The sequence below is a fragment of the Notechis scutatus genome, chromosome 1, assembly GCF_049901735.1.
Source record: "Notechis scutatus isolate UNSWTSFEM ecotype Mainland chromosome 1, rNotScu1.2, whole genome shotgun sequence".
NCBI lineage: Eukaryota > Metazoa > Chordata > Lepidosauria > Squamata > Elapidae > Notechis > Notechis scutatus.
In genome coordinates this window covers 190,053,848-190,125,936 of record NC_142009.1, presented here as the reverse complement: position 1 = coordinate 190,125,936, position 72,089 = coordinate 190,053,848, and the positions used below count along the sequence as shown (strand labels likewise).

The following is a 72,089-nucleotide window of genomic DNA, read 5'->3' as shown; positions in this document are numbered from 1 at the left end:
GCACCAGATCCAAGTATCCGGCCCAGGGCCTTGAGCTTGACACCCCGCTATAAGAATCGTGGGAAGAAAGTCCTCCAATAAGACTCCATCTTACAACTCACTAGAAGTCTACTTTAGAGTTTACTCTGACAGCTTTCAAGCTGCTTTTTTTAAAAACTTCAGACTATCTGTGAAGTTCTTGTTTCTTTTGACCAACAGCTCTGAGAGTACCAAAGAAGCAATGTAGATCGGGAGGTGCCAGAAGTGGCTTTCCCTCAGTGACAAGACACTGAGCAAGTTCTCTCTCCCAGATTTTACTAGAGAGCATGATTCAACTTGGAAAAGGTGTTACCAGGAATATCCATGTCCTTGAGTCCCAAGCAGAGGTGGCATTCAGCAGGTTCTGACCAGTTCTGGAAAATCGGTAGCGGAAATTTTGAGTAGTTAAAAGAACCGCCAAATACCACCTCTGACTGGAGATTTTACACTATCCTTCCCCTGCCATGCCCACCAAGCCACGCCCACAGAAAATTTGAATCCCACCACGGGTCCCAAGGTTGTTGGGTAAAGGTAAGAACCAATACATTGAATTGCACCCAGAAGCTAGTTGGCAGCTAATGCAGTTCCTGTGAGCTGGAACAAGTAGGAACACAGTGTAACTCTCCGTAACTACTAGGGAATACTAATTTCCTTATACAAGACATTTAGTATAAAATCAGAAACCTCTTGCTACTGTATGTACCATTGCAGGCACTCAAATCACGGCATAATTTAGGTAGCTTAAATTATGTTAAATGATATTTTTATATGCTGAACAACTGTAGATGTGTCAGTATTGCTCAGAATTAGATTATATTCTATAAACTTTAAGCCGTACTAGTTTTTTATGGGAACATAAAAGTTCATCCTTTCAATACAAAAAAAAAGACTAAAAACAAATGTGAAGTTAGGATATAGGTTGCCAGATTTTTGCTCTCGACTTTTGATTAGTTGGGGAAAGCACCGATTGGAACAAGAGTAATTCACAAACTCACAGTACTGAAGAGTAGCAACTGTTATAGTAATGGTGGAATCCTGCTAGTAATCATTTTGTCAAAATTTGGATGACAGAAACTATAGCTGTTGGAAATATCCTTAATGTTATTCATTTCCCTCCTACATTTTTGCTGGCTATTTTGCAACAGCCAGCAAAACCATGGTAGCACCGTGAGAAAGTCTAAATATCACCTCTGTTTAAATCTTGCCTTAACAAGAAAAAATAGGAGTAGTAGTCCATAGAATAAATAATTTAAGGACACAACTTCTGACATTAGGACATCTTCCTTTTTTTCTTCTTAGGATGTTTTTTTGCTTTGTTGATTATTTCACTGTCGGTATAATACAGGATTTACAGAAGCAACTAGTCCAGGGGTGGGATTCAAATTTTTTAACAACCGGTTCTGTGGGCATGGCTTAGGTGGTGGGCATGGCTTGGTGGTCATGTTATTGACTGGGCGTGGCCAACTCAATATCACTCGCATTGAGACACGCATCTCCTCACCTGGCCTCTCATGACTGTGGGGATGCTGCAACAATTGTAAGTGTGAAAAATGGTCATAAGTCACTTTTTTCAGTGCCATTGTAACTTTGAATGGTCACTCCACACAAGCAAAGGACCAGCAAAGGAGGGGGAAAAAACTCCAGAGAAGTTCCTGAGACAGGAAGTCTAGTCCTGCCAAGAATATAATAAATGGAGAGTCAGTTTCTGTAAGCAACACCAGAATGTTTCCTTCCTGCCTTCCTTACAGGATTAGGCCAGTAATTTCTTCTAACAACCATTCTCCGAACTGCTTAGAATGTTAACAACCAGTTCTAGCAAATAGGTGTGAACTGGTAGAATCCCACCCCTGAACTAGTCATTTGACAATCATTCAGGTATTTAAAGACGATGATTATATTACTCCTGAGTCCCCTCTTCTCCATGCTAAACATATTCATTGCTTCTAGCCAATCCTTGCAGATTTTTCTTTATTTCTTATCTTTCTGTCTTAACCCATAATTTTTACTGTTTTCCTTTAGACATTCTCCAATTTTTCTTCTTTCTAAAATGCAGTATCTGGAACAGCACACAATATTTTAGAGGTAAAATCTTTGATATTTTTTTTTCCTATCCAAAAGCAGGCCTTTGCATTGTCACTGTATAAATTACCTTGCTGGATTTTGTTCCTGCTTGCCATAATCATCATCAATGTTGCCGCGAATTAAAGCCTTTGCTATCCCTGTGTATTTTTTGTCATCTGCAAAAAGGGAAATCTTTTTTTTAAAGCTCAATTAACATGTTTATAAATATATTGAACAGGATGGGGCCTAGAATAATGTTCAATATCTCTTTGAAGCTTGTCATAGAATCATGGATGGACTCTTGTGGATACAATCATTCACCTAGTTCTGTATCCTTTACCATAGCCTAATTCACATTTTGCCACTTTCTGTAATAGAAATTCATGAGAGACAGTGTTGAGTAGTTCTTGAAATTATTTTGAATGGGTACAAATGAAGATAACAATGAAATTAATTTACCACTATTCCCTGCAAGGCCATATTTTCTGTATGATCAGAAAACCAATAAAACAGTGAGAATAAATATACTGAATTCTATGCACTAAATGCTGCTACCAGTTAACAAAACATTAGCGCCACATCAGGAATCTGTTTCCAGCTGCTACTGATTTATTCAGCAACCTTGCATCTGGGGAAAATACTTCCAAAATAGACCCAAATTATTTTGCCATGAAACATTGATGCGTACAATGTCTCCAGGCTAGAATGTGCCAAGCCCCCTTCCTGTTTAATTGGTGCTACAAATTTTAATTCAATTTCAATACTTAACTGGTCTCTCAGTATCCATTATGACATTGTCAGCTACCACTGAAGCACTACTGATGAGATGTTGTTTAAAACAGGCATTTCAAAAGCCCATGGGATTAGTTAGGTCAGAAATTATGCACTGTGCTTCATTACCATATTACTGGAATTACATGCAGTCTAAACATTATGTTTTTCCTCATATATATAATCACATCACGTTAAAGTTTGATTCCAGGAGACTTAGCTAATTAGTTTTCATCATCTTCACCTTATGTTTACATTGCCTCATTCCTGCTGCAAGTCTCATGTCAGCATTTTTCAAAAGAGTTTGTCGAATGGAATTAACCCTCACTTTGCTAGTTGCTTTCAGAGAATTGTGTGCATTTGCTTCAGTCCAGTTTCTTTTCCCAACCTGTCATTCTCCAGGTGAGCTTGATCACAGCTTTCATAATTACATTAATCAGGTTGCTTTGGAATTATGGACATTATAATCAACATATCTGAAGATTATCTGGCAGGGTAGAAGTCATGTCCACCTATCTTAGTCTACAATGCACTGCCACATACATATGGTATTCAGTTTATAATTCACCTCACACAACTTTTCTGGTATGCATGTAGTGAGGTAGTGAAATAAAATAATTGATTTTCATCTATTCCACTATACCTTTATTGTCCTCACATCCCTTAGATTTGCTTGGGAGAGTTGGAAAACAATATGGAACATGATGGTCTATAGGTTCTCTTGATGCAACACCTTCAGTTATAATAATATTTTTGTATTATTTACTCATAGCTGACCAAGTTTTTGTTTTACAGACCCTGCTCTAAAGAAAGAAAGAAAATAAAGACAGTTAACAAACCAGAAGGCTAGAACACCACTGAATAACTGGCATATTGTACGGTGCAGCAGAACAGATTTGAAAGACTGCATTTACAGGTGGACCTTGACTTATAACCGGTTGCTGAGCAACCGTTTAAAGTTACAATGGACTTACTTGCAAACCTGGTTACTGACAACCTGGTTCCGAAATTTTAAAGGCCAACTTGTGGTCACATGACTCTATTTCAGGCACTTGGCAACCAGTCTGCATTTATGGCCATTTGCAATATCCTGTGATCACATTTACATTTTTCCCAAAATGTTAAACAATGAATTTGTTTAACATTGCAGTACTGACTTAACAACCTTGAATTCACTTATAACATGATGATTTTTGCTTAATAAGTGCTACAAAAATTGTTGTAAAATCGGGGGGGCGGAGCTGGCATCTCAGCAGTACAGCGTGCAATCTTGAAGCTCCAAGGTCGCAGCTGATATCTCCGTTGCAGGACGGTCCCACCGGACCTAAACTGTCCCGTAGAGACGGTGACTCAGGAGGGCACATCCTGTCAATCCCAGGGACATCGCAAAGTCCCTGGATGATCCAGGAAAAGCCCTTTTGCCAGTGGTGCCGGCCATTCAAGCTGCTGAAGCTCGGACAACTTGAAGATTGAAGGAAAGTGTGTCAGTTTGGTGAGATGAACTTTTACCTATTATTGCTTGAAGAGAACACCCTGAAAGATCTAAAGTGAAATTAAAAGTGAAGAGAAAAGTGTTTAAGCAGTGCAATTAAGCTAGTTAAAGTGAAAGTTTTTTCCTTTCCCCTTTTTATTGGAACTTTGAATTTGGTAAAGCTACTGAATTTTAAACTGGACTGGTTTCTTTTAAATTTTCCATCTTTGTTTTTATTTTTATTTTTTTAAACAATTTTTTGAAAGTCTGTTTTGATTAAGACTCTTCTTTTGGATTTGAGTTTTATTTTTTTTCAAAAAAAGGAAGGATTCCATTTTCTCTTTTTGTTTCTGGTATTGGATACATGAGGGGCGAGTGAAAGTGAAGGGGAAAAAAAAGTAACGCTGCTATCTAGAGGCTTGGACATATTATTTCTTTCTTTCTTAGTTTGTTTATGTACTTGTGCTATACTCAAGGACTCTGAGCTTTGCACTTGACAGGTGCTCATTTGTGAAACCAAATAATTAGAGCCTTGAGCTGAAGTTGAAAGAAAGAAGATTGAAGTGACCTTGAAAATACTGGAACTAGAAACATTGAGTTGGATTTATTAAAGAGCCTTGGATACTCAGTGGCAGTGGCTGGCTAAACTCTAGATTACTTCCCTTCTCCTTTTCTACCCCCTCCCCCCCCAGTTGGATTTTTATGTTTGGATTTTAACCTTCTATTCCAGAAACTAGAACGTTTTTTTTTTACTTTTTAAAAATCTTCTTCCTTTTCTCTCTTTTATTAAGAGAAATAATTGGATTAAGGTACATAAGTGCCTGAAGATTTTTCTTTTTTTCTTTTTCTTTTTTGGAGTGGCAACTGCCTGCCTGTACTCCTTGCTTTTTTTTGTTTGTTTTTTTCCTTTTTCTCTCTCCCTCTCTACAGGTAAGTACAAGATGAGCAGAAAGACAACAGCACCAGCTTCCTCAATACTAATAGCCTCTTCACCATCTGGAGGACAACGATCAATACAGACAATTTTGCAACAGGAGAAAGAGAAGGAGGTGACATTACAGATGATTATGCAAGGAATCCAGAAGATTGAAAAGAGAATACGGAATATTGAGCAAAGAGCTGAGAATATTGAGCAAAGAACTGAAAAGACAGATGAGAAAGTAGAGAACATTCAACAGATGTTGATGAAATATGAGGACAGAATTAAGAAAATTGAAGAAGAAGATATACAAAGGGATAAGAAAATTGGAGATATTGACACTCGATTGAGTGATATTGAGAAGCGCAGATGCGAACCATTAGGATGGGAAATTGACAGATCAGAATTCTACCTAAGATTTCAAAATGTAGAAGAAGGAAAAGGTGAAAATCTTGCTGAAATAATGGCAGAAATACTGGGAGAAGCACTAGAGATAACCAAAGAGAAGATGATGGATGGGATGGATGAAGTGTTCCATGTATATACAAGATACGCAATGAGAAACAGACTACCAAGAGAAGTTCATATCAGATTCATTAAAAAGATTATTAAGACACAGATACTACAGGTGGCAAGAGAGAAAACCTTAAAGTACAAAGATAAAGAAATCGTGGTGCTGAAACAGGTACCAAGAAGAGTAAGAGAGATGAGAAGAGAATATTTATTTTTGACCAAAGAGTTACTTAAAAGAGGAGTAAATTACAGATGGCTGATGCCAGAATGGGCGTTGGTAGAAGTTACCGTGAACGCCCTTTTTATCTATGCTGCGAGAGAGCCAGGATGGGTTGACTCCTTCCTATGACGTCATAGCTGAGTCTGTACTAAGATATAAAAGCCAGCCCCCGGGAGAGACCACAGCTTTGGCAAAGATACTTGACAGACTGAAAGGTGTCTCTGAAAGCCCAAAATAAATACAGAAATATGTCTTACCCTCTCCGGATGAATCAAGTGAGGAGCTGGGCTCTCTCGCAGCATAGATAGAAAGGGCGTTCACGGTAACTTCTACCAACGCCCATTCTTCTCCGTGCTGCATCGAGAGCCCAGGATGGGACATATCAAAGCTTGCATGCCCACGGGCGGGTCCTCGTCTGGCTCATCACACCGACTGGGGAACCACTCATTGAAGCACCTGTCTGCCGAAGGCTGCAGTCGCTGAGGCAAAAGCATCCAGACGGTAGTGTCTGATGAAAGGAGATGGGGATGTCCACATGGCCGCACGACAAATCTCCTCCAAGGATGCTTGGTCGCCCAGGCAGCAGAAGTGGCCGCGCTTCTGGTAGAGTGCACCGTCAGACCTCGGGGTACCGGAAAGGCCGCAGCTTTGTAGGCCTGCTCAATGCAAGACCTGACCCACCTGCTAATAGTAGGAGAAGAGGCCTTGTGCCCCCAAGTGAGAAGGGAAAAAGGAAACAAACATGGCTTCTGACTTCCTGAAGGAGGAAGTGCGCTTAATGTATATTCTAAGAGCCCTTTTTACGTCTAGCATGTGCCACTGCCGCTCTAAGTCATGGTGCGGGAGAGGACAGAAGTCAGGCAAAACAATGTCCTTGGACCTGTGAAACCAGGTGTTAACCTTCGGAATAAATGAGGGGTCCAGACGAAGAACAACCCTATCATCGTGAAAGGAACAAAGGTCCTGTCTGATGGAAAGAGCAGCAAGCTTGGAAACCCTCCTGGCAGAAGTGATGCTAACAAGGAACACTGCCTTCAGAGTCAGGAAACGGAGAGACACTGTTCTAAGTGGTTCAAAAAGGGGCTTTGTAAGGGCATTAAGGACCAAATGAAGGTCCCAGGAAGGATACCTGTGAACCACCGGAGGGTGCAGGTTGGAAGCCCCTTTCATAAACCTCCTGACTGAAGGGTGATGGGATAAGGAAGGAAGCGAACCCCATGAAAGAACCGAGGAGAGGGCCACAACCTGCCTGCGTAAGGTGTTGGGGGTCAAACCTTTCTCCAGCCCACGCTGAAGGAAGCTAAGAACTTCTGCCAACTGGGCTGAAGCAGGAGAAAGACCCTTCCTGAGGCACCATCGGGAAAAAACCTTCCAGATGGCATCATAGATGCGCCTTGTAGAAGATTTGTGAGATGCCAGGATAGTGAGGATGACCCTTTCTGGAAGATCAGCCTCCTCTAACCACTGCCGCTCAAGTGCCACACGGTCAGCTTGAACCACTGAGGCTCTGGGTGGAGCAGGGGCCCCTGGTGAAGGGAGATTAAATTAGGAGAAGCCACAGATAGGTTGACCAGGTCTGCAAACCAGGGCCTCCTTTGCCAATAGGGTGCCAGGAGGAGGAGCTCCGCTCATTCCTCCAACATCTTCCGAATTACTGCTGGAATGATGGGAAGCGGGGGAAAGGCGTAGAGGAGACCCTTGGGCCATCTGCGTCGAAGAGCATTGGTACCCTCCGCTCCCTGGCAAGGAAACCTGGTGAAGAATCTGGTGACTTGGGCGTTTTGAGGAGTGGAGAAAAGATCCACCTCCGGTGTTCCGAATCTGAGGGAAAGATCCCTGAATAGAGATGGAGGAATGGACCATTCTGCCTGGTCGACTAGGCTCCTGCTGAGCTAGTCGGCCTGGGAATTGTCGATCCCAGAGATGTGGTCCGCCGAGATCGATAACAGATGTTTCTCTGCCCATAACCCCAGCCGTAGAGCCTCTCTCATGAGGGCTTTGGACCTCGTCCCCCCTTGCCGGTTGACATGAGCCTTTGTGGCCATGTTGTCCGTAAGGACTAGAACATGAGAGCCGGTCACTGGTTGCCTGAAATGCTTGAGAGCCAGAAAAATGGCTCTGAGCTCTAGCCAATTTATGGGAAGGGTCTGTTCCGATCTGGACCAAACCCTGAGCTATCTGGCCCTGCATATGGGAACCCCAACCCAGGAGGCTGGCATCGGTGGTTATCACTAGCCTGTCTGGGTCCCTGAACAGGAGTCCCCTCCAGATAGATGGGGAATGCCACCAATTGAGAGATCTCCGGATTTGTGGCGGGAGTGGGACCTTGATGGATGAGTGGCTGGTTCCTGCTCGTTGGTAGGGAAGCAGGAACCATTGGAGGGCTCGGGAGTGGAGCCGAGCCCACGGGACGATGCCAATACAGGAAACCATCTTCCCCAGAAGTTTGGACAGCAGCGACAGGGGGACAATTTGATGTTGCTGGATCTGGCTGATGATCTCTTCAAGGCTCTTTCCATGAGCTGGGGACAGGAAAACCTGGCACGACATGGTATCGATGACTGCTCCCAAGTGTTGCAATTTGGTTGTAGGAGAGAGCTGGCTCTTTTTGGTGTTGATGGAAAATCCATGGCTCTGGAGACATGACAGGGTAATTTGCAGATCCTGATGGGCCGCAAAGATGGAAGAGGAAAGAATCAAAATGTTGTCCAAGTAGCATTGGATCCTCACTGGAATAGAACGCAGAGATGCCACCAATGCTGCCAGAACCTTTGTGAAGACCCTTGGAGCCGATGAGAGGTCGAAGGGAAGTGCTCGATACTGGTAATGGGTATTCTGATAACAGAAATGGAGAAACTGGTGATGATGAGGCCAAATTGGGATGTGGAGGTAAGCCTCAGTGAGATCAATGGAAGAGAGGAGGTTGCCTTCCCGAATGCTCTCTAAAATAGAATGCAGAGTCTGCATTTTAAATCGCCTGTATTTTACAAATTGGTTGAGAAATTTTAGATCAAGGATGGTTCGCCACCCCCCCCCCCCCCGAGGCTTTGGGAACGATGAAAAGGCGAGAGTAAAGCCCATGTCCCTGTTGAGGGGGGAACAGGTTGAATAGCCCTAATTTCAAGAAGGTGCTGAATGGCTTGATTCATGAGGGCTTGCCTGGAAATGTCCCGAGAGACAGGACAGATAAAAAAAAATTGGGGGGTGGGGTTAGGAAGTCCAATTGTAACCCTGACCTAATAATGCTGAGCACCCAGGCGTCCATTGTTGACTCCTCCCATTTGGAGGCAAAGAAGGCTAGGCGACCTCTGATGGGTGGGGAGAATGAGGGATTACTTAGAGCGATGGAAGGAACGACCCCCTCCCCCCCAAAAGGGCCGTTTACCAGTAGAAGGTTGTTGCCTGCCAGATGTTTCCACCCGTTGGTCTTGGCGTTGGGAGTATGGCCTGTGAGAGTGGGGGAAGTGAGATGAGGTCTCCATTCGGAAGGCAGGAGGGCGATAAGGAGCAGAGCGATAGTCGGCTTTCTTCCCAGAGGAAGAGAGAATTTTACGTTTATCTCTGGTTTCGATGAGATAAGGTTCCAGAGCATCGCCAAAAAGCTTATCGCCTGCAAAAGGAACTGAAGCCAGCTTCCATTTTCAGCGTGACTCACCTGCCAATTTCGGAGCCATAAAAGTCTTCTTGCTGCTACAGAAGATGCCATGGCCTTGGATGCAAATTTGGCGGAATTGAGAGTGGCATCCACAGTGAATTCCGCCGCTGCAATAATCTTATTAAGGTCTTGGTGAGACCGAAGGTCAGAAGCAGGCAATCTATTCTGGAGTTGGCACAGCCACCGTATGGATGCCCTGGTGAAGAAGGATGCTGCTGTTGAAGCCCGAACAGCCCAAGCAGCAGCCTGATGATTGCGCTTGAGGGTCTGTTCGGAACGTTTATCATCCAGTTTCAGAATATCTTCTGGCTCCGTGGGAGTGCCAGAAGATGAGAATGAGGCCAGAACCAGAATGTCAACAGAAGGCACTGCCAGGGCATTGTCCAGAGCTGCGCTGACATTGTAGAAACACTTATCTAGAGAAGATGGGCGAGGACCTGCCGAAGGAGAAGCGCACTGTTCCTTGACCATGTCCAGGAACAAAATAGGAGAAGGCAAAACCTCTGCATGCACTACAGGCTTGGAGAAGAGCGAATCCCCTTGGCTAGAGGGATTTCCTTGTGGCTCGGGAGCCACTTCCTCTGGCGACAGCTTGGCAGTGACCAAGGCCTTGCTGAGTAATGGTCTGAAGAGAGTAGGTTTGAACACCAATGCAGAGGATGTCTGCTCTGGGTGAGAATCCTCTTCCTCTGAAAGATTTTGGTCAAAAATCTCACCCTCTTCACACTCTGAATGAGAGGAGTAACTGTGTTCAGATGGTGAAGGCCTTCCTTCCTCATCAACTTCCTCCCATTCTGATAGAGAAGAATGGACCCTAAGGTCCTGAGGCCTGTGTAAATCAGGATGATGAGGCAAGGAACTTATAGATTGAGAAGGGAGAAGGGCCTGAACCCTTTCCAGAGGTTGAAGAATTTGCTTGAAGCCTTCAGCCAATCCCTGCCTAATGGCTGATGAGACTACATCTTGGATATCCCTTGGTCTATGCTCAAAGGTAGAGGCAGAAGGCAGAAGGCCTGCTGCTGTGGGAGTGAAGGTGGCTTCAGGCCTAGATTGAGGACAGGTTCAAGGCCTGGAGGGAGGGGGAGGAACATAGGGCACAGAAGCCTGTTGGAAATAAGGCCCAGATCTGCTTAAATCCTGAGGATCTGACTGTACAGCAAGAGCCTCAGGAGACCAGGATGGAGGATGGAAAGGCTCATAGATAACTTCTCCTCCCTGGGAGGGCTTGGTTGGGGCCCACGAGTATCACCTGAAACATGCTGTAGTTGCACTCCCTTCTGTTGAATAGTTCTATTGAACTGCCTCTCTAGAGCTGCATGTCTGCACTTCTCTGCCCTCAATTCAGCCTGAGTTGCCTTCTTAGGGGCTAGAGCCTTAGCTTTGATTTTAGCAGCCACCTCCCTCTGGACTGATTGGGTGCGTTGCCTACGTCTTTTTCTCCTATTGGGCTTAAGAGACTGTTCCACTGGGGGGAAAGCTCTGCCAGAGCCTTATCTTGCTCCATTTGTAAAATAAAGGCTCTTGCGTTGGAAAGAAGCTGTTTAGAATTTTTTCTATTAAGCCCCCTAGGGTGGCTTAATAAAGTGGTATAAATGGCCCCCGGGCTTACAAAATGGCTGCTCACCTCGTGGTGGAAGGCTTGAATCCAAGATGGCCACTGACTACAGGAAAACAGGCTCCAAGATTGAAGAATCGCTCCTTAGGCTATACAGAGCCCCGAGCGAAGTCAGCAAGGGAAAAACACAGCAACCAGCTACACGATCAGCTGGCTTGAGCTCTTATCAGTTTGGCGATTGTGTTTACGATCCCTCCAAATTGCAGGCGTGGGGGAGGTCTACAGACGCTGCCCAGCTTGCCTGCACAGAGCTCTGTAAAGCTGCTCCCAACATTGCGAGAGAGAGAGAGAGAGAGAGAGAGAGAGAGAGAGAGAGAGCCCTGCTCTCCTGGAAGAGCAGCTGCCCAGATCCCTGGGAGCTGCTTGAAGAGAGGAAAAAAGTACTGAAGATCGCTGGTGATTGCTATCTAACAGAACGCTTTCAGAGACACAGCTACTGACTGAAAGGAGCTGAGTCAAAAGCTGGGGTCTCTCCCGGGGGCTGGCTTTTATATCTTAGTACAGACTCAGCTATGACATCATAGGAAGGAGTCAACCCATCCTGGGCTCTTGATGCAGCATGGAGGAGAAGGCCTCTTGTTCATCTGGTAGGAACAAAGACACAGAATTGACACAGTTGAAAAAGCTGAGTTATTCTACTGAGAATATTTTAGAGGAAAAGAGGAAGAAGCTAAAAAGGAAGAGTCACTAATTGAATTCCAAGAGGAGTGTATAGCAGTAATTGAAAAAGAGAAAGAAGAAGGAGCAGTAGGTGGTGTACCCAGAGAACAACGAGAATTAAGACCTACTAGAACAATAAAAAAAACCCACAAAGCTTAACATGGATGAAAGAAAATTGATTACAATTAACATAAATAGACTTAATTTGGCTACTAAGAGAAGGAAAGTATTTCACAAATTAGAAAAATTAAAATATGATATAATTTGCTTACAAGAAGTACATATTAAAAAAAACATGAATATATACTTAAACAAAAAAAATTAGGGAAATTATTTACATCGCTGGCACAATCTAAAAAAAGAGGTGTGGTTTTATATATTAAAGATACAATTTTGGCAGAATTAATTTATACAGATGATGATGGAAGGATTTTGATGGTGGAAATAATGGGCAATAATGTTAAAACACTTTTAACTGCAATTTATGCCCCAAATGATAATCAAGAAGAATTTTACAGGAAATTACATATGAAAATAATTGAATTGGACTATGTTAATATTTGTATGATGGGAGATTTTAATGGAATAGTTAATGATCAGTTGGATTACAAAACACAGAAATCAACAAAAAAGTTAGAAAGCTATTACCAAAATTCTTCTTTCGAATAACAGAAGAATTCAACTTAAAAGATGCTTGGAGAGAGAGAAATGTGGAGAGAACGCAATACACTTTTTATTCAAACAGACATGCTTCATGGTCTAGAATAGACATGATATGGATGTCAGCAGAATTACTGGCTAATATACGAGAGATCGAAATAGAAACAAGCACCTGGGCAGATCATAACCCAATGACAGTTACTTGGAAAGGATACAAGAGGAGATCCAGATGGACCTTAAACAATATGATATTAAAAGAAAAAGACTTTAAACAGAAAATAGAGAAAGAACTTGCTTTCTTCTTTAAAGAAAATAGAAAAGAGGATACATCTTTACAGAACCTCTGGGACACGATGAAGGCCTACACAAGAGGCTTGATAATAGACTATACAAGGAAAAGGAATATAAAACAGAAAAAGACTTTCAAAATATTAGAGGATGATTATAAAAAATTGGAAAAAGATTTACAGAAGTCCCTGCAAAAAAAGATATTAAAAATAAAATGGATATTATTAAACATAAAATGGGACTAATGGAAAAAGAAGAACTAGCACAAAAAATTAAAAACGCTAAACAGAATTACTTCGAAGATGCAAATAAACCAGGTAGATGGCTAGCCTACAAAATGAGAAAGGAGAGTCAAGAAAAATTAGCCAACTAATAAATAAAGAAGCACATGCATGCTATGGAAATGAGGAGAAGAAAAAAATTATACAAGATTACTATGGGAAATTGTATTTTCAAGAGAATATTCAAGAAGAAAAAGTTAAGCAATATTTGCAGAAAGCGAATTTACCTCAGATACCTAAAGATATTGAAACAATGCTAGAAGGGAATATAACAATGATGGAATTAACAGAAGCTTTAAAAAAACAGAATGTTGGAAAAGCACCAGGTCCAGATGGCTTACCAGCAGAATTTTACAAGACTTTTCAGGAAATACTGAATCTTCACTGATTAGAAGTTATGTATGAAGTTATGTTAAAGAAAAAAATACCCAAAACATGGACTGAAGCATACATTACACTTATACCGAAGGAGGATACAGATCTGCAGCAAGTTAAAAATTACAGACCTATATCCTTATTAAATTCAGACTATAAAATCTTTGCTTCACTCTTGGCAGAAAGACTAAAAAGATACTTAAATAACTTGATCCATATTGATCAAAATGGATTTCTGCCAAAGAGACAAGTCAAACACAAGGTGAGAATTATTTTGGATACCCTATAATACTACGAGGCACACCCTGAGAAGCAAATGGCTTTGATGTTTTTAGATGCACAAAAAGCCTTCGACAATGTGAGTTGGCAATTTATGTTATTGCAACTGGAACAAATGGGCTTTGGTAAAAAATTCATTCAAGCCATTGAAATGATATACCATGAACAAACTGCAAAAGTTATGGTAAATGGAGAACTAACAGAATCTATAGATACAAGAAAAGGGACAGGGCAAGGTTGTCCACTGTCACCCTGCTGTTTGTGTTAACATTGGAAGTGTTGAATAGGAATATTAGAGAAGATAAAGAAATAAAAGGAATGAAAATCCAAAAGGAAGAGTATAAATTGCAAGCCTTTGCAGATGACCTGGTATTTATATTAGAAGACCCATTGGAAACAGCATCTAAATTAATAGAAAAAAATAGAAGAATATGGAAAAGTAGCAGGTTTGAAAATAAACAAAGATAAAACAAAGATACTAACAAAGAATATGCTAGTAAGACAAAAGAAAGAGTTGGAAGAAGTCTTAGAAATGCAGGTCACAAACAAGGTTAAGTATTTAGGGATATACATTACAACAAGATGTAGCACACTGAAGAAGAAGAATTATCTTAAACTCAAACAGCTGATTGCGACAGATTTGACAAAATGGGGAAACTTACAATTATCATTGATTGGGAGAATATCTATAATTAATATGAATGTATTGCCTAGAATTTTATATTTATTCCAGATAATTCCAAACCTATTAGGGAAAGAGTTTTTTGAAGATTTAAATGGAATTGTGTTGAAATATATTTGGCAGGGCAAAAAAGCAAGAATAAAACTAAAATTGTTACAAGATGCAAGAATAAGAGGAAGGTTTTCCTTGCCTAACTGGGAGTTGTATTACCAAGTAACAAATTTGATGTGGGTAAAGGAATGGATAATATTAAGAAACAATAGACTATTGACCTTAGAAGGGCATGACTTGCTGTTGGGATGGCATGCCTTCCTTTGGTATAAGGGAACTAAAACACAGGGGTACTTTAGAAGATATTATATTCGAGAGGCATTGTTTTTGAACTGGGAGAAGATAAAAAGACAATATTATTTAAAAATTCCATTATGTATATCTACCATTGAAGCTTTTTCTTATGCAATAATATATAAAAAGGAACAAACAGTTAGATATGGGGAGATATTGAATGAAAAGGGTGAACTTAAATCTATGCAAGCGTTGGAAGAACAAGGTGTAAAAATGAACTGGTTTTCATATTTGCAAATACAATCCAGATTTGATAAAGATGTTAAAACAGAAGGTATTTATGATAAGTTGACTGACTTGGATAAAATTTTGATGGGTACTGATGAAAAGGTAATTAAAAAAACTTTATGGACACTTATTAGAATTTAAATTGGAGGAGGAACAAGTTAAAGAAATGATGATTGCTTGGGGGGAAAATTTTGGATATGGGATTGATTTAGAAAAATGGCAAAAATTGTGGTCTCAAAATTATAAAATGACAATGCATATAAAGAAAATCTGTATAAGATGTTTTACAGGTGGCATCTACCCCCAACGAGAATTGTGAGAATTTTTAAGAACAAATCAGATAAATGTTAGAAATGTCATCAGATACCTGGTTCATATTACTATATGTGGTGGACATGCTCGGATGCAAAGAAATATTGGACTAAAATTCACACATGGTTGGAAAAAATGATAAAACAACATATAGACTTTAAACCAGAGATCTTTTTATTGGGGATAATATCAGAAATATACAACAGAGTTGAAATATTTGATTGTAAATGTATTAACAGAGGCTAGGATTGTATTTGCTAAGAATTGGAAAAACAATAAAATACCTGTGCAAGAGGAAGTTATTAAGAAAATTATGGACTGTGCTGAAATGAGTAAATTGACATTTGAAATTAGAGAACAAGAAGATAAACAATTTTATATGATATGGGATTTGTTTTATCAATGGTTGGATAAAAAGGCATGGTAATGTAATAGACTAGATAATTTTGTGATAGAAATTTAATAGATTGATATAAAACATAATATAGACATATATAACCACTGGTTGAAAGTATAACATAAATTTTAAGATAAAACTTGGAACATCTCGTATAAAATGATGGAATAAATAGTTTAGTCATGGATGATTAATAACTGATAAATATATAAGCATATGTTAGTTCAACAATGTGAAAACTGATATAAATTGTGAGTAAAAGACTACAAAAGGACAGCACAAAAGATTTGCAACCAGCTGACACACTGCATGTATATAAAATGGAAGATGGTTTTATGTTTTTATGTTTTGTATGTGTATGTTTGTTTTTAAAAATAAAAATTATTTATAAAAAAAATTGTTGTAAAATCACATCGGTTATTTAATGACCCGCTTTAAGACTGTCACAGCCTACAACAATAATGGGCAGGCTCCTCTGCAGTTGTAATTCTACGACTATCTGTACTTTTCCCCATGGTAAGAATAGAATAGAGTAGAGTAGAATCTTTATTGTCACTTTAAATATACACTAATCAGCATACATTAAAATGAAATTTCGTTGCATTCAGCTTTCAAAGTATAACCATTATGCATATACCCAAATACACACACATATATGACACAGAGAAACATCACAGTCTAGTTTGAATAGTGTAAAAAAAGAATCCTACAAGTTAACAAGATGGATGGCATAAGAAACAAAGCTGTTACAGAATCTAGTAGTCCTGCTATAAATACCTCCAAAACCTCCTGCCAGAGTGGAGCAACAGAAACAGACTGTGAAGTGGGTGTGTGGGGTCTCTAACAATGCTTCGAGCTCTAAGCACATAGCCCTTATAAGCAGTATCTGTTGTGGTTCGCTGGCAGCAATCAGGAGGACGTTCCCAAGGAGCCTATGCTAAGTGTGAGTGAGGGCAGGATGATTCATGGAAGAGCAGCACAGGCAACTCGGGAGTAAGGATGCTAATTAATGGCCTCTCCCTCTAGGGAATATAAGCCTGATTTCAAATGTTTTTTGCCTTTACAAAAGGCAAAACTCAGTGTGTGATAATGGATTACGGAGGACTTCTGCCAAGGTTTTTTCTTGTTGGACTAATTGGCTGCAAGCCATCGGTTATCTACAAAGAGGTTTATTTGTAGATTAAAGCCGTGAAATTTTGAGTTACTGAGTTTATCTGTGTTTGCTTTCGGGGACTTCGGCTGGGTCAGAACAGTATCTTGGATAACAGAAAGAGAGCTACTGTAGTATAGGGCAGTGTTTCCCAATCTTGGGAGCTTTAAGATGTGTGGATTCCAATTGTCGGAATTTCTCAAGGTTGCAAAATGTTGTTTTGTAAGGGTTAAGCTATTAAGTTAAGGTTACACACACACACACACACACACACTGCCAGTTATCAAAACCAGCAAAGAATGAGTGTGGGCCAATCACTTTCATTCTGGCATATTTTCCAGCTTGTTGTTGTAGGGATAAAAGGAAAAGAGAGACATACTGAACCAATTTCAGCTCCCAGAGAAAGGGCTGGATGTAAACCTAACAGGTAACATGCAACTAAACAAACAATAATTCATTTATGGAGGAAGCATTTGAATGGGGGAAACTTCACGTAACAAATGTCTTGCTTAGCAACAAAAATTTGGGGCTCAAATGTGGTTGTAAGTTGAGAACTACCTGTATCATTTGTATAAAACAGGTGAAACAGTTCAAGGTTTATTTTGTGCTGACCAGTGAAGCCCATCCAAACACACATGTGTAGAAAAACCATTCTTAAAATCAAGTTGCTAACATGATAGCATTAAAGGCAAGAGATCAAGTGTTGCTTCTTTCCAAATACCATTTGTTGAGAATGCTGTGCAAGTAATCAGAATTACTGATCTAAACTTTTTTTAAAAAAATCCCAACTGTATTACATGTGTGCGTTATTTACAGTATATTTTCATTGTTGGTTAAATTGCTTGTCAGTTTTCTGACACAGTAATTAGATTACGGTAGATCAGCCTCACTTGATGGGAAGCAAATGTTCAGACTCTGATTGCTTATTTAAGCAAATTAGTTTGGATTGGAAATAAAATGTTGATGCTGGCTTACACTTTAAAATAACAGTGAGGAAACACACAAGAAAACCTGTAGTTCTTGCAGTGCTACAACAACTCCTCAATGAATTTAGGAAATCTTATTGCCAAATTAAGCTTCTCTGGTAATAAATAGCACATCCAGAATGGTTTAAAATCAGATCTTCTTAACAGATTTGGTGGGGTGGAACTAGGCCAGCGTCATACAATTATTTTGTCAATCTGCCAAGCAGCCACGTCAAAAATAAATGTATTCATATTTCTATGTACATGCATATATACATATATAACATTGAGCATGGGTTCCCCAGATGGCACCCAACAGAACAGTATTGAAGCCAATCCTTGAGCTAGAATGTGGTGATACTTCCTGACTCCAGTTTTGGCTTGCTCTAGGCCAGAGGTCTCCAACCTTGGCAACTTTAAGACTTGTGGACTTCAACTCCCAGAATTCTCCAGCCAGCTCTGCTGGCTGGAGAATTCTGGGAGTTGAAGTCCACAAGTCTTAAAGTTGCCAAGGTTGGAGACCTCTGCTCTAGGCAGAGATAGCAATGCCAAGGCCTGTGAGTTTGAAAAGCCAACCTAGAGTGGCTAATAGTCAGAGGTATTTAGAGGTATTTCTCAAGAAAAGCACTCCTCTACTCATAGTAGAAACCCGTATGCCTCCAGGCTTGAAATTTTGGGCTTGGACAATGTGGAACTGGGCCACCTGCGGTCTGATCTAAGCATAGTACACAAAATTGTCTGCTACAACATCTTGCCTGTCGACGACTTCTTCAGCTTCAACCACAATGATACACAGGCAAACAATCGATACAAACTCAAGGTAAGCTGCTTCAAACTCGATTGCAGAAAATATGACTTCAGCAAGAGAGTGGTCAACGCCTGGAATGCCCTGCCCAACTCGGTTGTTACAGCCTCAACCCCTCACAGCTTCAACCTCAAACTGTCTACCGTGGACCTCGCCCCATTCCTAAGAGGTCCATAAAGAGGGCGTGCATAAGCGCACCAATGTGCCTATTATCCCTGTCTTACTGTCCCCATTTATCCGTATTTACTTCCTTTGTTCCTGTTTATGTTCAGAGGCTAATATTTGGAATAGACTCTCCTGCTCGAGCAGGGGGTTGGATTAGATGACCTCCAAGGTCCCTTCCAACTCTGTTACTCTATGTCTATGTCATACCTACACTTGTTATCTTGTACATGTTTGACAAATAAATAATAGCAAGGCCATTATCTCAAGGATGGCAAACATGCTATGCCGTGATGTCAAATATTGCTTCTCCTGCCAGAAACTGCTACTTTCTTTTAGTGCATAATGGAGACCTTTTAGGGCATAATGGAGACTCATGATATACATTGCTTGATTTCACTGTTGCAGTGGTGTTGAAATATTTCTTCTTTTCTATTCCTGTAATGGAATGGGTGGGTGACCTTGGGGAGTGAGGGGAGGAGATACTGCCTAGAAAACAATCAGTCAAGAGGGGCAGGAGCCCTTAATGGATTAACAGGCAAAGGAAGAAACTTAGGAAATATCTGCCGTAATGGATCAAGCAGTTAAAAGTGGCAGTGGGAAGTTTGTGCTTCCAGACTGGCAAGATTCTGTTAATGAAGTCTTACAATAAAGCGTCTGGTTTACCTGGGAGGACTAACAATTCCAAATTATAGCAAACCACTCTGATTATGTTCAGATTGATATTTTTATAACCGATGTCCAATCATTTTGGAAAAAGATTGGAAATAAAAGAACAAGGGAAGATGGGGAGCAAATTCCTTTTGAAGAAGCAGTGACATTGCAAATACCCCTGCACTAAACCATTAACCACAATTTACATACCATGTTTACATAGTCCCACATTTGCAAACAGTTGTGTTGATTGAACTACAATATGGTTCAATGGTTTAGTTGTTTAGTCCAGTGTATTGAGCATCATGATGTAAGACTTGACGGAGAACATGGGACCCCCATATAATGTAAACATTAGCTGACATAAATAAAGCCATATTTAAGGTGGCCACAGAAAGTGCTGGAACCCATTACAATTACAGATAAATTGCACAAAACACAGTCCTGGCAGGGAAGGAACTAAGCTATAAGGAGCACAAACTGTGCAAGATTTGTAAACAAGCTCTGTGTTCAAACTTCTAATACAATTCTTAAAGAAAGAAGCGAGAAAGAAGCGATAACTATGTATTATAAAGGACAAGACTGTTCTTATCTAAATCAACCACTGTGTGTTCCAAATAAGGCATGCAGGAAAAGGTAATGAAATGTTTAAAAACCAACATGATAAATTGCTTGAATACCCTATGAACACTGATCGATAAACTTCAAAGCTCTCTTCAGCAGTTGGTTTTATTGCATTTAACAACAGGAAAGTTTTCCTTCTGAACAGCTATCACCTCCTACCATAATTACACTTACTACATTATTTGATGGGGTCAATTGATTCTAATGCTACTGTTATTACCCCAATAAAAAGCAGATAGTGTCTTTACTGGTACTTGTTAATGACTATGTATGATCCAGTCTGGCCAAATTTGTTACCAATACTATCTAATGCAGGGTTGTCAAACTCCCGGCCTGCAGGCTGGATGCATCTCATGCTGGCCACGCCCACACCCGGTTTAGCAAAGGGGGGGGGGAGTCTCGATACGTCACATGATGCCGCTGTGACGTGAGTTTGACACCCCTGATCTAATGAATCAAAAAAGCATGTCTTTTTCTAGACTCACTACTAAGGTAGAGAAAAAATGGACAGTTTCACTGTATGAGTGTGCATGTGCAAATGTATGCTTATAAATATGTCTGTATGTGTATATATAGATACATGTGTCCTTGTCTACCAATTTCTCTTCAGTGACTATTTAAACTTACATTGACAAGCAAAGTCAATGGGGAAGCCAGCAGGAAGGCAGAAGTTGCAGTCAATTGAGGTCCTCATTTAATGAACCTCACAGTCCTCACTTAACGAAAACAACTGTGACCGTGATAGCTAATGGCACAGTCACATAGTTTTCCAATTTACAACTGTGTCACATAACAACAGAATTTCTGATCCCAATTAAGCATTTGGGGCAGGGGTGAGGACTACCTGTAGATATAGGTATGATTTATATAATTGCCCAATCTCATGGCTATGACTCAGCAACATGTTAGGACTAAAACAAACCAGAAAAAGTAATGATCTACATAATAAATGTTTGAGGCCACAAATGTCAATATTATCACACCATATCAGTCCTCTGCAGGATGACAGTTACTTCACTAAAGGTTATAGACTATAATATACCACATAGGTCCAATGCAGATTAATATTTTTTTTTACATCCCAATCTAGGACTTAAAGAATACTAAGCCCCAAATCATCTTGTAACTTCTATGCCTAAAGGAAGAGTAGAACCTGGGTTTACACACACACAGACACACAGACATCTCTTTCCCTCTTTCTCTCTTTCACATCTTCCCTACAGTACACACAATAGCACAATTGATGCTATGGGGTTGAAGAAACTCTCTAATCTCTTAAGGAAAGCCTTCGCTTTTGAATGCAGATTAAATAATGTGCACTCACCAATAAATAATGTAAACAGAAAGAATTTCTTTCATTGCTTTGTAGAACTATTAACTACCGAATACCCTGATTCGCATACAAGAGACCCAAACATCTGAAGGTCACTGGAGTGAATGCTGTTTTACATCAGTGTAAAAATCAATACAGCTAATGGTGAAAGGCAAATTAATATCAGGAGAGCCTCACTGTTTCTGGAATAATTATGTTGAAATAATCAGCATTTGCTGCTAGAGAATAAGGAAGCAGAACATCTCCCTATGACCCCACATTCACCAGCTTATCCAAGTAAGCTAATTATCTCCAAATATTCCCTGCCCTATATCCCATTCAACCCAGTAAAAGATCAGTTTCCTTTGAAGCCCAGCAAAGCAATGACCTTACTGATTCAAATGCAAAATTCACCGGGACAGTGTTCAGTCGAAAGATTTCATTTCCACTGAGGCAGAAAAGTATTTGCCAGTTTCTCATAATGGCTCTGCTATAAACAACCTGGATTCTAATCAGCATGAAGATAGAATGGCAATAAGGTTCTAGTTGAGGTCTTGTCATCTGAAACATTACCTATCCCCCCCTCCCATATACATCTATTTCAATAAAATCTCGACTACGTTTCACGAAGAAAGCGAAGGAAATAACTTTCTACTCATTTTAATGTCAAAAATGTGATGCGTTTAGCAGCGTCTACTTTACCTGAGAACTGCAGATGTGCAACCGAGGTGCAAAGGTTCCCTCATTTATATTATTTCCAGCAAAAATGAAAAGTGCTCAATTCTTTGAACTGGAACTGGTCCATCAATTTCTCCCAGCTCCTACACTTCCCTTGCTACTATTACTATGGCGTATCCCTTCTGGGATGCCTTTGCTTCTTTCTGTCAAAAGTAATTTGTCCCCTTAATGGAAATATATAAAATTTGTATTGGTATTATAAGTTTAAATGAAAGAACCTCAGAACGTTTTATAGATGACATTTCAAGAAAATGCCCACTGGGGGTATTTTCAAATACCTTGGTTCAGTGTTATTTAGCAAAAAAAAAAAAAAAGATATCTGTGGATGAATTGAAGTCTTTTTAACATATTGTTCTTTGTTTTTAATATTTATTTAGTCAGATAGCAAGAACTCCAAGAAGTAAGGCAGTAACAAAAGTTTACAGGAGTTTTTTTTTTAAAAAAAATATTAGAGATAGTGAGCTTTACAAACAAAATTAAGTGCTTTAAGCTTAGAAAAGGTTAACACACCTATTTTTGCCTCATATCCTGTTGAAAACAAGGGGGGAACATGCAGTGCTACTGAATTTTTTTGGTCAGGACAATCGATTTTTCATACTCCAGCAAATGTTTATTACTGCATAAAATACAGTATTTATCTATATACTACTAAAACTCTGGTGTCTGTTAGTTTGTATCCTTCATGTGGGCAAAAGCACTGCATCATAGGACAAAACAAAGGTACCGCAGGTGGACTAACTTTACCAAACCCTGGGACCCAGTATTTTTGAGGGAATGAAATTTGGGGGTTTTCTTTTCTGCTTCAGCTGCTGTTCGGTGTCATGCCATGCTGCCATACTCACGTGATCCTCCTTTTCAATGTCCACTGACAACTCCTCACAAATAAGTGGGGAAGCTGGAAGGAACTGATATGGTTGTTGACATTCCTTGCAGGGAGAAAGTCAGTGGAGAAATAGTGCACCCTTCACCAGTTCCTCTGTGCCCTCATCATGTCGACCACTCACACATTTCTTCACTCAGTCCTTCAGTCCTCTACCTGGCAGCAGCCACTTACCTGCTTGCTAAAAAGAAGAGGGAGGGAGGAAGAAAGGAAGGGGTTTTCAACACTCTCTGCCAGTTTCTCACAAGGAAACTCAATGGGGAAGCCAACAGGAAGTCAGAAGTCACTCCTGCTCCTACTGCATTTTGCATAGCCATGGTTATTCTATTTCTCTGTTTAAGTAAGGAAATATTTCTGAAATGTTGTCTAGTAATAACTAAAAATAATGTTCCAATCCAATATATTTACTCAAAAATAAGGACAAACGGTTTAAGTATGTCTTCTTCCTAGTCTTTGTTTTTAAGATTAGAAAGTATCTCCACTATTATGTAAGTATTGTTACAGATTAGGTAGCCACCAAGTTAAGTATTTTCTTGCAGCAGTTTTAATAATTTCAGTAATAGAAACCTAGAATCAGTTGATACCATTTAAATTCTACAAAACAATATAAATAGGCAGAAATCTACCCGTCGATAATAATCTAGAGGAAATAAAATGATCCATGAAAGGGGAAGGTTAATATTTGGCTTAGTAGTGTCCATTTCCTTCAAAGAAAATTAATAAAAAACTGTGATGAATAAACCTTTCCTTTCCTCTACAGATAGCTTCTTTCCACTCATAGAAAACTTGTGAGCACTGGCTGAACCTTTCTTACAGGATTCCTTGTAATAAACAGATATTTCATATCAATATTTAAATCCTATTTCTTCTGTATGCACAAATATTATGGTGGGTGGTGATGTCAGACTCCACAATATCAAACATCATATAGTAACCATTTATAGAAAATGATAGACAACTGTATTCTTAACATGGTAATAAAACTACTAACACTTTCAGAAAGACTGACAATGCTTAAAAGATATTTCTACAACTGACACCAGGATTACAGTGTTAGGTTGCATCACCCCAACCAGAAGACATAAAATGCTTTTCAATATCTCACTGTCATCCTGGTTTTAAACAATATTAGCTGTCTACTAAGGCAAGAGAACAAAAGGATTGCCAACTGTTTCTGGCATTGTCATCCAAGGTTATTTCCCTAATGCTGATACAAATTATTTTTGGTGAAGGCCAAAATATATAATTTTCAATTCTGGTTAGTTAGTTTTAGCATATTTAAACATCTTAACAAAATTTAAGGCCAAGATATTGAAGCAAATGTTTTGCAAAGCCAGGTAATGCAACAAGCAATAATAAGATTTGTTTGGGTTTGTCTTAGTGTGCTGTGTAAACCCAGCCATTGTAGTTTGTAAGCCATTATTTATGGCTTAGCATGTTATATGAACCTGACCAATAAGATTTTCAACAAACCATGTATAAGCAAACCACAGCTCCTTTATTAGATCTCTCTGAAGATAATCAGCATCCTAAAATATTTGCAAAACCTGAACTCAGCTGTTGAGACTTCTACTACTACCACAAAAGATGGGATTTTTCACACCATCCCTGGAATTAATGGGGTAAAATTGCTCATTAACCATGATAACTTTTTGCAGCAAATAGTCTGGAGGCATTTTAAAGACCAATAATTTTATTATTTCATAAGCACAAAACATATTTAGAAACATATTAATCTTGATAAAATGCATAGTTGACAATGGCATGTTCTGTACTACTGGTTTCACCTCCTGTCTTACATATCCATATCCGTATAATAAATTTCAAACTTCTGATGAGTGAATCAGCCAGTTTCAATTATTAGTGTATTGCTAGTAGCTAACGCTCTTGCAAATCTCAGTTTTACCCAGCACTGGTATTGTGTGTGATTTTAAGGAAATATGTATAAAGCAGGATGATTTTTTTAAAATGGTTAATTGAATAGAATTCTTTATTGGCCAAGTGTGATTGGACACACAAGGAATTTGTCTTGGTGCATATTCTCTCAGTGTATGTAAAAGAAAAGATACATTCATCAAGAGTCAAGAATCATAAGGTATAACACTTAATAGTCATAGGGTACAATAAGCATTCAATTCATACTAGGAAACAATAATTGTGAAGAATTCTTATAATATTCTTTTGCTTTGAAAGTTAAAGAACTGATGATGGTTGAGATTCCAGTTTTAAAAACAATATAAACATACTAAGCAACATTGTTGTGCTGGTGGATACATTTGGAATGCTGGCAATATACTATAGAAGATATAAGTAATTTAAAAAAGATAATCTAAGATGCTAGCTTCTATCCATCTATCGTTGCATCTAGCATTACAGATGGATATGACTACTGATTTTTATAGATTCTTTACTTCCATTATATGCTATGATTTACACTTTTTTATGAAGACTCAGTTGAATACAGAAATATTACTTTTGGTCCACCAAACAACCCCCCAGAATTTCAAATCCACGATTCTATTGTTTGCTCAGAGATAACCATGTTATGGTTGAGGAGGTTCTAGATGCAGCAACTCTAGCTGGTAGTGACCAAACTTTAATACCAAATCCAAGCATACCTGAGCAGTAAGTAGCAGCCTCCAGCAGTTTACCGTATATACTCGAGTATAAGTCGACCCGAATATAAGCCGAGGCACCTAATTTTACACAAAAAAACTGGGAAAACTTATTGACTCGAGTATAAGCCGAGGGTGGGAAATGCAGCAGCTACTGGTAAATTTCAAAAATAAAAATAATTAATTTGGGAAACGATCTCACTATCATGAAAGGTTTAATTGATTCACTAACCCAAAAGAAGAAGATGATGATGACAGCGGGAGGCAGGAGTCACTCTCTTCCCCTCCCTCGGAGGCCCCCTGAGTCAGGAGTCACTACCGCCGGCGCGGCCCCAGTCCCGCCGCCTCGGGAAGGGAAAGGCAAAGCGCTTTTTGCCTTTCCCTTCCCGGCTGGGCTGTTGGGAGTCGCTGCCGCCGGAGGCCGCGACTCCACACCATTTTTTTTTCAGAGGGGAATCTGACTCGAGTATAAGCCGAGGGGGATTTTTTCAGCACAAAAAATGGGCTGAAAAACTAGGCTTATACTCGAGTATATACAGTATTTCAGCGGGAATAACATTCTTTGAAATTAATTGATTTTTTTTTTAATTCGCACAATTTGTGTCCAATTCTCAGAGGCTGCCTGGACTAGTCCCTGGAGTTTTTGTGACAAGGTGTTCTAGAAATAGTTTGCCTCTTGCCTCCTTCCCAGGATTGAGAGTGAATGACTGGCCAAGATCCAGAACTAGAACTCAGTTTCCTGTTTTCTAAGCTGATGCCTTAACTCAGGGATATCCAAACTTGGTGACTTTAAGACTTGTGGACTTCAAATTCCAGAATTCCCCAGTCAGCCTGGGAAATTCTGGGAGTTGAAGTCTACAAGTCTACAAGTCATCAAGTTAAAGGATCCCTACCTTAACTACCAAACCAAACTGGCTCTCTTAGTTGAATTTACTTCTGAATAAAGAAGCAGTACAATGGCTTGAAATCAGAGGCAAAAAACCTAGGGGAGAAAAAAAAACCAGAAGTATTTATATACAAGTGCTGGGGAAAATTTCAGAGAGCCTCTAGCAAAGCAAACCTTCCAACTCCAGCATATCACACCTATTTCCAGCAACAGACAGAAGATGGACTCTGAATTCACATTGTCAAACCGGCTTACGTAGATAGGTGCCGCAGGAAAAATCCCATTGATAGCATCGACTTGCCGCATGGCATGCCGGGAATTGTAGTTCTCTTTCCGCATCAACCTTATAACATTGGAGACATTTAGTGGACATTCTTTTCTTTTTTTAATCTAGTCTTATTTCTTCCTTTCGCTTCTTCGGCAAGAACATGTTTCAAAGAGTGAACAACTTCCCGGCCACCTGTGAAATCTAAAACGCCACCCGCAAGGCCCCAAATAAATAAGAACCAAAGTCGCCATTTTTTTCTCATACGCGCATGCGCTTCGATCATGTATAACTATGCGACCGAGAACCATGACCGACCTCCTGTTCCGTCGGCACGGGTTATTTCCGCGCATGCGTGCTCCTTCGGAGGATGCTGAGCTGTCTCCTGTAAGAGACCGAGCAAGGGCGGCTTATCCCCCTTATTTGAAACTCCAGCGGCGGCTTCCTCCGTCCCTTCCCGCTTTTGTTGAAAGGAGCGCCTCGAAACAAGGCGGCAGCGTTCCGAAACAAGGAGGGCCCCAGTGACAGGTTAGCCGCGGGCAGGGTGAGCCCATGCCGGTCCCCTAAAATCAGTGCCAGGGCGGCCTCTAGCTGTCCCGCATCGCCCAAGTGGACCCCGAATGGGCGGGGCGGGGCCGAGGCCCTGGAGGGTGAGGAGGAGGGCGCGAGCCATGACCGTGGGGAGGGGGAGGGGGAGGAGGGGGAATAAGGCGGGCGCGCGCCTTTTGCGGGCCACGCCCGGCAGCCGACCCTCTGTTTATCTCGGCCCGGTATCTTTTTGGGCGAGTCCTCCGGCTGTCCTCGTGAGGTTTTTTTTTTTACCCGCAAAGAGGCTGCTGGGTGAGGCTTCCTATCTTGCCTCCTTCGTGGAACTCTGTCCTCGGCTTCCTTCGACTCGTCTCTGTCTCTCCTCTCTCTCTCTCTCTCTCTCACACACACACACACAGTAGAAACACACCTACCGGTAGTTCCTATTTCCGGAGGGGTTTTTTTTTCTGAAGGAAATACAGGTAGTCCTCGACTTAACAGCAGTTCATTTAGTGACCGTTCAAAGTTACAACGGCACTGGGGTGGGGGGCTGGAGAAGGGACTTATGGCTGTTTTTCGGAGTTACCACCTTTGCAGCAGCATTCCCCCCCTGGTCAAAATTCAGACGCTTGGCAACTGGTTCATATTTATGACGGTTGCAGTCTACCGGGGTCATGTGATGATTTTTGGTGACAAGCAATGGGGAAGCCTGATTTCACTTAACCAAGTTACTAACTAATCAACTGCAGTGATTCACTTAACCAGGGAGGCAAGAAAAGTTGTAAAACAGGACGAAACTCACTTAGCAAATGTCTCACTCAGCAACATAAATTTTGGGCTCAATTGTGGTCGTAAGTCGAGGGCGACCTATACAACCAAGCATCTTGAATGCTTAAAAGAGCAACGCAGTTGTGTCTGTGCTCTAAAAAATTACAGTTGAAAGAAAACCTATGTCAACGCCTTAGGCAAGGAGCAAAAGAACCCCCTTCGAACTCCCAATAAACATCTAGATTAAGAACTGGGAACCAGACAGATCCAGATGCCAAATGTATTCCATAATTCACAGCCACAATATGATGGGACACTGATTTAACAACAGGTCAATAGTAATGTATGATTAGGTTTGGCAGATCGAATCCAACCAGGCTCAAGGTTGACTCAGCCTTCCATCCTTCTGAGGTCGGTAAAATGAGGACCCAGATTGTTGGGGGCAATAGGATGATTCTTGTAAACTGCTTAGAGAGGACTGCAAAAGCGCTGTGAAGTGATATATAAGTCTAAGTAGTATTGCTATTGCTTTTAGGGTCTGAATATTTTCTCCGCTACAAGATCAAAGTGCTGTCTATCCAGTTAGCTGTCTTTGTTACTACTAGTCCCTGTCCTGCCTCTGTTGGCTCTCTCTCAAGGCCCTACTGTGGTCACTTGCTGGCCTCTGAGAATCTAGATAAAGACTAAAGGACTTTATGCACCTTGAGGCTGTCCTTCAATAAGGTTGGAAGAAAGTGGGGAAACGTAGCTTTACAAACAGTACTGCTAGGATGAACTAAGTAAATATATACAGTATAGTAACTAAGGTATATATTAATAACTAATGGGATATTGCAGAAAAATATGCATGCTTGTGCTGGTGCTGTGAAAAGATGAAAAGGAGGGAGAAGACAAATTATCTCGTTTGCATTTTGTATTGATTGAATCAGTTTGTTTATTCAAATATATATAGTCCTGGTATTTCTTATCCTTATATTAAAACAAAAAAGCAAGATCCCCCCCCCCCACCCGTTTTCTTTATATATGTTTTTATATATAATTGTTGTCACCATAAATGCATTTCAAAATCTGGAGACGCACAAAACAGCAACTGTCCATTTTGAGTTCCTGGAAGGATGATTTATTAAATCAATTTGCTTAAAAATGTTAACCCAAAGAAGTTTTCTAATATATTTGCTTAATAGTAAGGGCTTCTTTGCAATATGCATTAGAGGAAAAGGATAAGTTTATGGCAAAAAGTGATTCAACTGAATGTGTGTGTGTGTGTGTGTCTCAAAAATATTAGCTGGCCTTTCAGAAACATTATTATAAATAACTCTTTAAATGAAAGTGGAATGTTCCCTATTCATATGCCATTAATTTTTTTCATCCAGCTTCTCATTCCTGATTTTTATGTAGCTTCTCTGCATTTTTATTAAATTCATCTAGAGATAAATATGTTTACAGTTTGGTGCAAATTTTGTTCCAAATTTCAGGTGGTAATCCTTCATACATTATTGCCAAGGAACCATGTTTTGTAGTAAGCCTGTTTTACTAATAGATATACATATAGAAAAATACTTAATTTTGTATTTGATTTATGTTATTGACAGGATTCTAACTATGTCTGATAAAAGTGAACTGAAGGCAGAGTTAGAACGTAAGAAACAACGCTTGGCTCAAATAAGAGAGGAGAAAAAAAGAAAAGAAGAAGAAAGAAAGAAGAAGGAAGTAAGAATTCTCTTTTCAAATTACACCTAGCAAATAATTTGCTTACATGCTAAAACTTCCTAGTAATTTTTGTGAATAATAATGTGTGTCAAATTATGAATGCAGTTATATTTCATAAACATCAGATAAATAATACCAGTAATTTCACAGAATCATTTTTTTTCTCCCCAGAGTTTACGTAGCTCAATATATGTATTGTTTTATCTGTGTCACTACATTACTACTAGTAATTAAAATATTTCTGATTAAATATAACCAAGGCTTCATGCCAAGGTATCTTCAAAAATAGATGCCTTCTAAATTTATGTTTAGAAGGTATCTGTTTTTGTTTCACACTTGAGTTCTTGATGTATACCATTTGATACCAGTATTTTTTCATTCTTAACTTGTTAAGGAGGGTCAAAATTACTTCAATGTTCCATGTTGTTTGATTCAGTTCTTAAGATTCTCTTCTTGAGGGGAAAAAGAATCTTCTCTATTAAAAACAAATGGAAGAGCTCTGCAAACTTCTTTAAAGTTTTAAATCTGTTATTGTCTGCTTTTCATTCACATTTTTAGCCAATGTTCTGAGGTATTTATTAGCTATATCAATATTTATTTATTTTTATTTATTTATTTTATTTATATTGCCACCTATTCACCCATGGCGACTGGAGGTGGCTTACACAATGTAAAACCATATTTAAAACAGAAAATAAAAATAAAAACAATAAAAACTAACAAAAAGAATCAAATTAGTAAAGTACAATAGAACAAAATTTGGGGAAAACAAAACAAAAAAACAGAAAATCAAAAACCAACCCCCATCCCCTTCTCTGACAACAGCAGATCACACTAGCCACCTGATGGGCTCCATCCCTCCCTGGGTTTCCCAGGCCCACTGGCAAAACCAGGTCTTCAGTGCCTTTCGGAAGAGAGCTAGAGTGGGGGCCATTCTAATCTCTGGAGGAATGATGTTCCAGAGAGATGGAGCTACCACGGAGAAGGCCCTTCTTCTGGGTCCCACCAGGTGTATCTCCCTCAAAGGTGGGACTCGCAACATTCCCTGCCTCCTCGCTCTAATGGGTTGGGTGGATGTGATTGACAAGAGATGTTTCCTTAGATAACCTGGACCCAAGCCATGAAGGGCTTTAAAGGTGATAACCAGCACTTTGAATTGCAGCTGGAAGCAAATCGGCAACCAATGCAGCTCCTACAGGAGAGGTGACACATGTGCATACCAGGGTCTGCATAGAACCATGCGGGCCGCTGCATTTTGCACCAACTGGAGCTTCCGGATGCTTAGCAATACCCTCAGAAGGGGTGGGGTGGGTTTTCACCTTTTATCTGTTTGCATTTCTTGCTAAAGTTTTGTTCTTTTTTATTTCTGTTTGGCCAATATTGAAGGAAATCTTATCAATTTTTCATTTCTACAAAAAGCCTTCTTACAATAGCTTCAGTTAGTGACACTCCCAAACTGACATCATCATGCATCTTAGTGGTGTACTTCCTGACCAGCATTATTCTTCTGAGATGAGCCACTCTTTTTAAGGATCCTAGAGATAAAGAATGTCTTTATTTTTTCATTCAACTCTTTTTTTTAAATTTTTGCATTTTAACAAATGTTAGAAATTCTTTGAAATTAACACTATTTTTCTGTTCGGTATAATAATATTTGCTGTTAATATACAATTGATAAAGTCAGCTAAAGCATACATGAACCTATATCACAATAAATTGGAGGTGATTTTTATGAATAGTGATAACGGATGAAATGTTTATGAACCAGTTTAAATTCAGATTATTTGAAAAAGTGTGTTAAGAATTATTAATGATATTAAATTGGAAACTGAACAAGGAGAGATTTAACCTGGAAATAAGGAGAAACTTTCTGACAGTGAGAACAATCCACCAATGGAACAGCCTGCCCTCGGAAGTTGTGGGAGCGGCATCACTTAAGACTTTCAAGAAGAGATTGGACTGCCATTTGTCAGAAATGGTGTAGGGTCTCCCACTTGGGCGGGAGGTTGGACTAGATGACCTATAAGATCCCTTCCAACTCTGATTATCTGTAGCCATCTAAATTCCTATGAGAACTCTTTCTAAACTGAAGAGCAGGATAATAAAATTTGTTATATCAGAGCAAAAGAAAATATATTTCTAGAATGTGTGCAAATTAATTTGTCACTAAATCTTGTTCCATAGTAAAATTATCTTTTTTTTTTACAAAATTATTCTAAAAATTCATGAGAACTTGCGAGGAACACATTTTTTACTTATAAAGGTCGTATGAAGGAGTTTTTGAATAACTATATCTGGTGGCCTGGAATATATTTTTGTTTGGCCATGTATGTTACAAGTACAAATACTAATTTACAGTATATCAGTAAATTATTGATTGCCGGTCTACCTTAGTTCTTATTACTGCTATAGGAACCTGGAATCTGAGTCCTATTTTTCTACATTGATCTTTAGGAATGAAGTGTTGAAAGTGTTTGCCTTGGCTTATAATTGTAGGGTATAATTTCATCCCCACTATGTCTACTAAGGATGTGCAGTATTTCAGATTCAATTTGGAATAGATAGTTTGGAACATGTAGTACCTCTGTCATTAAAACAACCATATCTTATTTCCATTCTATGGAATATCTGTATTTTAATGAGTCACATTAAAATGACTGCTTCTTCGCAGATGCTGCATTTCCATTTCTGTGTATTCAAAAACAATGCACAGCCTGAATTATTATGTTCTACTTCTCAAAAAATGGCTAGAACTTATACAGTCCTTTCTCCCTCTTATTTCCATTATTTAAGATACCCTCTATTATTGATTTTAACAATACTAAATCATAATGCAGAATAATATAAAAAAGAAAAGAAATATCAAGTGTAAAAGAAAAGAATATCTTTTCCTCCAAGTAGCATTGTTGCTATAAAATTTCTTATCCAGACAGCAAGGTAAGACTTTCAGTAAAGTATTACAGATTTATTATCACTAAATATTTTTATTTTAAAAATGATCTTATACAGTAAAGATGTAAAATGACATATGCATTTTAATAAAATACATAGACTGATCAGAAGAAAGATGCCCTTCCTGCACAAGATGAGTCTGACCTTGAAAAAAAGAGACGGGAAGCAGAAGCTTTGCTTCAGAGCATGGGTTTAACACCTGATACTCCCATGGGTAAGAAGTATATAGAACAAAATGTCATGTAACTGTCCTTCATGCAATTAAACATTAGCACGAAACTTGAGTTACTCACTCATGCATGTACCTAATATGTGTTCATTATCACTACAGTTAACTTAGGAAACTTCTCAGAACACATTGTTCTGGCTGATTTAGAATTATTTTATTAGAATAATATTACTGATTTCTAATTCTTGCATCCCTTTCTATTTCATCAACTAAAACTTTTAAGATTATTCCATTAAAATATAAAATCAATGCAGCAAAAGGATTGGCAGCCTAGACTTCCCAGATGTTTTTTACTACATCTGGATTGTTTAAGATTGCTACTCCTAATTTAAATGTTGCCAAATAAATGTTTTCATTCTTCTTTTTCTAAGCAACTGATTGAATGAAGAATGGGCCTGTCAGTTCATAGAGTAGAAATATGGTCCAGCAGAGGCTTTTACTAGAATTTGGGATAAAGCTGGTTTGAGCTAAGTCCACTTCAGAGTTCAGAGAAACTTTTGAAGAAATTGTACCAGAAAGAAAGATATAAATTAACTCTTATATCACTAGTGAAACCGACATTTCAATTTGAAGTTTTTAAAAACTTTATTTTAAAACTCTTAAAAGCCTGTGTTTCCAAAGCAGCCCCAGTATTTTCTTTTTTAATTTAAAAAAATATTAACTATTTTAAATAAAATAGTTAACTATTGAAGATAGTTACTGCCTATTAGCACAAAGAGTTAGAACTATGCCACAAGAGGGCATTGCAACATTGAAGGAAACTACCTTATTCATTCATTCATTCAATTTCCATAGCCACCAATCTCAGACAAGTGACTACTACTTGTCTTTGTTCAAGTTGTTTGAATGAGCCAATTTCTTAATGAATAAAGTAGTTTATTTTATATACAAAAATGATTTATTTCTTTTTAATACAAATCTTAAAAATGAAGGATATATTTTGGAAATAACTATCTGGAATGATAGACATACTTTAAAAAACAAAACATAATTTATTTTCTATTTTTTTAGCATTAGAAGCATTTTGGAAGTCTTTTAAACACTGGTTTCAAAAGTACATATTTTGTTTGCTTTAAAAATTATTTGTTATCTGAAAAAAATAGTCAAAGGTAAATTGACTATAGGTCAAATTCCAAATGTTATTTGGCTGTGACATTTTTAAATTTTAGATGAGAAACATGGGGAATTTCACTGCAAAAGATAACATTCCTGGCCCATATGAAATAATTATAAATGTTCCTTTCTAGTTCCTGTTGTTCATGCATACATATAATATGTTACCTACCCTTGGAATTTCTGAACTCTGAGACTTATTTTCAAATGTGTTAAGGTATTCTAATTGAAAGGAAGATCTCAGTCTTCATTAGAGCACCAGAAATTACTGTGCTCGATTTCTTTGGATAATAACTGCATCATTTTCTGCATCTCTATTAGAAGTAAACATTGCATTGTTTGGTAGTCCTTATTACTTAGTAAGTTCTGCGAGGGCAAATATTTTTTTTATCCCTTATATGAAATATTGTCATTACTTTCAGCATTATTTTAGTTAGGTAGTTCATGAGCAAGAGCACCATTAACCACATATGGTTCCCATCTGTTCATGAGGGTTCTCATTATCCTTAATACCAGGAAATGGAAAATATTGAAATAAATAACTGCAGTTTTGCCTAAAGGGGCCAAGAACCATAATCCCATAGTAGGCAGTTTTATAACAAAATTGGATATTTAAATTTTTAAAGTTTAGTTTTTAGATCCTGCATTAATTTAAACTAATTTATTAACTGTTTAATTTAATAAACAATAGTCAATTTTATTAATTAAGCCTTAAGTGCTAATTCAGAAAGATCTTTCATTTTGCTTTGTTAATGCAAATTCTAATAGCAAGACTATTATGGAAATAAAATAATGCTATTTTCACTTGGTTGCATTTTTAAATATTACTTATGCTTAGGTAAGGACTCCTGCAAATGTGAAATTTCCATTCAGAGTGCCATGAACAATAGAAAAGCTTTTGAAACTAAAAAAAAAATCACATTATTAAGTATTTTAAATGTTTCAATCCAGAAATATTTCATGAAAATTACTGGGAATGAGAGAAGTTTAGTTTACTATGAGATTACTATGAGATTCTACTAATGTAAAATAGCCAGTAGATGGCAGCAGTGACTAGTTAAAATACTTTATTTATAATCCAGAGCTACAGGGCCTCTACCTTGACAATGACAGAGTATTGTACAGATGAAAAACATGTAATATAAAAAAACAAAAAATAAACGGGAGTATCTGTAAGAGTAAAATAAACATGCCCTAATCAGAATACATACTGCACATCAAATAGACATACTTCAACCTATATCACAACTTGGGGAAAAATAGGTTTTCAGAAATCATTTAAAGGTGGAAGAAGGCGGAGCCTCCTCGCTGACGGACTGTAGATCGCGACTCTGCGGCTATGGTCCGTGCTCTTTCGTTGGAGAGCCCCGATTATTACAATTAGGGGCTGAAGCTGCCTTGGAGGGGCGGCGGAGTAAGGGGAAGCTGCAAGCCAGGTTGAGGGGAGCCGCATCTCCCCCCCGGGCTTGGTCTTTTTCCCCCTAAAGACGACTGCAGCGGTGGTTTAAAATGGCCACCCCGAAGAGGAGGACTCAGCTGGATTAAGATTTGTGCAGGAGGGAAGAAAGAGGTAGATAACATCTGAACCGGGACAATTGGGCAATACAACTAAACAAAAGTACCCCGGGATTAAGGTAACATGGAATTTTTAAGAAAAGAAAAGTGAGCGGCGAAATTACAAAGGAACAGGGGGAAAAAAAGAAAATATTTTTGACAGCTAAGCGGGGCTTCGAACGGGGAAAGGAAGAAGCTGGAACTAAAGATTTAACTAAATTGGACTAAAATATTTTGGGAATAAACAGGCATAAAATAAAGCTGGATTTAAGATTGTCAAAAAATAATAATAATAAAGTTTACAAATCGGAGACTGGACTGTGCTGGAATATTGAGGTTCGAAAAACCCTAAATAAAAAAAGGGGGAAAAGGTGAAGACTTTGTATAATGGAGAGTGCCACCTTTTGACAAAAACTTGAGCTCAAACAAAAGGGAAAGCATCCTGTTTCTGAATGAACTTGTGTGGATATAACATTAAAGAAATATTGAAACAAAGTAAGAATCTTAGAAAGTGAAACCAGAACCAGAATAAAGAAAAAAGCAAGGAAAGACTGACTGTGGGATTGATTGATGTTTTTGGTATAGACCCTGGGCTGGAATAACTGAGAACTTTAGAAAATTGAAAGAAAGAAAGTAAAAGTTGTTTTTTTGTGGACTTTAACGATCATAAAATATAAGAGTGTGTAATGATGATATCTCTTCGGGAATTAAAAATGGAACTTGAAAATAGGAGAGAATTACTACAGGAAAGAGGCGAATCACTTTGCTCTGTGTTAGAAAAAATGGAAATGGCGATTGAAGAACAAGAAGAAAGAGCTTCAGAGGAGGAGGAGTCGATTCAAGGAGAAGATATTTTAAATAAACAATTAACACAAAGAACACTACAAAGAAGTGGGGAAAGAAGGAAGGTTAAAAAGTTGAAATTTAAGAAGGCAATCAAAAGGGGGAATACCTGTGAAGTCAGGAAAGGCAGAAAGACCCAGCAGAAAAGGGGAAAGGAAGATATTAAGAAAGAGAGGGATATAAACTGGAATGAGAAAAGATATGGGGAAAAGAGGGGGAGAAGCAGTAAGAAACAAGTGCGTGAAATAAAGAAATACGGAAATAGTAAAATGTTGAAAAGAAATTGTTTTTTCAGAGATAATGGTTGATGAATTAAAAAGGGGATTCTGCAGGGTGACAAGGGGTGAGAAGAATATTTCTGCAATTAAAAATATTTAGAAAATAGGATAATATAGATACTGATAACTCTTACTAAAAATCAAGGGGGGAAATATGCTGTGGAATCCAAATGAAAAGATGTAATGATTATTATTGTAACCTTAAAAATAATGGTTTATTGGGAATCAAGATGAGGGAATAAATGTATATTTTAATCATTGAGGTGTCACACTCAAAACAGTAAAGGAGGGAAACCTATACTTGGTTTTTTGTTTTTTGTTTTTTTAGTGTTAAAATTTGTATTAATCTAGAATTTATAAAAAGAATGTGTAATGGAAGGGGAATATGACAGACTAAAGAACCAACTAAATTAATAAGTTAATATAGACTATTAAAAGTAAGGAGAGACATTGTTAACTTTTTTATTATTATTATCATTATTATTATTAGGCAAACATATTGTTTATCTTTATTTTTAAAATAAATATTAAAGGATTATATTTGAAATAATTGAAATGAAACAAAAAGTTGTTTCAACTGAGATTAGTGAAAGAGGCTAGAATTAATGTGTTTGTTTCTCTCCTTACTGAAAATTTGGAATGGAAAAGGTAATAATAGAATTAAGTATGCATATATGAATGTATAATTGCTGTCATATTTGTATGTAAAGGTGATGACCCAGAAATACGTTGTCCCTAAAAAGTGATTTTTGTTTTTAATGTGAAAAACTGAATAAAATTTGTTAAAATAAAAAAAATCATTTAAAGGCTTGCAGAGGCAGGACTCAGGACCATCCAAACCTCTATTCCAAAAAGCAGGAGTCATAACAGAAGGTCCATTTCCTAGATTCTGTCAGATATGCAGCTCATGTGACAAAGCAAGTATACTGGCAAATGAGTATGTAGCCATAATTGCTTATACTACTGCATTCTGGACCAGTTGCAACTTCTAAATTGTCTTCAAAGGCAGGTCAAGTAGAGTAAATTGCAATAATTCATGTATGAAATGACTAAGACATAAGTTCCTGTGAGAAGGGATCCTTTATCCAAGAAAGGTTGCAACTGGCATATGAGTTGAATTTGAGTGAAGGCTGTCCTGGCCATAGATGTCATCTCCTCTTTAAGCAGGATGTCAGTCCAGGAGGATGCCCAATTGTGTGTCAGTTCTTTTATTGGAAAACACCCCTAATTTAGAACCAAAGATAGAAAATTTTGAGCTCTGGAAAGATTATTCACTTCTAGCCTCTCAGGGTTGAATAGCCTGCCTGCCTACCCTACCTTCAGCCCTACTCCAGTTTTAAACAAGGACTCTTGATTTTAAGTCAACTGTCTCTTTAAAGTAATCAAATAATTAGTTGAGTTAGTATCTAACACTGGTTGTGAGGTTGTTTTTTCAGATTAATATTTAAGGTACAGTAGTGAAAGAAATAATGTATGCAAATTTTGCTAAAATTTTATCAATTTTATCAGTTCTATAGTAAGTTTAAGCTGTTTAAATATATTTCACCCTCTATTAGTGCTTATATTTTAATTATCTTAAAATATGGAGTGAGCAATGCTGCATAGTACAACAGTGGAACAGGTATTGGCTCTCTCCCATTTTCCTTTATTGAAGCATACTGTGAATATGACTTTGTAAAAGGACACTGTAGATCAAAGCCAATATATTTAATCACAATAATGATGAAAATATGTTTAGTGTAGGAATGATTTTCTGTGAAAAATTCTGTTTTCTCTAAAATCAAATCAGTAAAGAAACATGCAATCCTACTCTCTTCAGTAATTTAAAAAAATCATTTAAGGTTAACTACAGCCACTTAACATTTCAGAATTTTTTAAATAAAACTTAAATGTGAGAACTGGAAAATAGAGAATGTGCTGAAAATAAATTATTTTCAATGCATAACAGCATGTCCTACAAGTCCTTATCTGCAAAAGGCCCTAGGGATTCAGCATTAACCTCTTCTACTTCTCTGCAGCCTCTAGTTAGGTTCCATGAAAATTACTTCTCTGAAACCTCTAGTTGCAGAGAGGTAATTTTCATGGAACCTATTATAAGCCACCCAGAATTACCTTGTAGGAGAGATGGAGGCATAAAAAATTAATAAAATTAAAATAAAATAAGTAACCTTGACTGCTGTTCTGTTGTTTTTCTGTAGCAGTTTTTCAAGATGTCTGGAAAGGATAATCATCTTAGTTCTTTCTCTGCTGATTCTAATCAGACCTTTCCCCAAAACTTATGGGAATTCTACATTGCATTTTTAATTACTTAATTTCTAAGAAAAGATTGTTGCCATTATATTAATAATCTATATTTTCCTTGCATTTTAAGTAAATAACATCTTTTAATATTATCCCAAAATGCATTTAAATGGCAAATACTGCATGAATATCCAGCATGATATGTTAACATTGTCTTTTCCCTTTTTTTTTCTATTGTTCATTTTCATCCATTTTATTTATTTTTGTTTTCTTTTGTTTACCATCACTTTTTTAATGCTTCCATGTTAAATTAATTTGGAAACGTCCTAAGCTGTGCAACCTCTACGACTAGTAACAGCGGATACCTGTCTGTTTCACTATTTAGTCCCTCCTCCTATGTCTCCATCTTCGAAATCTGTGAGCACACCAAGTGAGGCCGGAAGCCAGGATTCTGGTGATGGTGCTGTTGGTTCAAGGTATGTTTTCTCAGAATAATTGATATTATGAAGTATAAAATACTTTGTTAGGGTATTTTTCAATAATATAATACATATATCAAAAGATATGGCCTGTTCTTGGCATGTCACAAGACATATCCCAGTGGCTTTCTCCTCCCTCTATTCAGCAGAATTTGATTGTACACTGACAGTATATTGCTGTCTAAAAATGGAAGCCAGTGCCTTTCAGTTTCTCAAGGCAGCTTCTTTTCCATTAAGCACTCTTGCAAAAATGTGTCTTGAACTGTACTAAATTCTCAGCTAAAACTGGAAAACCAAATAAGAAAATGGAAGTGTTTTAAGTTGAGATGACTGGTATGTTTATACTAAGGACAGAGAATCCATACAATATGTTCCTAATGTTTCTAATTCCTCTACTGATATTTTCCTAATGTTGCATCTTGGAGTGGCATTCCTTTGAATAAAACACAACTTGAACAGTTTAAATCATTAATTTAAGTTGTTTCATTTCTACAGGCAAAATAAGTAATCAGATATTTATTATCAAGTATTCTTTTTTAGTGCTGCGGTATATCAAAATACTCTAGTGCTTGGTTTTACTTCATGGAAAAGCTAGTATGTCTGATAATTGACAAAATCGTTATTGGCATGGGATGAGATGGGAAAAGAGATAGAAGCCTTGGTAGCTTACTAAATAGATTTGAAAATAACGTCATCTTGTTCTGTGGCCTTCCACTGCTTTGTATGTATTGATTGTGGTGATATCTAATTGGGTGTTCTCCTCCTGTTCTTCCTTCCTTGTCTTTTTGAGTTGTGCCATTAGATTTCTTATTTTAATGTCCCAAGTTTCTACATTTCTACCACTGTACTAGTGTTTCTTTCTTTTAAATATTTAAAGGACCTGTTAGAGCAAATTTTGCAAGAAGTAAAAAGGGACAGAAAGACCTGCTTCTATTAGTGTAAGTAGCTGTGTAGTCTACAGGTTGAAAACTAATGATTACTACTTAATTTTTTTAAATCTCTGGTTTACTATGAAGAAATATAGTAATCACTAGATTTATTTAACCACAGCCAGTTTAACATAATCATGTGCTCAGTTTAATAATGTAGAGAAGGAGTTAATTACACCTTTAAGCTATAAGTTTCACCTGTGCCTATAAGACTTGTATAAGTAGAATACAGGCAGATGCTATGGAGTGTGAGTGGGTGCTATAGAAGGTTGCTGCAGGCAGGCACTATTGGAGGGCAGGTGAAAAAGCAGCAGGAACAACGTGTGACCTCCTCCTGACTTCTGCCTTGACTTTGCTTGTGGGTAAGTCAAGGAACGTTGCAAATCACATGACCACAGTTTACTGTGATGTTGTAATAAGAAGCTGAGCACCAAGTGCTTAGATTGGGCATATTTGACTTTGAGGATATTGTTGACAGTCAGAACGCTGTGGACTGAGTGTAACTCCCACTCATTCAACACCATTGTAACTTTGAATGGTTGCTCAACTAATAGTTGTAATCTGAGAACAACCTGCAGCCTAGTTTCTTTGTATTAATTGTTATTACTTACCTCAGAGTTCTCTGACACAGAATAATGTCAACAGGATGTGTTTATTGTAGGTTTCTTCTGATAAATAGTGTACACTATAGATTCAAATGTTATAGCAAGTACAATTCTGAAGATCGTACTTATTCTTAGTATTTTAGTATAAACTGGAAAAAAACAGCTTATAGATTTTTTTTTAAACTACCGTTACTTATATTTGCTTAGAAATGCTGAATTAAATGTATACAACAAATAATATATCTATAGGGCCCAGTATGACCTTATAGGCATTCCTAAAGACTCCACTTTTAAAGTCTTCTTAAAAGTATTTAGTTAACAAAACTAAAAAACATAAACTAAAAAATCATACATTTAGACAAATAGACAAAAAAATTTAAGGCAAAATACATACTTTGAAAGAATATTATTAAATATAAAGATAACAAAAACATATTTAACAATTATTTTACCAATAACAAGAAATCAGGAAGGTGGCAGAAGTATTAAACACTAGTATTAATAATAAAAGTTTATAAAGAAATGGCCTATTCAGCTGTAAAATTATAAAAATGAATTATTCATCTTTTATTGCATGTTGTTAGGAAAATCTCCGAATACACATTCACGTATGAATTTTAAATTGCCCTTGGGAAGTTTTTATCTGACTCAGAAAGCTTTCTTGTCACTGATATGGTTGATTTGATAAATCTGAGTGATCTTTGTATGATTGGTGCCAACATCTGCATGACCTGGCATGATTGCTGCCAACAGTTTAAAAAAAATATGCTCTAGATAGATAGAATTTATTATGGTGACAGACCAGACTTCAAAATAAAATGTTAGAAACAATGCAGGGTAAGAATGTTACATAAGTGATGCTGCACTCAGCAAACATGTGAACATAAACTTTCCTCCTGATTTTAAAACTGCAGTGATGAGTGGAATCATCTAGGCCAGTGATCCCCAACCTTTTTATGCCGCGCCCGGTACGGCATCAGCTGGCGCCGCCATCTTTTGATGAAAAGTGCTTCGGTGAGCTTTCTACCTGGAAAAGCTCACCGGAAGCACTTTTTCATCAAAAAGATGGCGGCGCCCAGCAAACCAGCGGCCCGGTAGGACTTGTTCCACGGACCGGTACCGGTCCACGGACCGGTGGTTGGGGACCCCTGATCTAGGCAGTTCTATGGAAAACAGTTGTATGGTTGGGCAATATCCTAGTGTAGGTTTCCATCCTGCCCAACAGTTACTGGGAAACTACATGCTAAAGTTTACCTCAAAGCGTAGACATGTAGATCAATTTGGCAGTGCTTCCCCCAGCTCACCATGGCACCCCCTCAGTCTTTACCAAGAATTCCCACTGCTTTTTGCTTAATGACCTGCACATTTTAGGGTTACAACAGCAAGCAGGATTGCCTAGATTGCTATCACTAAAAGCAATTGGCCGATATCACACTTTACAATCCGATCATTTAACAATGGCAATCCCAATTGCCATCATAATTCAAGAATCATCTGTTCATTTTTGGGGGTGGCTAGCCTGAAATTACACATAACTGATTCCTTGCCACCCTTCAATAAGATTTGCTTTGTGATTTTCAGTGCAACTAGGAAGTAGAATGCAATGTATCGAATACTTGGAACTAATCTTACTTGCTTACCAGCCTTTCTTTGTCCTACAATGGTAAGCATATTACAACCATTTCATCCACAATATTTTATCCAGTAGAGATATTCAAGCCTGATGTGTCATTTTTTAATAGAATCCCAATAAAATATGTAGTCTGCTATGATTTATTTGCTAATTATACATTTATATAACAATTATCTTTTAATAAACTTATAACTCATCACTTTCCCATCTTGCTGATATAGTTTCTATGAATTTATTAAGCTCATTTGGCTGCTGATAAATTTACAGCTATTTCACTTGATGGTGCAGCTTGGGCTGTCAGGCTATTATATGTCATTTTTTCCTTCTCTGTGTTTTCCACAAGTACAGGGTCTGCTTTTTTTGATCAGCCAAATGTTAATTGATTGCAGCTGGAATTGATCAAGTGACTTGTTGCCCAAGCTTGACATCATGAGCTAAGAGAAAATGACCCACCCCAAATCACCTATTTGTCTTTCATATTTAAGGCAGGACTAGAACTCACAGTCTCCTGGTTTCTAGTCTGGTGCCTTAACCATTAAACCATACTGGGTCTCTTGCTATAATATGCCTTCTCGATTCATATTCATTTAAATTTGTTAAGAATATTTACAAAACAAGTCAGCATAGCGTTTGACCTCTTAATGTCCCCAGAAAGCACAGTAATGTAATCTCTTATAAAGAAAGCACAAATAGTTCTAAACCTGCTGAAAGTTTTTAAGATCAAAGAAATCATAGCGCACTGGTAAGCCACCTGTTTGATTTTTCAAATATAGGTGAATTAATTGAGTTTGAATGAATCAATAAATGTTTCCCTTTTTTTGCTACTAACAAAATTGATTAAAAACAAGATTTAAAATATAATAAAATTAAAAATATAATAAAATAAGATTAGACAGTGCAATGTATGTTCTTGAAACCTTGGGTAACCAGTAGAATGAGAACTAATGAAAAGATTAATTTTTTAAAAAGGCAGAAATTAAATTATTATTCTAATTGAGCCAGTAATTACAGTCATAAGTCATTGCAGTATTTTAACCCCAAGAACCATCTTTTATATGAACTTGCCTGAGGACTTATGTTTGGGTCTGCTCTTTGTCCGATGAAAGCACAACAGGCTATTTTTAGTAGTTTCTCCAAAAACTTGACATGTCATCTGTGACATTTGGCTAATTTCCCCCTACTTTTAAGGAGGCTTTGCAGATACAATTCTGTAAACATTTTTCTCCACTTTTACCCTTAAAATCTGTTATTCAGCTACTATGTACCGTGTTTCTCCAACAATACGACCTCCCCCAATAGGAAGACCCAGCATGTTTTCTAGGCATAAAATCAAATTAAGCCGTTCCCCCCAAATTTAGGCCTATTTTAAAACATGCAAAATGGGGGAAAGAGAAAGCAACAGCGGTGGGTGCCAAAGGTCTTGGGTCTGCAGCAAAGGTGTTTGGTGGGAGTAGGGAGCTCTCTGCGCTTCGCCATGATCACCCATTAGGAGCGGCTGGTGGCGAGGCTGCCCACAGGGTGCTCTAGATGAGGATGCAGGGGGGGAATTAAGTCACCCCCGAAAAGACGGCCTAGCCGTTTTTTTGGGGCTCAAAAAAATATAAGACCAGGCCTTATTTTATGAGAAACACGGTATTTACAGTAATGTTTGTTGGTTGGTTGCTTTTTGTGAATCTTTAAGATCTCTTTCTTAAAGGATATAAATGAGCATTATTGGATTTAAATTTTTATATGAAAGATTTTGAATAATGGAAAATAGCAAAGTGTAAACCCAGTTATACTCAATATACATGGATCTCAAATTATTTTCAAGTTGCACAAAACCAATTTGATTATTTATAGTAGGGCAGAAAATCTGTGTATTCAGAGTGTAAAGTTGGCCTTTTTGCATACATTAGGAGGAAATGGGAGTTAAAGAGTTAACTGAACACTTTTTATAATGAAGGTAGGACAGAAAGCTAAAAAAACTGGGAGAAAGATGTAAGAGAGAGGCAGAGTAAAAAAGGAAACAGAAAGTTAGAGGATTTAATTAGCATATATAATAGAAAGACACTAGTTGCCTTTGAAACAGAACAGAATTCTGTGCCTGAAAGTATCAATGTGTATCTTATATTATCTATTCATACAATATTATAGTTAAACAGAATTACTTATAAACAACTGTTCCTCTGAATAAATGAGAAATAGAATGTAATAATTCTACTCAACATTGAAGATAACACTCCTCAAAGAAAAAAGTTGATAAAAAGAAGATAACATTAATATGAACACTCTTATCATTTTGGGGGCAGCGGCAACATGATTATATCCCAATAATAAATGTTGGAATAATTATACCATTTCTGACTGCAAACTATTGGCAATATAGATAAAAATAGTTAATAAAATGCATATGAATATTTAAATAAAGTATTAGAATAAACTATATGAAATGTATTTGCTTTTACATCTTTATGGCAGTATGTTGCATTGTATGTTTATTATATGAATATACTGGCTTTTGCATTGTGCTCTAAGACTACTTTTGATTCATTGGAATTTAAGCATATGTAGAATAAGTTTATTAAACATGCTGTTTTCTTGACATTGGATGTCTTGAGTTGGTTTTAAATTAAATGACATAAGCCCAAGGCTGTGCTTAACCCGTAATTATAGCAATGTCATGTCTTGGAAACACTAAGCAATGGTATATCCCAGTGGAAAAGCATTTTTTCTCTACCCAAAGGTTTATGTGTTGACTCATTTCCTTTACTAATATGACAATTTCCTGAACATATTTAATGCTTGGGGCAATATTACAATATGTTAATGAAATGGATCAGATGGCACTACTAAATCTGTATCTATTTTATCAGTGTGTAAACATGTTTTTCATATTTTTGAAATTATAACTCTTTTCAAGGATGTAATGTATCTAGTAATGCTATCAATTGCACCTAATTAAAGAAATCTTTGTTGGCTAATTTTAAAACATTTACTTTATTACATTTGCATATATTTCCACATGAATAAAATTGATGAATCATAGATTTTATAAATAATTTATCTAGTTAACATTAATACTTTAAAAATGTAGCATATTAAGCTTGTGAAAAGGTGCTGTGAACTATTTGATTAATATAATATTGCAGTCACAGTTAAGGGTACCATATATCGACTGCAAAAATCTAGGCAGCAGCAAATGGTTTTCAGATTTTGATAGCCCATATATGATATTACTAGCAATACTAATTGTATGTTTGTATTTTAATTTATTATATATTGCATGTTTTTGTGTAGCGCTGAATGTCCACTTGATTTTCACTAACTGATCTTTTGGCATTTCTTTGTTTTTGAAACCATACTATGAGTGTAACAATAGCCTTAACATTTCATAGACTGTACTTGCTTTACTAATCTATCGCCTTTTTTGCTAATGCTGCATGGTTGTCCTTCAACCTGTGTATCAGGACGCTGCATTGGGATACTGATCCATCTGTTCTACAGCTCCACTCTGATTCCGATCTGGGGTACAGCAGAGTTTTTTTATCTTCCATCTTTATGTAGCAATTGTTGATATATGTTCAAAGTAAGATTCTTAAAAATAACATGTGAAACCATTTTTCTTGTGATTAGGTAAGATATTAAGCAATAATATAGTGTTGAATTTGTTAATCAGCAGTTTTCAGAATACATTTCCAAACAGTATAAAACTAGAAAATATGTGTTTGGGAAAAATGACTAACATAAATTACAATTCTGGATTGTCTCTTTTGAATTGACATATAGCACTTTAATTTTTACTTATTAATTCACTAAATGTTCTTTCTAGATTTTAAAAAATAATTTATTACCTTTTGATATTTATAACAAAGTATGAATCTGCAAATAGTTTGCCTGTTCACAAACCTATAATACAGGGATTAAATTGGCCTATTGTATAGGAACAAAGAATAAACGTGAATTGAAGTGGGAAGAGTATAATATAAATATGAAACTTTATTACAGTGTGTAGAATAGAACAGGACTATTGGCTTTTTTACCTTATAACATTTTTGAGAAGCATAGGTGTATTAATGGCCAAAATACAGTAGGCATATATTTGAATGCTTAATGGGAATCATCCCGTGATGTGTTATGATAGTGCAGTACTTTGGATTTAGTTTTGAAGAGGTACTTTTCAGGAATGCAAACATTGCTCTTATTTGTAGCTTCTTAAAGATGTCTGTTTCTATGATCACACAGCTGTACAGAAGCCTCCCCTCAATAGTTAAATGTTTCTTTGCATTCCAGAGCGCCTCTTTCAAACCAAATCTGTGCATATTCCTATCATGAAGTTCTTCAGATATTTCATGAGTCTCTAATTCAAAAGTCATTGCAAAATGATATCTTAATTATAATTGATTTCAACATGATAAGATATTTTATAAATGAAATTGTAGTTCTACTGAGTTTACATATAAAGCACATGCTTTATACCAGGTTTATATTAGGTATATCTAGACTTGCACATTATTTATTGTTGTTATTAGCATTTCTATATGGCAGAATAATAAGAGAAGATAATCAAGTTTTTTAAAAAAGAAGTTATCCTGTAGTGATGTTTTGGAATTTTTGGGAGGGTTTTTGAAAGTATGGGGCTGTAAGACCATCCTGTTCATGAAATTCTGTTGTGCAAAATTCTGAAATGAATCTATTTTATTTATTTTTAATAGCAAATTATCCAAAATCCACTAATATTTATGCCATCCGAAACAGTATAAGAAATTGTGATTGATTTTAATTTAGTTCTATTAATTTTCTGTCAAATTTTCACATAGAATCGCTCCATAGAATACTTATGTTGGGCAGGGTGTTGTAAATATATTCCTTATAATGTTCCATTTCATTTTCTTTAGACGTGGACCTATTAAACTTGCAATGTCCAAAATTACTCAAGTTGACTTTCCTCCTCGAGAAATGGTTACATATACAAAGGAGACCCAAACTCCAGTTATGACTCAGCCTAAAGAAGGTAAATATAAAGTTCACTCTTACTGTTTCCTTATACATAAAGAATTATCTTTCTATATAAAAAGACTTATATGTGACAAGGTAAGTTTCATAAACCTTGACACAAGAAATAAATTCAATACTTTGATTGTGGAAAATATTAAAAAATATCTGCAGAAAGGAAAACAATTCTGTCAAGAAATTTGAATTGGCACAGAATTTTGGCTTATTTCTTATATGCTCTTACCTTCATTTGATATTTTGATAAAGTATCGTATATAGATCTTTTTCTCTTAGAGAAATAAAGCTTTGCAGAGGTTCTTTAACATAAAATAAATAATAGAACTAGTTACAGTCACAAGGGCAACAAAAGGCACATTTATAGACCAGAAAGTGTCCATGCACAATTATAGCTTCAAAAATGTTTTTTTTTTTAAATTAGCATATTTGGAACATGCAAAGTGGCTTTCTTTTTTGACACCGGGATGTGATGTGGCAAAACCTAAAAAAACAACAACCCTGCAACTGTCCCCAGAATGGTTTCTAGGCTTCCACCTCCACTGAAGCCTAGCATTCCCTGCATGTTAAAAATGTGTTCTAGAACAGGGTCTCCAACCTTTTGGGCCTCGGGGACTTGTAATTTTAAATCCCGGGGACCACTAATATGAATTTTGACTGACGGTGGCTTGCTGATGTTGGTGGGGGGGGGAGAGAGAGAGAGAGAGAGAGATCTGATCTAACCTCTCTCTCCCCCTCCCTCCCCCACCTCTCTCTCTCTCTCTCACACACACACACACACAGAGGCAGGGGTGGGATTCAAATTTCTTAACAACTGGTTCTGTGGGCGTGGCCTAATTTGGGATGTAGCTTGGTGGTCATGTGACTGGCTGGGGCATGGCTTGTATGTAAATATTATAAATATTTATATAAATATTGGATTTTTTTATAAAAAAGAGCAACTTTTACCCAAAATCAGGTAAAGCAGGCAGGCTGATTGACTTGCTCACAGAATCACAGATTCATTCAGAGATCTGTGAGATCGGCTACCTGAACCTGTCAAATAAAATTTGCTTGCAAGTAAACCCATAAAATTTGCTTGCAAGAAAACTCACAAAATTAACTCACAACACACCATGTATGTAAATATTGAATTTTTTTATAAAAAAAAGAGCAACTTTTACCCAAAATCAGGCAAAGCAGGCAAGCAGATTGAATTGCTCACAGAATCACATATTCACTTAGAGATCTGTGTTTCTGCCATCGGCTAGCTGAGTCTGCACTGCTTCAGTCCTAAGGAAGGTTTTCGGCTCTTCTAAGCAGAGCCGAAGATCTAAAGATTAGCTAGAAAGCAAGAAATCCAATTTCCTGCTTTCTAGCTAATCTAAATAGCCTAGCACAGCCTGGATTAATTGCTTTGGGGGATGATCTGGGGGTGACATTTCTCTGCGGACCACCAAAATTTTCTTGCAGACCACCAGTGGGTCGCGGACCACCGGTTGGCGACTGCTGTTCTAGAAGACTTGGGGAACTATCTAGAACACGGGTGTCAAACTCGCAGCATCACATTGCCATCACGTGACATATTGTGACGTTTTCCCCCTTTGTGGAACTGGGTTGTGTGTAGCCTGTGCATGATGCATTCGGCTTAAGGGCTGCCAGTTTGACACCCGTGATCTAAAAGAAACTGGGTGATATGGGAGTGAGGTGCAAGCATAATTGTTTCTAATCATTCTTTCTAGTTTGTATGCATAACAGTATTTATTTGTGACAAAGAACAGATTCAAAAATGTCATTCATTCTGTGTTTTTAGTATATAATACAAAGGATAAAACAGTAGTTAATCTGACATATACGATGCCTTTTTTATATCAAAGAACATCAGGGCAGTATACAGTTAAGAGACGTATCTATAAGTTTGCCTTTACGCTGAATAGGGTAGATAGAACAACAAGGACAATCCTGATATTCATTTATATATGTACACCAACTCATGGCAGCTAACATACCTAATATTCCTGCTTCCCATTTTTTCACAATAAGCCTTGGGAGGGGGGAGTTGGGCTGAGAGAGTGATTGGCCCAAACTCACCCAGTCAGCTGGTTTCTAGGCCAGCATCTTAACCACTATAATAAACTGGCCTTCTTATAATTAACAATCTATATATATAAAAGCGAAATACCACTCACGCATCATCACAAAATCTCCAGAACAGTAAAGCCTACAAACTTGAAATTTGGCACGTATATTCCTCTTGGCTTCTAGGTGCTCACTAAGAAAGTGTTTTTCTGGAAATGACCATCAGAGCATTAGTATTTTGTATACTATTATTAACACGCTCTGATGCTAAGGAGTTCTACTCCTCCTCCCCACCTGAAAATGAATCTGTTCCAAATACAAAATACAAGCAGAGGAGAGGAGCTTCAGTTTCAGTTTTAGTTTCACAGCAGCAACCAGCTTTAGTACAGAACAGTTGAACTAAGCCACGCCCAGGCTCCTTGTTGTCTCCTTGCTCACACAGCAAATACTTTTTCAGTTTCCAAACACCCCTCAACTCTCTCACACACTGACAGGACGCTAGCCAGATGAATACCGATGGATGCTGGTAGGCAGAGGCAGAATTTCCCCCCCACCTTATTTTCCTCCCCAAAAACTGACCACATAGTTTCGTAGCAAAGCACAGGTATTAACTAGTTTCCTATATAGGTGATCCTCAGTTAACAATCACTTGTTCTGCGACTGTTCAAACAATAGCACTGAACAAGTGATACTTAGGATGGTTTTTGAAGTTCTGGCAGGTGCAGTACCCATGCAGTCACATGATTGTGATTTGCAGCCTTCCCTTCTGGCTTCCTACAAGCAGAGTTGGTGGGGAAGCTGGCAGGAAATCAGAAGTTGTAGTCACATGAAGTCCTCATTAAATGACCCATAGTGATTAACTTAACAATGGTAAGCTAGGATAGCTTTGCTAAGCAACATGTTCGTGTGATATCACACTTTACAACTGCTTTGCTTAGCGACAGAGATTCTTATCCCAGTTATTTTTTTTTTTTTTTTAAACAAGTTTTATTAAAAGTTTCAACAACAAACAAATCATTACATATTAAATCTTTCCCTGTCTTTCTACAATAATTTCCCCAATATTCTCATAAAACACAAACAAACACAAACAAACATAAAAAAAATCTTTTAGTAAAGTACCTTGGCCCCAGTTACCTCTCTTTGCATGGGCTAAAATAATAGCACATATCACTCTTCACATTTCTATCTTATTTAATCCATCTTAATTAAATCATTAAATTTGTATCTTTTGCCCATTCATTTATCCCTCTATCTCTTCTTATAATAAAAAAATTTCTCCTGAAATCACTAATCAGAGTATGATGCCTTTCTATCCTCCCCTAAATTAGTAAAATTAACATTCAGCATAACAAATACCCAATTTGGTTCTGCTTGGTACATTCTATCCACCAAAAATGTTTAAATACATTGTATCCTCCTTTCCTTCGATATTTTATTACATTTTAAAAATCAATCATTATTAAAAACTTCAACATTTTAATTTCTTATTAAATCTTAAACCATTCTAATTTACTATTTCAAATATAAATGTTACAATACCATCTTCTGTACCTTAGCAGAATCTTTCTTACAGAAAATTATATTTCATCCTTTGTCTCTAAAAAAATCCTCTTCTCCCATCCAGTTTTAAAGCTTTGAGGCTTTTCTCCGCCTTCCCCTTTCTTTCCCCACCAAATCTTCCTACCCCCCTTCTTCTTCTAACCTCTGCCTTGCTGGGATCCCTTCTCTGTTGTGTTCCCTTTTTCTCTTGTTTGTTATCATTATATTTACTTTGCATCATATTTTCTCTTTCTCAAATGTTTTTTTAGATCTTAAGTCCTTCATTTTCCTTGCTCTCTTCCTTCCTTCTTCCTTAGATAAGTTTTGGGATTCAATGAAGATGGCGTCTTCGTCTCTTCCTTGTTGTTCTTCTTCCGCTTCCATCTGTTCCATTGTCTGTTGGTAATTGACCAGCGCCATTTCTAGAAATAGAAAAGCTTTTTCCATGCCATCTTTGCAGGCTGCTTTTGTTTGCTCATATTCATCCCTCAGGTCTTCAAAAAGGAAAGCCATTATAAATAAATCTTTTCTTTTCTTTATTCCTCTTTCTTCTTACACCAACCAAATATTCGAGAGAAAGGCAAAACAATCCCAAAATCCACAATCCTCAATAAATCCAAGCAAGCCAAAATTCCCCTTCCTCTTCCAGGGGTGGTATCAAACAAATAAAAAAAAGAATCCAAGTCTATATTTTAAAGCCTTATTAAGATTGTATTTCTGTCCTCAAGTCTTCAAGGCATCTCCTCCAACAAGATCCAAATTTATATATTTTCTTTATCCTCTCCCTTCCGGCTTAATTCCGTCGGGAGGGAGAGTAAACTTTCCTTCAGCACCTCAAAATAGCCGCTTTTTTTTCTCTTGTGGAAGAAATCATCAGAAAACCATCTTTTCCAGGAATTAAATTAGATAAATCTCAAAGCCCTGGGTCGACCAAGAAGAACTTTCACTTTCAATAACTTTCTCTTCTTCCTCCTGCGCATACTTGCCCGGCTGTCAACTTCTTTGTGGCGGCCATTGCGGACCGCCGCTGCACCGTCCTGGTAACAGGGGTTCTGCCGCCAGGGAGGGGTCTGCAACACCCCAAACCCTTCCTCCGGATCCCCTTACCTTCAGCTACCCCTGCAGGGCAGCCTTGCTCCGCACCCGTCCGGGTCGGAGCCCCAAAACGGCTAGCGCGGCAGGATCGCGCAGCTTGCGAATCCCTACCGCCGCGAAGCCGACCAAACCGGAAACTCCCCAGTTATTTTTGTTAAGTGTGGACTACTGGTAATTGTTCTCTGTTTCTTGTCATAGATAAGCAGATCCATTTTTATGTACATGTACTGATATAGACATGTAGACAAAATTCCGCAGGTGGGAAAGGCTTATGAGGGTTATGGTTGGGTCTCCATATACTTGAAGAGAAAAATGGACGTCGGCAACAGATTCATAGTGCATCGGTATGGTTAGGAGAGTGCTGACTATTTGAGCCTCCCCTATTTACGTTTTGTGGTAAAATACATGGCAAAATCCCATAGAGGGGAAACCCACTTAGGGTTAGGTCGGCATGGAGTCAGAGAGGAAATTGGACATGGGTGTGTATAACTATTTAGAATGATTGCTCGTGGATCTTTTAATTATCAAGTAGTCTGGTTAGACTCTCAATATGGATTACAAATCCTACTTTAAGATAAAAACCGCTTTTATTTTCCTTCTGTTCCATTATGCTCAGTTCTTGGAGACTGCCCGGACAAGTCCCTGCACTTTTCTTGGCAAAGTTTTCCATAAGTGATTTGAAATTGCTTCCTTCCTAGGGCTGAGAGAAAGTGACTGGCCCAAGGTCACCCAGCTGGCTTCATGTCCCAGGTGGGGCTAGAAAACATGGTCTCCTGGCTTTTAGTCTAGCCTGATGCCTTAACCGCTACACCAAACTTGTCCTCAAATATATCTTAACTTTATATTAAAGACTTATACTAAAAGGTGTTCTGCAAAATATAGTTTTTTGTGCTATATATCCTATTTATGCATTTATGCATTAGTTATGTATTCCTGTTAGACTGACAATTGAGAAAAAAATCTAGAAGGCAGTTGTAAACTTCTTCCTAACTGTTGGCTACATGGACTTTGAATCAAACTCAGCTCAAGAATTAAAGTGGGAAAGGAGTAACTTAAAAGTATCGTGCACTTTGTAAAAAGCAAAAAATAAAAATAAAGAAATAACAGGTCAAAAGAGCAGCTATAAAATAATATAAATATAAGAGATCTAAACATAAATCCAAGCACATAAAACCCAGAACTAAATAAAAATAAATTCTGTGATGTAACATTAAAGCCAAATGCTTTTTTAAAGCCTGCTTTTACCATCCAAGATACTAGAAGACGTAGATTAAGAGGAAGATTACCTTTCTTGGGAAGGAGGATCTTAGAGTTTTCCCAGAATAGCTTATGAACTTCAGCAGATGCTGTAGGAAGCAGTTTTTTTGCTCAAAAGGCATATGATGCATTCCCCGTTATATGGTCTGCTTGAAAAATTGTCTATAAAAGCAAAGATGACTCTTTTTTTAGAATCTGAAAATGATTGGGAAGTTATAAAGACTTGGTTCATTAATGATCTTCTCATTTTTGGTGTTTTCATATCTTAACAATTGGAAAACAATAACTCCATAATTGCTCTATAGATATCCTTGAGCTTCCATTTCTGGATGTATTGCTCAGTATGAAAGTACTAAATTATTACCTATACTTAATTCTTGCAATGTTCCCATAACAAAATAATATATCTGGACAGAATACTGTGTCTTAATAATTGTAATTTCCAGTCTTGTACTCTATTGTGTATGTAAAACACAGTAGACCCCTGATTTGAATAAATAGTCCCAGAACATGGGGAAAATAAAAACCACCATATATACTCTTTTTTCTTAATTGCCTATGCAATGTTTTGTAGTAGTTTAGTATTGATCAAGTTTAAGATTCAGTGAAATATTAGTCTCACGTGTTTCTATGCTTCTTTCGTATAAGAAAAATGTATACAAAGGCAACATAGTCAAGTTAACACATAAGTTAGAGGTTTGATTGTTGATGTGCATCTTCAAAGTGACTTCAGATTGCCTGTCTGTTATTCCCCAATACAAGTAACAATCAGTTAGCTTCCACTGAATGAAAGCTTATCGTTATCTTGCAGTATTACTGATAGGTGTCACTGTCAGTACTTTGATGCATAGGATTTTTAATAGAATGAGAAAATAAAGGAAAGCAGGGATGCAAATGAGGCCTCTAGCAGTGAAGTGAATCTATATTATCTCTACTTAGTGCTTTAATATTGCCAAACTTTTATCATTTGAAAAATTCTAGATCTATATGTAATACAAAAAGATTTGACTAGGATACTTCCTTCTACTATTTTTAAGAAGTATCTGCCAAAACCAAAATAAAACAGATAGTAAATGTGATCTGAAGACACTTCGGCTTAACAAAAGACACCCATTTCACAGATGATTTAACTTTGATTAACCTACTCTGCAACAACAGACCACGCAGACAACTGGAACTTCATTCTCTTAGAGTCATTGCAAGGCGCTATCTAATTTACAGCCCGCTTTTCTCATCTCGACAAAATACAGCACAATTTTGATGTTAACACTAAGTAAAAATTCACTGGTTCATTTACCATTCATTGAGAAAAGATTTGGCATTTTGAAAGTAACTGCTACTTTTACAGATTTTTAATGCTTGCCTTGTAACCTTAGATCTTCTGTCAAGGAAAAAACATAGTAACCACTTAGTATATTGTAATAAATATTCATTAGTAAAATGATTTGACATGTAGTTTCACTCCTCATTGTTATGTTCTTGCGTGGCAGTGTAGCTTTTAATGTGAAATAAATAAAGCATTTCTGCACCATTGGGGTAAATCTTGAATGCTGAATAATAAAAGAGATTACAGCAACGAAATAAAAGAGCTGGGTGTTTTCTCAAAATATTTTCCAGGGCCTAATCCAGAATGGTACAGCTCTGGTGCATTGTATGTTAGATTGTAAGCAATACTATTTAACTTTCACTGTTGTTTAGTATCCTGATTTTAATTCATACATAATACTGTATTTGTAACATCTTGTACACAAAATATTAGTCATGAAAATGGCCATTTTAAATAGTACATTCTGTGGGACATATATATTGGCAATAAATAAATAAATAAATCTGTATGACAGTTTATTATAAAGTTTGGATAATTTTGTATATGGAGCTTTATTGAGAAGCAAACAAAAATGGATACTTATAGCTGCACTTGAAGAATTTTTTTTTTAAAGGAAGATGGAAGTGAGATCAATAAGGGAAAGATTTTGTGTTCATTGATATATGAATAGGCTTTCTTTCAGCAAGGCAAGAAATTAAAGTAGAATTCAAAGGCTTCATGAAATAGGATATTGGAAGGAATGAGAGCAGTTGGTATGAACATTAATACCTACATTATGAATGAATATTACAGGATGAGGATTAATATATACGTTAATATATATACCCAGAAGCAAGGGTATGTTTGTTTAAGAGAGCAGGTGTCATTTGGATACTAAGGTGACAAAGCTGGAGAAGTAGATTTTATAGACCAGTATATATTGAGGGAGAAAAATTAAGTAGGTCTATATTTTCACAGTGTTGTACAGGATTAAGCAGCTTAATTTGGCAATGGGTTGAATACAAGGAACAAAGAAGGCAGAAGCAACAGGAATTTCAGATGTGCTTGCCATTATGCCAGCTCAACTGCATCCTTTAGGCTAGAGAGTAATAGACAGAAAGCTCATCTCTTGTATCACAGTGATGTTTGAAAAGCATCAGGCACTGCTTGAAGTACTTCAAAGGCTCTGTGTACTATTGGGTAAAAAGCAGGAATAAGACTTTTGACAGTTAGATAATTTTCTGGTCACATAGTTAGTCCAAATTTGTTGACCTGCAGAGGGATGATTTAGAAAAAAGCTATGGCTTCTTGCCAGAATAGTTGATTGTTCTAAAATAAATACCATGTGTGTGTGTATATATTGAATTTATAATTCTGCTGATTAGTTTGCATATCAGCTTAAATTTAAACTACTAAAGAATAACTATTCTTGGATATCTATTTACTTCTCTTAATTCCTTTGCTAGTATGCTATTAAGTGATAAAGTGTAAGATTAACAGGATTAAAGTTTGTTATTTATTTAGTGGCGTTTGCATATGTCTTAAAAATGAGTATTAAACTGAGATGAAAAATTGCTCCAGTGCTTGTAAGTGTATTTATGTAATTGCGCTAATACCATTTCTAGAGCTGAGATTCAATAATAGTTGCAAATAAAGAATAAGGACAAGGAGGAATTTGTTTATACACCTGTCATCTACACTAAAAATGTGAAAAGGGGGGGGGGCAATTGATTATCAGATTTCATCTCTGTAATATATGTAAATAACCAGATCACTTGGGCAGTAGTAGAGAGCTGCCCATCTGCTTTTGACAAGGATTTGACTTCTATCACAGAAAATGGTACTTAGAATTAGAATGGAATGGCAGAGCCAGGAAGCTGAGATTTAACTTCTAAATGTATGGAATTTGAGCTTTGAACAACTTATAAAGGTCAAGGGGGCATTTCTGTTCTGAAGGCACAGTGGCATTGTTTGCTGTAGCGTGTCTACATACAAAAAGAGAAGTCCACGCTTAATTCAACCAAATTATTTAATCTAGTCATTGCTTTGTAATTTGCTATTCACAATCTCTCATTATTAAGCATTTATAAAATTATGCATTTATCAATTTTCTCTTCCCCCAATGCTTGGGTGGAAATCTAGTCTCTTGTTTGGGGCACATGGCATAGAATTGCTCTGTTATCCAGTTTTCTGATTAATAGTCCATTGTATGTACAAATTCATCTAAAAAGGAGCAGTGTCTTTCCGTTTCTCTGTGTGATTATTTTGTCCAAAAAAGCTTTCATTTTTTTTTTAAGTAGCACAAAAGCTGTAATTGGCAGGCTTTGTAAGGAAATGTCAATGTGCAAGAGAGTGGAGATCACTAAGAATTCTTTTACGCGTTCTTTCCCCTTTGCACCACTGCCTCCTCAGCAGGGTCACTGAGATCACTAGCTTTTCTTGAAATGGCCATTTTCACTGGCAGGTGCATTATACCCTGTATTTTCAGATTGTTTTTCCATTCTGAATGTTTGGCAGGTTGATTGCTCTGGCTGCATTGACGGAGAAAGGGCTGACAAATGTGGTTGGGCTGGTTGAAAAGACAGTGATTACTGTTTTCCTTTGTGGCTGATTGAGGCCCTTGAAAGGAAAGATTTTAACCTTCACCATTTGGTTCAGAAGTATGAGCATATATTGAAATTGTTCATGCCATTTATCCTAGTTCTGTAAACTTGTCAGAACGTAAAAATCGCTCGATTTCATATAATGTGAGATTGGCATACGTCATTATCATTTTGATTAAGTTGGAGTTTGTATTATTGTATGCATTATATAGTGTCATTTAAGACATTTGTTCCTTCAGGTATAGATTTATATTTTTATTGACTAAACTAGAGTTAGAAAGATTTTTTCCCCCCAGATTTTGCTTCAGCCTATCACTATGTGTGTGGCTTGGCAGCTGGTAGAGCCTACAAGCTGTATTTTTGTTTGCAGGGTAAAGGCTTGTCTCTGGACCTCCTGGAGAGTTGGTAATTGCACAGACTTGCCATTGGAGAAAAAACATAATTGGAAGCAGTCAAGCAGAAAAATGCTGTGCCATCCCATTGCCACCTCAGAGCGGGGATAGACAATCCCAGCAATACCATCTGGTTGCTGCTGTCTAGTCAGCTGGCCTGGCTGCTGGGACTATAGCTTGGCAGCTGGTTTGCACCTCTTGACCACTCTTCCCTTCCCCTCCCCATGACTTTGAACATGGGTCAGGGGAATGGCTGTAACAAATAAACCCCTGTTGAATCTTGCCTCATTACTTGCAAGAAAGCAGGATGCAGGCTTCTGCTTCCATTCTCTTCTAGACAGATGACAAAACTGGTTAACAAATGAAATAAGTGTTTTAAGAAAGATACTCTGAGAAGCAGAACAAAAAGAGGCGGGAAATATCTTCTACAACACCACATTGCTCTTTTTTTTAATTTTGGGGAGCTTGTACTATTTACAAAATGTAACAACGCAAAAAATGCTACATATATCCTCAGTATTTCAAAGCGTCAACACTTATTATTTGTTGCAATTAAAGAAACAACATTCTACTTTTAAAATGCTCACTAACAATCGTCACAATGATAATGTGACTTGCAGTTAGAATGATAGGAAAGAAAAGATAATCTCTCTTGGTATTGTCTTAGCAAAATTTGCCTTTCCAGCTAGCATCATCAAAACCAAAGTAACTTCTTTCCTTTATGAAAAACTTTTTGTTATTGAATCCATATCTGAAAAAAGCTATGGTTCTGACAGCTGTGTTAAAATGCTGATTATTATTATTCTATGACAAGTGTATGTCAACATAAAAAGTAAAATCACATCGATGAATGTTTCATCTGCAGTGACAAAGGTGGATAGAAGTTAAGAATTTAAAGTGAAAATCTGAAAAGCTACCCTGTACTGTATGTTTAGTTCTGATGCTGTGTTAGAAAAATCACTAGATAAGAGTTTACTGACAGTGACAGTATATTTAACTGATTATTTTTTTCATCGTTTAATAAATGTAATCCCGGATTATAATTGGACAAGCAATTATTGACAACTTTCCTCTTTACAGATGAGGAAGATGAAGATGATGTAGTTATACAAAAACCACCAGTTGAACCTGAGGAAGAAAGCGTTTTGAAAGAGGAGGAAGAGGAGGAAGGTATAAATATTTTATTTCTTTACATCCATTCATATGCCATTTATTCTAACAACTCTGGGTTGACCAGTATGTAAAACTAGAACTAACCATAAATACTAAAGCAATAAAAACAACAACTATTATAAATAAAAACTAATATTGCCAGCAGGAGGTTCTCCCTACTTTGGTATTCTCTTAAAGAGTGCTATGTTCCTCATTTTTAATAATATAAAGGAGGAAGTTTATCTGACTCAAATTTCTGTTTTTGTTCTGTTGTGTATGTTTCTCTTTATGTTTAAAATTTTTATTTATTCAAGTTAAAAGACTAAAAAGCATTGAATAAAATAATTAAAATATACATTTTGATTATAAGTCACATTCCAAATCTGTCTCTCTCCACAGTTGCCCCTCATGAACTAACAGAAGAAGAAAAGCAACAGATTTTGCATTCTGAAGAGTTTTTGAGCTTCTTTGATCACTCTACAAGAATTGTAGAAAGAGCTCTTTCTGAGCAAATTAATATTTTCTTTGACTACAGTGGCCGGGACTTAGAAGACAAAGAAGGGTAATATGGGAATTTCTAAAATGTGTTATTCCATTGTTTTAATTTTACTGGAAATGATCCTAAGTGAGCACCTCTTCTATTGTTTTATTTTTTTCCAGAGAAATTCAGGCAGGAGCAAAACTGTCCTTAAATAGACAGTTTTTTGATGAACGTTGGTCAAAGCATCGTGTTGTTAGTTGCTTGGATTGGTCATCTCAGGTAACTTTATATAGTTTAATAAATCTTCCTTAGTAGGTATTATTTTCCTTACTCTTGTCAAAATAGATTTCCAAGAAATAAAGTTGAGTTTAGTACCTTAATTTGGATTTATTTGAATGTGTCTTATTTAAAGCTAGTAACAGAGAATCTTTTTTTTTTTATCCAGTACCCAGAGTTGTTAGTAGCATCTTATAACAACAATGAAGATGCTCCTCATGAGCCTGATGGAGTGGCCCTTGTCTGGAATATGAAATATAAGAAAACAACTCCAGAATATGTCTTTCACTGCCAGGTAATGCAAGTTCTTATCTTGCAGGGTTAAGGATTTTGTATTAGTGAAAGTGGATAAGATTTGCCTTTTAATTATCAGCATAATGATTTAATTGAGGAGACATGAACTTCAAATGTTACCCATTCTAAACACATGTTGATGTCTGAAGGATCCAGATATCTTCTTTTTAGTATAATGTGCCTTATTTAAACTTACACAACCACATTCTATGTAAAAGATGACATAACATTCTGTACATTAAGTATGGACTCAGCATTTATCATTAAAATATATAACCACATCTCAACCCAATTTGTATATTGAAAACAAATATACATAGCCTAATCATTTAAGGGAAATAAAAGAGTCTTATTTCAACTTAAAATTATCTAATGTAGAAATGTACAAGTTGGCCTCAATATAGGTTATTGTAAAATATTTATTTCAAGTCTCTTTATATGGCTGCCCATCTCCCAAATGCAAGTCTGGGCAGCTAATGAAACAACTATTGAAATAATAAATGGACGACATAGTCAAGATAATATGACAGCTGAAAAAACCAGAACAAACTCACCTGGGCTCATCTATCTTCCTGACCCCCATGCTTAAGAAAATAGCCTTAAGCATAACAATGACATTTCATTCTCCTGTGTTATACTGTATATTTAATAAGCAGTCATATTCAGAAATAACATTTACATTCTTCTTTCACTTTTCAGTCAGCTGTCATGTCTGCTACATTTGCAAAATTTCATCCAAATTTGGTGGTTGGTGGCACATACTCTGGACAAATTGTGCTCTGGGATAACCGTAGCAATAAGCGAACACCAGTTCAGAGAACTCCTCTTTCAGCTGCTGCTCATACGGTAGGGAATGGAAGATCCATATATCTTCATCATCCAGTCTTCTTTTAGGATAAACAATGTTGTGTAAAGTGCACAGAAAGAGTGAAGTAGTGACAAAAGAAACTAAGGCAAGACGTAAGAAAAAATTATTGACCTACTCAATAATCTAGGATAGTATTAGCTTTGAGCATGATGGGATAAAATTCAGAATGTGAAGAAAAAAGTGTAACATTCAAGAAATGAGTTGTCTTATAAAGATACTATAATCCTATTTGAATTAAACTTTTTGCTGAAAGGATAAATTCACCATTTCACATTACTTGGTTCTATGGTATTTCCTGTCATCTATATTTGTCTCTCTCCGGGTTCCGAGGTCTCTGAATTTTTCATTATGAACAGGAGATCATATTTTACTTGTTCCTTAGCTCTCACTTTCCCTTGAGAAGCACATTTTCCCTGCTGGGAAAACATGTAGCCCTGAAATGAAAGTATTAGCTATTCATATTTTCAAAATCTATACTGTCTAGTCATTCCTTTGCTCTGTCCTTAGGAATGTTGATAAGTATGCCATGCTTTTACAACACTACAACTGTTTGTTCTATTTCCTTTTATTTTTCGTTTGTTCCATTTTTATTAATGTTCAGTCTTTTGTCATAACTTTGTCTCCTAATGTTGGCATCAGATGTTTCTCCTAATGTTGGCATCAAATGTTCTTCATCAGAGAAGAGAGATTGGAGTGGAAAGGGTTACAAGAGAGTAACCTATTTGCCCTTCTAAATATCAAAAGCAATGCAATTTTGCTGGCACTGGGAAAGAACCAGGCAAAGATATCTTGATTGCTTAAAGAAATCAATTGTTTCCCCCACCCCACCTCATAGAGCAGAGAGATTGGAGAGGAAGAGATTTCAAGAGAGTACTGTAAGCTGTTTGCATAGTGCCCCCATGGCTCCCAGCCCTGGGCTGTCATGCAGTCACATTGCTTTCAATGTGTACAAGACAGTAAACAGGCATTCAAGCATTCTAAGGGGCAAAGGAGTGGTTAAGAGGCAAACAAAAGCCAAAGATCTGAATAGTCTTGTCTTTTTCCAGCTTGAAAGAAAGAATTTTGTGTCAGAGTTGCTGGTCCCAGTTAGGGTCAGTAAGTGAGGACTACCTGTACTTCAAGAACAAACCTTTAATTCTTCCTGTACCAGCACTGGTTTTTGTACTTTCAGTGAAGGGTCTAATCTTGCAGGATTGCTAAGCAACCAAATCTAGATCTTAGTTTCTGAGGAAGGTCTGATGATTAGCTGTAGAAAATAATATCAAGTCCCTGGGCATCTTTCTTGTCCTTCTTGCCTGATCGTTTAAAATTTAGATTTGCATTTATTTGAAGATGTCTTAAATTTCCATGGAAGCTTTGTTAAACTGTGCTGTATGATTTTACTTCAGCATCCTGTATATTGTGTAAATGTTGTGGGGACACAGAATGCCCATAACCTTATCAGCATTTCTACTGATGGGAAGATTTGCTCATGGAGCCTGGATATGCTATCACAGCCACAGGTATTTTCTTATTAAATATGTCAAACATTTATTGTTATATGTTTCAGGAAAGTTCTGCAGATAAAACATATGCTCATGTCTGATATTCCAGTCCCATATATCTAAAGATTCTTTGTTGAATTCTGAGAGCTGGCATCCAGTTTAAGCAGTATAGAATTTGTACTGAGGATATTTCAGTTCACATGCTTATTTAAATATAGAAGCTTCTTAAATGATTTTAAGTGATAAACTTTCAGTTTAAATTGTGTCACAGAGCATCTGAGAAATAGTGAGAAATATGCGGTACGTTTGTCTTACTGTAAACATTAATAAAATATACAATTCATAGGTTGAGAAACAAATCCTACATTGTCATCGTGTACACTGTGTCATTTTGTTGTGTTATAAATACTTTCAACTGAATGATATGAATAAAGCAAGTATATAGAATGAAAACGTTTTGTAGAAAGCTGGTATCAGAAATACTCCCTGATCTTAGCAGAAGAGTTGTTTGGAAAAACAGAAATGTGATATCCTTCTCTCCAGGATAGCATGGAGTTAGTTCATAAGCAATCCAAAGCTGTTGCTGTCACTTCTATGTCCTTCCCTGTTGGAGATGTCAACAACTTTGTCGTTGGAAGTGAAGAGGGCTCTGTCTACACAGCATGTCGCCATGGCAGGTGATTAGACCCTGGGATTTCATTTTTTCACCCACAAGGTGTTGCAACTTGGGTCATACTTTAAGAAACATAATTTGGGGGTTGCTGCTCTTTAATTGTCATAGGATGATTATATACAATTGCATTTCTCTAAAAGGAATTGTGTAAGGATTTAAAAAGAGTATCTATTTAATAATTAAAATTTTCAATTAACTTCAGCATCTCGTTTTTTTCTAGATAAGAATAGCTTTTGAGCTTTGATGCGGAATATGCTGATTAATCAAATTTGGAAGGGAATTGTGGCAGAATATCCAAAATTCTTGCTTTTGTTGATAATTATACAGTACTATCACGCACCAGTCGTAAATTGAGCAGCTTGTCTCCTGCTGTTCAATCTGTTTCGAAATTGTATAGCTGTAGCTTATCTATTGCTTTCTTAAATGAAATTGAGACTCTGGTCTCTTCTCAAACACACATCAGCCCATGCTGTACAGTGCTTTGGGTTAGAACTAACCAAAATTGGTAGTTTGCACTGATACAGTTGAGGGTTTATCATCCCTGATTTCAGACTGAAAATTGCCTAAGGAGGAAATGCATCTCTTGGGAAGCTTGATGTTTCTTGGAAGACAATGATGTCTTAATTTTTGTGAGCCTAATACTTACCCTGTTTCTCCAACAATACGGCCTCCCCCAATAGGAAGTCCCAGCATGTTTTATAGACATGAAATGAAATTAAGCCCCTCTCCCCAAATTAAGGCCTATGTTAAAACATGCGAAATGGTGGGGGGGGGCTTGCCATTAGGAAGTACTTTTGTTGCACACCCGGATATGGTGCTGCCTGCGTTGACCCCGATACGAAGTGTCCCACCAACGCCGAGGTCAACATCCAAGCTGTCGCCTCCCGCCCGAAGATGCAAGGGAGGGGAATTAAGTCACCCCCGAAAAGACGGCTGAGCCATTTTTTCGAGGCTCAAAAAAAATAAGACCCAGCCTTATTATATGAGAAACACGGTAGTTGGAGTTTGAAAAAATAATACAGCTATCTAGGATACATAGTATTTTGTAAACATATTTCAAAGCATATGTTTAGTTATTATTTAATTAATACAGTTTTTTTATTTATAGTACTACTGAGCTTAACTCAGTTCCATGGAATATGCAATACTGTAGAGATAATTTGTGATGCACTTTGTGAACTGTTAAATAGTACTTTGTATGAGTTTTGAATGAGTATTTTTTTATTTTTAGAGTAAAATATTTTTTTCTTTGTATTTTAAACAGCAAAGCTGGAATCAGTGAGATGTTTGAAGGCCACCAAGGGCCCATTACAGGTATCCATTGCCATGCAGCAGTTGGACCTGTTGACTTTTCACATCTCTTTGTAACTTCTTCTTTTGACTGGACTGTAAAGCTTTGGACAACTAAGGTATCAGTAGATAAATATATACAATATTGACTTATATAAAAACCCATCTTATGGAAATTGTCTGTTTAGAACTAAATTTTCTGCCAAGAAGGTTCATTGAAGCATCCATGTTTTAAATCATCAGTTCCATAATACAATATAGGATTGTAATATAAGAGTAAAAGATGTACAGATCAGACCTGTCCATTATTCAGCCTTCTTATATTGGCTGAGGTAATTCTCATAAATATAGATCCCTATAACCATTGTAGCAGCTTATAGATGCTATTAATATGTTATGTTTACTTTATAGTGTATAACAGTGTTATACTACACACACGCACACAAAATGAAATAGTGGTATCTTGTTTGTTTCATGATAATAAAATTCTACATGATGAAAGTTCTAATAATAGAATAATAGAGTTGGAAGGGACCTTGGAGGTCTTCTACACCAGTGGTCGCCAACTGGTGGGCTGGGGACCACTGGTGGTCCTCAGAGAAATGTCACCCCCAAAGCATCCCCAAAGCAATTAATCCAGGCTGCGTGGGAACACAAGGCTGCGCCGCCCATATGGCCCATGGGAACACAAGGCTTGGGTCACTTGCATTGCAAGGGTCACGAGGTAGTGAGGAGAGGGGGGAAAGGGCAAAGGTGGGAACTTGCCCCACGCGCCTGGCCTGGCCACCGGGCTGCTTCTTTCTTCTGCTTCTGCTTTTGGCTGCCCGCAAGGAAAGCAGCAAAAGTCTTTCTTTCTCTCCCCCAAACTCTGCCAGAAATGAGTCTTTGGGACCCTGTAAGGCATCCTGCTTCAAGAGGCTGCACCGGCATGACAAGTCTCACAAAGACTCATTTCTGGCGGAGTTTGGGGGAGAGAAAGAAAGACTTCTGCTGCTTTCCCTGCATGAAGCCAAAAGTCCCTCTCTCTCCCCCTGAGAACAGAGCTGGAGATGGTATCCTGCGATCCCAAATAAAGAATCATCAATCAGTAGGAAAACGGGGTGGGGAATTTTCCTGCAGACTTTTTTTGAGATTTTCCCAGGATCTCTGCTGCTTCTGCTTTTTCTGCAGAGCTCCGGGATGACCAAAGGGCATTGTGACTACTGCAGCTCTGGAATATGAGATCAACTTTCCCACCAACATCAGCAAGCCACTATAAGTCAACATTCATATTAGTGATCCACGGGATTTAAAATTATGAGTTTGGTGGTCCCTGAGGTCCAAAAGTTTGGTGACCCCTGTTCTACACCCCCACACACACACACACACTGCTCAAGCTGGAAACCCTATACCATTTCAGACAAATAGTTATCCAATCTCTTATGTGTTAGCTCTGAGGAAATTAAAATTTGCAGCTTCATTAGTGTCTACTGTTATTTTTAAAATTACATTACTATACTTGTATAATCAAATTTAGTATAAATCCCAATAATGACTCAGTATTTTTTCAAATTGAGAAACTTCAAGCTTTTGCTTTGCCGCTAAAGCTTTCAAGCTTTTACTTTGCCACTAAAAGAATTACTTGATGACACATAATGACTCAACAATCAAAAGACAAAACATAGCTAAACTTTACTTTGATGTCATCAGGATTAAGTACAAGCATTCAGTGGTAGACTGCCTTTACCCAGAGGTTCATTTTGTTCCCAGACTCACCAACAAATTGTGTTACAAATAGTTCCCAGCATTGTAATATTTTTTTTCTCATTGCGTACTAAAAGATGTGTTATTAACTCCACTATCTCCAAAATACACAAAAAGGATTCCATATCCTCTCTGTTGACCATCAGCCATCCTTTGGTCCTTAAACCAGAAAACATAATAATAGCGATTCCTCACTGTCACAAACCTTGCCATCATGCCTTAATTATTTTTGTTTCAGCCATTGTAAGTTACATATTAATGCTAAATGTTTTTCTTGTCCTAGAACAACAAGCCTCTATATTCATTTGAAGACAACTCAGATTATGTTTATGATGTGATGTGGTCACCCACTCACCCTGCCCTCTTTGCTTGCGTAGATGGAATGGGAAGACTTGATCTGTGGAATCTCAACAACGATACTGAGGTAAAGCAAAATTGGTTTGGTATCCTAAGACTGCATGGTAATTGAGCATACATTCAGAAAAATATCATGTTAAAAAGCCATACATTTATTAAATCTTCCTTGGCTCTTCAATTATCTGTCAAAGAGGTCTGCATGCTAAACCTTTAATGTTGTACTGGCTAATTTTTCATGGAATCAGTTGATTTGGATTATCTTGATCCTTTTCAGTTAGGATACAGATTGGGCATGGGTCAGTAAGAGCACTAGTCCTGCTTTTGGAAGAGCTCTTGCGTGGACAGGATGGGGTAGTGCATCCACCCATGCCATTCTTGACCTCTCAGAGACTCTTGATACCCTCAACCACATTATATTTCAGAATCGGCTCAGACGGCTTGGGTGGCATGGTGTTGTGCTGATTTGCCTCCTTCCTTTGGGTCAATCCAATTCGGTGATAATTAGGAAGAAAAGGTCCCATTGTCAGCCCCAACTATGTGGGGTGGTCACAAGGTGGTCCTTTGTCCTTTCCTTTTTAACATCTACATGAGGCCACTGGGTGAGCTCATCCATTATCATGTGTACCAATTGTATATCTCTGTCCTGGCAAACTAAGTGACGCCATGATCCTGTTATCCTATTGCCTTGAGACTGCAAGAGTCTGGATGGGGAACAATAGGCTTCCACTGAACTTTAGCAAGACTGAATGGCTTTGGTTTTGGGGGCCCTCTGATTCCAGGACTATGCCATCTTTGGTGTTAGATGGGGTTGCACTGTCTCGGACAGACTCAGTGTGCAACCTGGGGTTCCCTATAGATTCACAACTCCTGCTTGGTAAATAGATTGCAGTCATGGCTAGAAAGGCCTTTGCACAGCTTTGTCTTGTGCCCATCCCCGGATCAGCAGGCCCTGCTTACAATCACTCTTGCCCTAGTCACTTCCAGATTGGAGTATCGCAATGGGCTTTACCTGGGGCTGCCCTTGGAGAATATCTGGAAGCTTCAACTAGTTTAGCATGCAGTAGTGTGGGCAATGATGTGCACTCCCACAGCCCATGTTAGACATCTGCTCTGTAAGCTGCACTGATTTACTTCCAGTTCCAATTCAAAGTGCTGGTTTTAACCTATAAAGCCCTTATGTATCGGGCCTGGGCAATCTAAGGCAGGGGCTCCCAATCTTTTGAGGGCCAGGAACCAGTTCTGTGGAGAGAGGTTTTTCCGCAGACCAGGGGAGGCGTGGTTTCTAGCACTGCCTGCGTTCTGTGCATACACAGATGAGGCTTTGCTCGTTTGTGTAGCCTGGTTTCTGGTGCGCTGTGGACCACGGGTTGGGGAGCCTGGTCTAAGGGACCGCCTTTCCCCTTTTACATCAGCCCTTCCCATCGGATTTTGCAGAAGAGGCATGTTGTGGGCACCTTCAGCCAGGGATTGACATTTGGTGGGTTCCAGTAGATGTGTCTTATGTCTATTGTAGTGCCCACCTTATAGAAAATCCCCCCCCCCCCAATTAGAAAGGCCTTTGATCCCTTTTGATATTCTGTAGGACCCTCAAGACTTAGTTAGGTGACCTAACTAAGGTCTGGGCTTTCTACAGAAATACGGCTAGAGGGCTTCATTGTGAAGGGGGCATTTCTTATTTTCCCATCACTTTGATTGTATTTTATTTTTTAGGGTATTTTTATATATATTTGTATTCTGATTTTGATATTTTTTAAATCTATTGTTGCACCTAGAGTCTCCCTTGGTGAGTTGAACAGCTGTATCAATTTGATGAATAAAATCAATAATAAGTTTTAAATTACCAGAAAATGAATGTGTGGCTTATGTGGCTTATGCTGATAGGAATATGCCATGACATTGTTTCACCTAACTCTAGCCCAGGGTAAAACCAGGGCTTTTTTGTGATCTGGCGTGAATGCAGGTTCTTTGTACATCAGATACAGTGTGCATCATATCACCCTAACAGATAGTTGGAACAGTTAAGCTTCATGAAGCTGGTATTCCTTGTATAGCTAAAGAATGCAGCGCTATCAGTTGCTGAGCACTGAGCAAAACCTAGGCCTGATGGTCTCACTGAATGCTTTAAAGCATAAAACTCTGAGTGTATTTAGCACTACTTTTGTGCCAGCAATCAGTTTCGCTCCCTATGATGTGCTTGAGTGGAAGAGGATTACCTATAATAAAGTAATTTTTCCAGTGTAATTCAAACTCAGCATATCCAGGCAAGGTTTTATCCAAGCAAGGAAGAACTCCGTAACTTGGAGCTGTCATCTTTGAAAGCTTGGTGCTCTAATTCCTATCATTACTAAATCCATCTTCCATTGGGCCTTGTGTGGGTATATCAGAGAGTTTTATATTGTTAAAGGTAAAATATTTCCTTCTCTGTTGTGTTAGGATAAGGGACAGCTAGATAACTGTAATGGTCATATTATCATCTGAATATTTGTGACAAATCTAGCAAAATTCCAAAGAAGGTATAAATCATGATGAAGCATTGTTGTTTGAACTGGGGTAGGTGCCAACAGCAAGTATTACCGTGGATGGAAATCCAGCCCTTAATCATGTAAGATGGACAAATTCCGGCCGTGAAATTGCTGTGGGAGATTCGGAAGGACAAATAGTAATTTATGATGTGGGAGAGGTAGGTAATTTTGTAACTTACCTTGTTTTGCTTAATAAAGAGTGCATAGGAGTCATGTTTTTGTTTCAATTTAGAAAGTATCTCTGTTTAAAGTTTGGGCAGATTTAAGTGCGAGTGTGTGTATGTATGCAAAGATGAAAATTTAAAGAAATTATCACAAATATAGTTTTGAGCAGGAACCTAAATGTCAGGGCTCCAACAAATTCCCCCCCATTTAAATCATAAGTCTCTAGCCGCATCTCTCAGAGTAAAAAAAAAAGTTTTATTAGGAATGGCCATGTTGGCATTAGCTAGGTGAGAGATGCGGCTAGAGACTTATGATTTAAATGGGGGTGGATTTGTTGGAGCCCTGACAGCCAGCCGACACTAAAATACATCATTCTTTCCCCCATCCCCTGGATGAATATTCTCCAGTGGGACACATCCATAGCCAATCATGCTCTCCAGTAATATTCTTGTGTGCTGACAGCTTTGGGCTGCCAAGGTGATTATCTATGGCATTTCGGGAATGCACTGCTTTCCCCCACTCCTCTTCTGCAGGCAATTAAAATGACCAAAGGAGTATTTTTTTTTTTAGTTGACACTAAAACTACTTCAACCCTTCCCCTATTTCTTGGAAACTACTGCCCAACCCAGTTTCCCATAATGCTACTGCTCATCGACCATTCCTTTTTTATTCAGGGGCATCCAATGGCAACAATTGGCAGGACTTTCAAATTATAAACTTTTTCAGAAAAGATTGCAGCAAGTTATCTCGAATCTTTCATATTGTAAAATAATGTAAATAGTTGTCTGTATCTGCCAATTTTAAAACTGGAAAATATGAAAGGAGAGTTACTACACAACAGAAATTCAGTTTGCAACCGAGCTTAGGTCAGAAGGCCAAAGTGGGTTGCTGTTTGACTGCTTTTGTGTCACTTCAGAATCCTTTACATTTGAGTTTGGGGAAATTCTCCACTGCTGTCAAAGTTGTTCAAATAAATATTTGTGGCTTCAGTTTGCTTTACTGGTTTGGACAAGTAAATAGTTTTCAATATTTTTTTCCCTACATCTGGTCTCACCAGACAGTAAAACAGCAGGTTGGAAGTACGATTCTTCTAGAAAACAGAAGAAGGTGAAATATATTATTCCCACCCTATGAATTGTTTGTGTCCAGTTAGACACTGGCTAGATGCTACTGCCTAGATCTCTGCTCACTGTGATTTCCTCATTGTAATGGAGATGGAGCCTATTCTTGGTGTTGAAAGAAATTTTTCATGTGCATAAAAATTCAGGGAACATAGAAATGTATACTTGAATTGAAAAAACAACAACAGTATATTCATATGTTTAGTAATACCTCCCCTATAACTATTTCTCCACAGCAAATTGCTGTTCCCCGAAGTGATGAGTGGACCCGTTTTGGTCGGACATTAGCTGAAATTAATGCAAACAGAGCTGATGCAGAAGAGGAAGCAGCAACTCGAATTCCTTCTTAAAATTTCACAATGGATTCTAGTAGTGAATTTGGGAAAGAGCTAAGAGCTTCAATGTAGTAGCATGTTCTAGCCTGCAGAAGCAACTTGAAAGTGAAAACGTGCAGTCAACTATGGATTTGACAAGTGCATAAAGATTACTGAAGCAGATCTTGTGAAGTTGCTTTTTAAAAGCTAAATCACATATTCTTAATCTAATCTGCATATATTAATATTTATCCTAACTTGGCAAGTTGTATCTTCAGTTGAAACACTACTTATATTGTATATTTAAAGTTACTTAGGCTGTCCAACTTTCAATAGGATTTAAGTAAGTTATGTAAACCTATCTTGGGGGGGCGGGGATTATGGAACTGCTTAAAGTTAGTTACACATGTACCTGTTCACAGCAACCTTTATCCCAATTGTTATATAGTAGGCTCCCATGGTGGTAGATCATGTAAAGGAATAACAATAATCTATTAAATTTTTTTTAATTAATGGAAAATTTCTAAAATCCCTTGGATTTTTTGTTAAATCTGTGTAGTTTGTAAGGATTATAAATAAAATACATGATGTTTTTCTCATGTGTAACCATTTAAAGACTTGATTTTTAAAAAATAGGATTGTGTTACATGCTATTAATTCACGCAAGGAGATTTATAGGCGAAAAGGAATCTAAAATGTATTTTCTATTTATGCCTATAAAAAAAAGGAAGGGTACAAAATGATTCTTAGGTTTAAGACTTCATCTTAAATTGTTGAATTGGATATAGCTTGCACAATTCTACCCAAACAGAAAAAATGAAATCTCTTTGAAATCCTGTGACCATAGGATAATCTGTTGATTTGACTGGGCAGTCTAAAATTTAAGAGGCAACACTTCATTTTTATATGGTAAATTCACAACAATCTCATGTAATCAGGAATAGAATAAATTATCTAATTTCCATCCAGTTTAGATTACTTGTGGGAATATTAAAAATAAAGCTTAAAATAAAATATTTTAGTACAGTTGTAACATTTTGTAAACTAGCCAGCAAATTGGCCATAACGTAAGCTATCTTAATCTTCAAGCTTTTGCATTGCTATATTGTTGATTTTGCCATTGATGGTAGTTTCATTTTTTTGTAAATGCCAGTTACTATCCTGTGCAATAAGACTTTTTTGCATGTGTAATTTAATTGCTTCTGAAATAACTGCTTACAGGATTTTACATATAGTTGCTTAGAATGGGTGGGCAGCCTGTGGCTTGAATGTCACACATAAACCTTTTAATTAATTGAGTAAAATGGCATATTTTGGGGATATGTTTGGGGATGGGGCAGGGTGGGTAAAATAAGTCTGTGAATATTGGAGAAAAACTATCTACTCAAAGATAAGCCCATTGGCAGATTTGCTAACTCTGAAATTTTTAAACCAAGTAT

At 37.5% G+C, this 72,089-nt stretch overlaps 1 protein-coding gene across 5 annotated transcripts; it reads left to right on the top strand.

Moving 5' to 3' along the window:
- Nucleotides 1–27,151: 27,151 nt before the first annotated feature.
- On the top strand, nt 27,152–71,664 carry DYNC1I2 (dynein cytoplasmic 1 intermediate chain 2). Of its 5 annotated transcripts, none has more exons than XM_026677714.2 (17): nt 27,152–27,334; nt 29,695–29,812; nt 32,864–32,978; nt 39,408–39,498; nt 46,118–46,177; nt 47,546–47,661; nt 58,991–59,080; nt 59,462–59,624; nt 59,723–59,822; nt 59,989–60,114; nt 60,813–60,959; nt 62,370–62,483; nt 63,009–63,142; nt 64,403–64,547; nt 66,455–66,595; nt 69,083–69,208; nt 70,573–71,664. In XM_026677714.2, exons 2-17 carry the CDS (start codon nt 29,705–29,707, stop codon nt 70,684–70,686), a joined length of 1,890 nt encoding a protein of 629 aa, XP_026533499.1. In that variant the 5' UTR covers nt 27,152–27,334; nt 29,695–29,704; the 3' UTR covers nt 70,687–71,664. The 5 variants fall into 5 exon arrangements, with proteins under 5 accessions (XP_026533499.1, XP_087805845.1, XP_026533501.1 ...); XM_087949719.1 differs by having other exon boundaries at nt 39,354–39,498; XM_087949720.1 differs by having other exon boundaries at nt 27,218–27,350; nt 39,354–39,498.
- The last annotated feature ends 425 nt before the right edge of the window (nt 71,665–72,089 follow it).

Bases quoted from the DNA above. Each gene is read 5' to 3' on its own strand.
- DYNC1I2 (XM_087949719.1), top strand. From the start codon at position 29,705: ATGTCTGATAAAAGTGAACTGAAGGCAGAGTTAGAACGTAAGAAACAA. The intron at 46,178-47,545 runs GTACAGCAGAGT...CATTTTCTTTAG, and splicing joins CACTCTGATTCCGATCTGGG to ACGTGGACCTATTAAACTTG. The intron at 60,960-62,369 runs GTAGGGAATGGA...ATTTTACTTCAG, and splicing joins TTTCAGCTGCTGCTCATACG to CATCCTGTATATTGTGTAAA.